We start from the raw sequence: 72,089 nt of genomic DNA on the forward strand, positions 1-72,089 counted from the left end.
GCCCTCGTTGCACAGGGTAACATCCAACTTGGCTAGAGCTTCTAGTAAACTAGTCCCTCTCGCGTTGGTGCATCTGCTTCCCCACTCTACTGCCCAAGCATTGAAATCCCCTCCTATAACGACTGGTTTTCGTTCGGCGAGCTCCTCGGTGAGGACATCTAGCATATAGTGGAACTGGTCCATCGTCCATCTGGGAGGTGCGTAGCAACTGCAGATAAAAATTCCGTTGATCTTTGTAATCACGAAACCCTCGCGAGACCTCGAAACTACCTCCTGAATGGGATATCGGCCCATGACCTGGATGGCGGCCATTCCTACTTTATCCGTCACCCAATTACCGTTACCGGGGGGAACGCGATACGGCTCCGCGATAATTGCGACATCACATTTTGTTTCTGTCGTTGACTGCCACAACAGTTGCTGTGCGATGTCACAATGGTTGAGATTAATTTGGGTTATCTCCATCACTGTTGGCTTGCCCTCGCCTGTTTGTACACAGGGCAATTAAAGCCTCCCCTCATATGGTCATTACTGTCCTCTTTTTCGCAGAGCATACACCTTGGTTTTCCCTTGCAGTCGCTGGCAAAGTGTCCCTCTATTCCGCATTTCCTGCACAGTTTGGATCTATCTGGCCCCAAGCAGCCTTTCGCCAGGTGGCCGAAGTTTAAACACTTGAAACATCGCTCCAGTTGCTTGGGAACAGGCGGAATGATTCTAAAACGACCCACAGCCCAGCAGACGTTTATACTCTCTAACTTCAGTAACTTGTTCGCTGCGTCCGTTGAGAGACGAATCGTTGCGGTCTGCGTCCCGCGATACGCCTTTCGTAGTAGGATTTTCATCGGAACTTTGCCCAGGATGTTTTCCTCCTCCAACTTCTGACGTAGGTCTATCTCGGTGGTGAACAGACTGAGGTTCCTGCATTCTATCGATGCCTCGGAGGATAAGGCCCTTACGTTCGCTCCATCGCCGAGAACCCTTTCTACAAGATCCTTGAATGCTGAGCTCCTGATTTCTGGGTCTCTCTTCAGCTCGAACAGCATTTCGCCGTTCTGGGTGCGCCTGGACTTCACCACGCTCTCCTCCAGTTTCTTGAGGCCAGGGTCCTCTCGCATTTTTTTTAAAGAGATCAGCGTATGATACGTTGCCCTTCGCTTCGACGATGAGTGCATCGCCTTTGTCTCTCGCCCGCCGAGGATTAGGCTTCTTGTCTTTTGGCCCCTGCCACTTTTCATTCTCTTTCTTATTTTTTTCCACTATTTTCACTTTTCTCTCCCTCTCTTTTTCTTCGTTCCTTTGTTTTCTCTTGTTTCTTTTCGTAACCGTGCTCCAGTCGCTTCTCTTGCTATCGGTGCTGATCTGGTCATCGCTGTCACCCAGCTCTTCGCTGTCGCCCTGGGCGGCACTATCGTCTTGATCATCGTTGTCGTGATCGTCCTTGCGTTTTTTGAGCATTTCTTCTTCTGCTGGTGAATCCTTATTTCTTTTTTCCGAACGGTTTCGACGAATCTTTGGCGTCACCTGCAGCTCTTTGCAACGCTTCTGCGAGTGCCTTCGCGGCGGTTTTCGTCCTTTCGACGAGTCCATCGTGCTCCTTCAAAGCTCGTCCCAAGAGAGATCTTATACCCGACATCCTGGTCTTGATTTCCTTATGCACGTTGGGTTTGTCCAGTCAGCCCTCCTTCCTGGGTTAAACTACCGCTGGACTTTGGCAGGAACAGGGGATTGATCCCCCGACTTTGCTGGGTCTCAGGTATTCCTCCATTACTGCCGCTAGGGCTTCCACTTGTTTGAGTATTGGCGATCGCAGAAGCTTTTTACTACGAATGAACGCGTTGGCTTGGTCACCTGTATCCATCATACTCTCTCTTTGTTCTTCGTTGGTTTTGTAGGTTGTCTCCATTTTGGTTGGGTCCCAACTTCGGGCCGCTATCTCCGCTCGTTGTACATAGTCGCCTTTTTGTGATCCCATGGTTATCTATGCAAGCAGTGAGGCCATGCAGGGGTTGACACGGTCCTTCATGGGGACCGTGTTCAGAGCCGGATCAGCGCAAGTCAGGAATGTGACATCTGATGCAAAGTACCTAGTGCCAAGGCCTAGACGAGCATCGAACGTACCCGAAGACTTGCCAAGTTGTTAACGGGACGGGGGCAACCGTACTATTAACCCACACGCCATTTCAGGTAGGTGTCACCCTTCCTTACTCAGGGAGCAGAATAGCACGACTGTCGGCATTTAGCATCGCATGTTATCCGTTTTCGTGTCTTGTCCGTTTTCCATGTCATACCAGTATGTCGTAATCAGGATCTTACTGGCGTCGATCCTGATGTGCTCGGCACTCCTCTCGTTGCTCCTGTACACGGTATTTCCCCCGTGCATTCTCCATAGGCTTTACCGCGCCCTTACTCGCGTTGTCACCCGATTAGTCGCCTTCTACGACAGGGACAGGGACGTAGACCCGAAGTGCTATTCTAGGCCGGCAGCTCCACGGCTCATGTATATGGCCTCCAATTTCATATGCATATGCCAGTTATACACATCATACAAGGAATGTGTCTTGGATGTATGTATATCGCCTCCAATTTTAGATTTTTGACGTAGGACTACGTCTTACATTAAGGGTGCCAAATCAGAAGACAGGTCACGTTTTTATGAAATAAAGTTAACGTTAATAACAATTTTTGCTACGAACAGATTTAAACGATTTGCATACCAATCGAATTGGAAATTTTCTAAGATTTGTTTGACTTTGATTACAATCCCATAGTCTGTATATGGTTTAAATTGATGAAAATTGGAAGCATTCCTATTTTCCCATACATTTGTTCTGTCCATTTGTCTGCTTTCCCGAACAGAGCTGTCGATAACGGGTAACTTATACAGCCGCTAGAATAGAAACAACGAAGGGGGATAGCGAAAAGAGAATATTTGCGAAGTAAACTCCACCCTTGCATAGTAAGTAAGCTGTCGCTAGCGTACAAGTATTGCATCCCCTCTGAAGAAAATTCTCAGAATCTTTCTGTGCCCGAAGCAACAAAGGTCGCTTATTCTGCTCGTTTTGTGTTTTATGTTTCCCCTCGAGCTGTGAACACTAGCGAATATTTCACTTGAAGTGCATCTGGCATTTCACTTAACACAACTATCCGAGTCATGGCAAAGCAGGCGAAAAAAGAGAAGAGTGCAAAAGATTATAGGTCGCTTCTAAACATCAGTGTTTGGTTTTGTGTGTGTTGCTTGTTTTCATTGCTCGAAACTTAGAACTTGTTCATTTCCTGTACATGTGAATTGCACACCTTCGATACTTTTAGTTGTCATTCGTATTTGGTCTCGTGCGCATCGGCTCTGTCCTCCTAGCTTTGTTGACGGTTTTGACCGAGAGTCGAGAAACGATTTTTCATAAACGGTGATTCTCGCGATGTTTCATTTTTAGCACTGCAATTGTGTGCATCTGTTAGACGCGTGTGTGATGCTTGTTGAATGGCGATGCACTTCTTCTTCTTATTCTTCTTTTGAATTATAGAGACTTGAAACTCAGAGAGTTCATTGGTCTTTGATGGCGATGCACGGAAGATGCCTCTCATTGATATTCAGTGCAATGCGTGCATTGATATAAAGAAACAAGTTGCGACATATGACCAATTAGTGCATTGTTCTCGCAAAGGCAAAAAAGGATCGTTGCTTCTCGAAATGATTCTACAAAACTACGCAAGCCATTAAACCTTTTCAGAGTCCCCGGAACTTTTTACTAGAGAGTTATTTATGAAATTTCGACGTAGTCGCAAATAATATTCGAAATGATAAACCATCAAATTTCAAAAGAAAAATGATTGCGTAGTCCTACGTTCTAAGCGGTCGTGTCTTGGATACAACCCCTCGAATTGGCCCGAAGGAAGTTTTAAACTGTTAAAATATGAATGAAATTTCTTACTTCATGTTATTTGATTACTTGAAACATGTAGTACTGAACATTATTTAACCATTTCTATATAAACTTAGCGATATTTCCACTAAAGCAAAATAAATACTGACGCATGACGTATTCGATTGCAACTCTTTCGTATCATATGTAAGAGCTTTAATTACCCTAGAATCATATTTCAGATTGCCGTACGAGATATCTGCGGCTTGATAATACAAACAACCGGAGCTCAATTCCCATCGGAGCAATTTTATAACCGTCGCCACCACTCATATCAAACATTTATATCCCTAAAAGTCAATTGATTAATTCCTATTTGTACAAACATAAATGTTTATAAAGGTTCTATATACATACAAAAATGGTGATTCCCCGGACTGAACATTTTACTTTAATATATTCCGCCATTTTTTATGTCAGTGATGAACCGTATATTCGTATGACAACAGACTTATTATGATATTGGGTATTGCCTAATAACCTTGCATGTACAGTAAGTTACCTCTAATTTGACATTTAGTTAATTGGGATCTAGGTAGTGCGGACCAAGGCGCCTAGAAGTATATCCTAAGGTGGGCCAACTTGCTAAAACGACTCTTCAGCCATCTTGGAAGTCTACTGTGTTTTGTTTGTAAACAATACACAATACGCTAGTGGCGAAGCTCGCTCGTGATCAGTCTGTCTCTTTCACTCTACAAGCAAATAATTCCCCTTCTGCTTTCTTCCGTACTGTTTTCATATACCGCTCCCCTAATCAACTTAGTGACGAAACGGCCTCACCTAGTACCATAGACCCGTCTTGGTGCGGACTGAATCAAAACGGCTGTCAAAAAAGATCCAATTGAAATGTCAAAAGAGATCCAACGATCAGGAGTGTTATTTTTCTTATGATAATCAACACTATAAAAGAGGTATTGTTGTCAAGGGCAAAAATAATTAGAATTATAAAATGAACGAGCTACATTTTTCCGTCAATTGTTTAATTAACCATTGCATCTCTGAAAGAGCATCTCAACCTTTCACTGAGCAACGCATTTTTAATCTCCCCTCCCTTTGACATAACGTTTTTTCCGAACGAAATAAAAACAAACGAAGTCAGAGTCACGTAAATGTTTACTCCTGCGATTTGAAAATATTCGATAAAAAGTGGAAGGAAGAGATGCCAGATGATTTTTGAAAAAAGTCTGTAAAAACATGTGAATGTCTGTTAAAAATGTGGAAAAGTCTGTAAAAGTGTACAGATCTATAGAAATGTTTTTTAACGTTAATTTTCACATATTCATTAATACTTTGTACATCGCGATGCACGTAAGATTGTATTTTGTATATATATACAGCCATTCCATGCCAAACCAATATAGTGATTCTCAGATCTTCGTCAAAAATGGTAATTTTGTTCTTTATCGCAAAACATTAAACTCGTATTTTTTTATTTTTTCATTAGGGTGCCCATTTCCATTTTAGGGTGATCCAAAAAATTATTTTTTTCCACTTTTTCAAAAATGACTTTTTTCAAAAATTTATAACTTTCGAACCACTTAACCGATTTAGATGATCGACATATCAAATTCAAGCCAATGAGCTCTAATTGAGAAATATTGAAATTGCAGGTAATATGGATCCTATTTTCGCAATTATTGATTGTAGTCGTTTTTCAATGTATTCATGGCTTTGGACTAGGGGGCGCTTTTTTTCTATATTTTTAATTGAAAGCTGAGAATTTTTACATAAAATATCTCGATATCAAAGATGCTTTTTTTTCGTTTTTGAAATATGATTTTTCAGAACTAATCGATGGTTCGAAAACAATTTTTCCTCATTTTTCCCACTACAAAAAGTCATAACTTTTGAACTATTGGACCGATTCCTATCATCGACATATCAAATTGAAGCTTACGAGTTATTTTTCTATTGAAAAATTTTACTTTTGCGAAAAAATTGAATTTTTCATTTTTGTAATTATTGATTCAGTTAGTTTTTCATAGTTTCCTCGGTTAAAGATAGGAGCGCTATAATTTTTTATATTTTTCATGGAAAGCTGAGGATTATTTACCTAGCATATCTCGATATCAGAGATGCTATAATTCTCATTTTTAAGTTATAACTTTGTAAATTTAACATGTTTTAAGTCTTCGATCAATATTCCCGCTTCTAGAATCCAAACTTCCCGCAAGTGTGATATTTTTTCAAATTTTGCTTATTGGCTTCCATTTAATATATCGATCATCTAAATCGGTTCAGTAGTTAAAATGTTATGATTTTTTGCAGAATGTTATTTTTGGACAAAGGGGGAAAAATGATTTTTCGAACCACCGGTTAACTTTGAAAAATCATATCTAAAAAACGAAAAAAATAGCATCTCTGATATCGATATATGTTATGTAAAAAATTCTCAGCTTTCAAGAAAAAATATAAAAAAATATGGCGCCCTCTAGTCCAAAGTCATAAAAAAATAAAAATACGATTACAATCAATAATTACTAAAACATAATCATTTTTTTCGCAAGTTAAATATTTTTCACTAAAAGGCTAGGTCATTAGTTCAATTTTATATGTCGATCTTCTAAATCAGTGATTCAAAAGTTATTAATTTTCATTTGTCATTTTTGGGAATAAGTGGAAAAAATTGATTTTTCGGGCCACTTAATAACTTATGTGTTGTAAGTGTGTTTAAATGTTTCAACAATCTACACATACATACATACACATATATACGCGTTGTTAATTTTTATAAAAATCAGTATTTCTTCGTTGATATATTGGACATCCACCAAGGCTTGCGGTCTTGTCGTTGATGAAATTTATAAGAAAATGCAGTGAATATTTTCCATCCGCCATGCAAGGCTATACAAGTTTTAGATCACCACACGGCCATGAACCATGTCTGTGGTAACAATATCGAACAGTAACCCATATTTCGTCATAAGCAGACCCGAAAGCGAATGTAAGTTGTTGAAAATAGAATGAAAATTTTTATTCGATGTTGTTTAAATACTTAGAAGACATAGTCCTGACCCTAACTTAACTATTCTTCAATAAATCTCCTTGCATTTCAGCAAAACAATCTTATCTAGAACAGAAAATAATTATCAGAGACAATTTTCATTCAAGATTTTTCCTTTCCTGCAGAGAATGCAATTTTTCATTAATTGTGAATAACCGTATTCTCTCTTTCGTCTGCAATGATGTCATGGCAAAAGTAAGAGTTTCAAACTTTATACACACCAGATTGGCCAACCAGAAAGACTGCCGGGCCGCAGGTTGAGTATCGCTGGTCTAACGTCATGTGTATTGATATAAACTAAATATAATAACTTTTCTGTATTAAAACTATGGAAAAATGTCATATGGTGAGTCGAATATCTTTGATGTGATGAATAAAGCCTCTTATTTTTCAAAAACCTGTGAAATATTTTTGTATCCAAAAAGTCTACAACAAAAATGAAAAGTGTTTTACAGATGTCTGTAAATTTACAAACATATTTGTAAATCTGGCATCCCTGGTGGTCTGAGAATTTATTGCAAGAAATCGCTTGAAAACATGCATGAATTTGCTTGAAAATGAAGTGGATTGAGTCCGCACCACTTAGATTGGGATACAAATAATTGGACATTTTCATCTCTAATTGAATATTTTTGTAAACATCGAGTTTGGGACCCAAAGTATGGCCCCAGATTGAAAGTCGCCACCAGACGTCGACATTGTACCACTATCATCGTGAATGTCCAATTATAGGCCAATCACGTCTAATGCGACACTGAGTAGTGCCTCGGTATGTCGAGGATTAGAGGTAACTTACTGTATATGCTTTTTGGGCGCATCACATACCACCCAAAATATCAGATATTCGATGCTCTATATACAATAGTTATACGATTTAATGTTTGCTGGGTTGGCATACTTGGCAGCTTGGTTTGTCAAGTTCATACTCTCATGTTTACAGTTTTGAGTTAAGTGCAATTGAATGACGAAGTTGAACTAATTTATTTTTGTCACTATGTATATCAGAACGCAAAAGACCGGCAAACAGATAATCTTTCGTTATTAAATATTAAAAAAAAAAATTGCAACTTTAACTTTCACTTTTCTTGAAACCGGAAATAGTCGGACTTAAAAATATTTTTAACGTAATATTCCAAACATACATGCTTTTACAAAAATCTATAATAATTATTATAATTATCAGGAACGTTTTCCGCTTTTCGTTTTTTTGGTTGTGTGTAGTAAATCGTATATACGCATGATAATAGTCGTACTAGATACATGTATAAGTCGTATATTCATCCATCCAATCATCGTGAATACTGTTGCAAGTGGGAAATAAATGTGTGTTCGTTGCTAATGATGCGAACATAAATAACAATATAATACAGTAATTTAAATTTAATGCGACATGCCGAGGTACCACTCAGTGTCGCTTTGGAAGCGATTTTGGCCTGTAATTGAACATTGGCGATGTGAGTGATACAGTGTGGAAGTCTGGTGGCAACTTTAATGTGGCGCCATAATTTGTGTAAAAGGAGTGTAAAAAAAGTTCACTGTTTACATAAAAGCAATCTCGAATCGGTCCCACTTTTTTGCTTGAAGTTACTATCCCTTGCTTCAAGCAAAAAAGTGGGACCGATTCGAGATTGCTTTTATGTAAACAGTGAACTTTTTTTACACTCTTAAAATTGCACCGACTTGCACTGACAACCTAATGATATTGTCAATTTGTGCGAGATGCCTCAAAATAGCTGGGAATCATCTGGGTAAACATCGAGTTCGGGGCCCAAATTATTGCGCCACATTAAAGTTGCCACCAGACTTCCACACTGTATCACTCACATCGCCAATGTTCAATTACAGGCCAAAATCGCTTCCAAAGCGACACTGAGTGGTACCTCGGCATGTCGCATTAAATTTAAATTACTGTATTATATTGTTATTTTTGTTCGCATCATTAGCAACGAACACACATTTATTTCCCACTTGCAACAGTATTCACGATGATTGGATGGATGAATATACGACTTATACATGTATCTAGTACGACTATTATCATGCGTATATACGATTTACTACACACAACCAAAAAAACGAAAAGCTGAAAACGTTCCTGATAATTATAATAATTATTATAGATTTTTGTAAAAGCATGTATGTTTGGAATATTACGTTAAAAATATTTTTAAGTCCGACTATTTCCGGTTTCAAGAAAAGTGAAAGTTAAAGTTGCAATTTTTTTTTTAATATTTAATAACGAAAGATTATCTGTTTGCCGGTCTTTTGCGTTCTGATATACATAGTGACAAAAATAAATTAGTTCAACTTCGTCATTCAATTGCACTTAACTCAAAACTGTAAACATGAGAGTATGAACTTGACAAACCAAGCTGCCAAGTATGCCAACCCAGCAAACATTAAATCGTATAACTATTGTATATAGAGCATCGAATATCTGATATTTTGGGTGGTATGATATGCGCCCAAAAAGCATATACAGTAAGTTACCTCTAATCCTCGACATACCGAGGCACTACTCAGTGTCGCATTAGACGTGATTGGCCTATAATTGGACATTCACGATGATAGTGGTACAATGTCGACGTCTGGTGGCGACTTTCAATCTGGGGCCATACTTTGGGTCCCAAACTCGATGTTTACAAAAATATTCAATTAGAGATGAAAATGTCCAATTATTTGTATCCCAATTAACTAAATGTCAAATTAGAGGTAACTTACTGTACATGCAAGGTTATTAGGCAATACCCAATAACATAATAAGTCTGTTGTCATACGAATATACGGTTCATCACTGACATAAAAGCTGGCGGAATATATTAAAGTAAAATGTTCAGTCCGGGGAATCACCATTTTTGTATGTATATAGAACCTTTATAAACATTTATGTTTGTACAAATAGGAATTAATCAATTGACTTTTAGGGATATAAATGTTTGATATGAGTGGTGGCGACGGTTATAAAATTGCTCCGATGGGAATTGAGCTCCGGTTGTTTGTATTATCAAGCCGCAGATATCTCGTACGGCTATCTGAAATATGATTCTAGGGTAATTAAAGCTCTTACATATGATACGAAAGAGTTGCAATCGGATACGTCATGCGTCAGTATTTATTGTGCTTTAGTGGAAATATCGCTAAGTTTATATAGAAATGGTTAAATAATGTTCAGTACTACATGTTTCAAGTAATCAAATAACATGAAGTAAGAAATTTCATTCATATTTTAACAGTTTAAAACTTCCTTCGGGCCAATTCGAGGGGTTGTATCCAAGACACGACCGCTTAGAACGTAGGACTACGCAATCATTTTTCTTTTGAAATTTGATGGTTTATCATTTCGAATATTATTTGCGACTACGTCGAAATTTCATAAATAACTCTCTAGTAAAAAGTTCCGGGGACTCTGAAAAGGTTTAATGGCTTGCGTAGTTTTGTAGAATCATTTCGAGAAGCAACGATCCTTTTTTGCCTTTGCGAGAACAATGCACTAATTGGTCATATGTCGCAACTTGTTTCTTTATATCAATGCACGCATTGCACTGAATATCAATGAGAGGCATCTTCCGTGCATCGCCATCAAAGACGAATGAACTCTCTGAGTTTCAAGTCTCTATAATTCAAAAGAAGAATAAGAAGAAGAAGTGCATCGCCATTCAACAAGCATCACACACGCGTCTAACAGATGCACACAATTGCAGTGCTAAAAATGAAACATCGCGAGAATCACCGTTTATGAAAAATCGTTTCTCGACTCTCGGTCAAAACCGTCAACAAAGCTAGGAGGACAGAGCCGATGCGCACGAGACCAAATACGAATGACAACTAAAAGTATCGAAGGTGTGCAATTCACATGTACAGGAAATGAACAAGTTCTAAGTTTCGAGCAATGAAAACAAGCAACACACACAAAACCAAACACTGATGTTTAGAAGCGACCTATAATCTTTTGCACTCTTCTCTTTTTTCGCCTGCTTTGCCATGACTCGGATAGTTGTGTTAAGTGAAATGCCAGATGCACTTCAAGTGAAATATTCGCTAGCGTTCACAGCTCGAGGGGAAACATAAAACACAAAACGAGCAGAATAAGCGACCTTTGTTGCTTCGGGCACAGAAAGATTCTGAGAATTTTCTTCAGAGGGGATGCAATACTTGTACGCTAGCGACAGCTTACTTACTATGCAAGGGTGGAGTTTACTTCGCAAATATTCTCTTTTCGCTATCCCCCTTCGTTGTTTCTATTCTAGCGGCTGTATAAGTTACCCGTTATCGACAGCTCTGTTCGGGAAAGCAGACAAATGGACAGAACAAATGTATGGGAAAATAGGAATGCTTCCAATTTTCATCAATTTAAACCATATACAGACTATGGGATTGTAATCAAAGTCAAACAAATCTTAGAAAATTTCCAATTCGATTGGTATGCAAATCGTTTAAATCTGTTCGTAGCAAAAATTGTTATTAACGTTAACTTTATTTCATAAAAACGTGACCTGTCTTCTGATTTGGCACCCTTAATGTAAGACGTAGTCCTACGTCAAAAATCTAAAATTGGAGGCGATATACATACATCCAAGACACATTCCTTGTATGATATGTATAACTGGCATATGCATATGAAATTGGAGGCCATATATATGTATATGGGGTATATGATGTAATATAAACAATAATTATACGATTTATTTTTTTCTAGGATGTATGTATATCGACTCCACGTTTGCATGCTAGGTGCATCATATACATGCAATTTATATTAATCATACTTGTATGTTTGTGAATATAATCCTCAAAATAAAATTACATTACACTAAACCTTCGTTTCGAACAACTTATACAGTAACCAAATCACGCAATAAACATCAAGAATTGCTGGGAATCTCTTATCAATATTTGTTCAAATTTAAAAATGAGCTTAACTCCACTTTTGTTGACAACTTTTATGCATTAAATTAAATCATACGATAAATCATATATAAACATAAACATTCCCACCTTTCATCCTTCATTAAACACCTCGTAGTAGAAATCTGTCAATATGCATACACTCTCCTACGAAACATAGTGGAAAAAAATATATTCGTCGATGTAAACAAGCGGTGAAAAAGGAGACACTTTTCAACGAGTGATTTGTATGAAGTTCCACTGCCGTGCTACAACGGACGCTTGGGCGATTATATATCTTGGACTCTTTTCTAATGGTTATTTGTTAGATTTCCAATGATTTTCCTGTTTTAACTCGTATTGTGTTGCGTTTGTAGATATGTCCAATTACAGGTCACAATCGCCTCTAATGCAACACTGAGCGGTGCCTCGGTATATCCAGTTAGAGGTACATCATTGTGCTTAAGCGGACCTTACACGGTCAACTTTATTGACAATATGATGACGTTTGAGAGCATAATGACAGCTGAACATGGCCGACGACGCAGAAATCCGGATTTTCTGATTTTCGAGCATCAATATCGTGACATTTCATATAGATGCATGATGTTGACGTTTTACCTCACGGACTTCCAGACTGAGTTGCCAGATATGCAAGCGCACATTTAATTTTTGTTAGTCTTTTTTGCGATTGCAATTAAAATTTATAAACTACTGAAATTGTAGGAATCATAAATGGAAGCTTTTGGTTTGGAAAACCGATACTTTGAATAGCAAAATACGGTACTTTTCACGATACAAATCAAAACTTCAAAGTAAACTGACAATGTGATGGTGAGAGAGTGGATGAAACTTAACAACGTTTTAGGAATTTTTTAACGTTGAACTCGGTCATTCTTTGCGCTAGTGAGCGGGTTGTGTGTTTCTTCACACTCCGCTATAAAATTTGGAGAATGAGAAGATCTGGGAAAATCACAGATGAAAAAACATCATGTGTTAATTCAAGCTACAGTAGAATCCCGATTATCCGCGGAATAGTCGGGCAAACTCACCGCGATTAACGAATATCCCGATGACCCATTAAAGGACAAAAAAATGCAAACACGAAAAGAGATGTTTCAACATAAAAACTATGTTCTATCAATACAAAAATCAATCAACTATCCATCTATAAGGTCGTGTACACCAGTGGCTAAATAATGTAAAAGCCATGACCACAACAAAAGAGCATGGGCACTAACAAATTCCGGAAAGGCCTATTGATTTACTATGGAACTCGCAGTCACGAATAATCCGCAGGGCGGATCACCCGCTCGCGGATAATCGGGGTTCTACTGTCATAGTCTCATTTATGGAATAAAAACATTTGCTTGCAGATAAAATAACTTGCATATATTTTCGCAAACTAAAATAATCTGGCATCTCTGAAACTGAAAGGAACAGTCTGTATTTGTGAAACGAGTATTATGATGTATTTTTGAGAAGAAAAACCGAATTCTAAAGTGTAAATTATGAATGAAAATTAACTTTTACGAATCAAATTAGTATTCTATGTGAATGCAAATCACTTTTTTTCTGCAAGTGGTGAGAAAATCCCATACAAAAATTATGTCTGAAATTGACGTTTTATTATAATAATACATTTTAGGAGGAATATCTGAAAATTCAGAGGAAGTAGGTTAAGTTAAGGTTAGGACTACGCGCTTCAACTAATTAAATAATACCAAGTAGATATTTTCATTCAAATTTTACCAAATGAAAATTGCCTTTTAGCCTTCTAATCTGACAGAGAATAGTTTGGATCCCAAACTCGAATGTCGCCACTAGCCATCGCGGATATTTTCGTTGTCTCGGGTTGAGGGCGATATTGACCGTGTAAGGTGGAAAAATATTGATTGAGGTTAGATCAGATGTTGAAAGCCTAGCTGTCACGATATTGAAGACACTTATTGTCAATCCGGTTGATCGTGTAAGGTGCCCATTAGAATATACAGTAATGTACATTTGATGCGACATTTAACTAATTTGACACACCTGTAATGCGACACCTTTAATTGGACATTTTTGTAAAATTCAGATCAAAGTTCTGTTTGACAATTGTCATAGCATTTATACCATGTCTTTTATAATCCAAATAATCAAAAAAGCAAAAAAGTAAACTTCACGAATTTCTTAGAGTCTAGAAATTTGTGTTCCTTTTCTGAAAATATTTGCTCACAATTTGCAATATGAAATGGGTGCCAGATCGAAAAAACATGCAAAATCTTTATGGAATAGATTGTTTGGATGTTGACAAATGAACGAACAACGATTTGCATGCCAATTGAGTTGGAAATTCTCTAAGATTCCCTAATTCAAAAATGGTTTAAATTTATAAAATTGGAAGCATACCCATTTTTCCACACATTTGTTCTGTAAATTTATGCTGTTAATGCTTCCTATACCGAGTAACGAGTGGAGTCATGAGGGATAATTTTTATATAGCACTGCGAATAAGGCATGTGTAAAACAATTGCTCGAACTGCAAATGCAGCTTTCGTTCCTACGGACACTGTGGAGAGATATTGCAAATTAACCCCGTCCGTTAATAAGTTATTGGCTACAAATGAGTCGTTCGTGATTTTCAATACAAATTATTGCTCCAACCAGCAAGCAGTCAGCAGTTTCTCTGATGTCACACACACCGGTTTTTCCTGATACAAAATTCAAAAGCAAAATCATTTCGGAGGATCGAAAACAATTGGTTAGTGATTACGACAAAAAAGCCTTTTGTCAACATTTTAATATTCGACGCGTTGAATCAGGCCCAGATACTGAATCGGTTCAAAATATGTACACTATAACCTCTGGGGTGTATAAAGATAGTCCATTGGAACCATGGATGCCACATATACAGAATATTCTGCATTTTACAGATTTTTCGCTAAATTTCAGATACAGAATCTGTATATACAGAATTACATCTGTAAAATTCAGCAAAAATACAGAATTTGCAGATATTTTTAAATCCAATTTGGCAGAACGAAAACAGCTTCTTAGGGTGGCAATGGATGTATGGGAAAAAATCATCATCGAATTTCAAAAACCGACCATGTACATTTTGTTCATTGGCCAAAAAGAATGATCTGTGCAAGGTTTCTGCTCAATCGGATACGATTTAGGGGTGTCTCAAAGTGCCCAAAGTTTGGTTTTTTTGATCTTCGTAAATCTTTCAAGGGGGAAGCAAAGGAAATTTGGAAAATCGAAACAAAAACAATTCACGCCGGCGATATTTGTACTTCTCTGCCAAAATTTTATTTTTCCAGATGACACCAGAAATTACAGGTCAAAATCGCCTCCAGTGCGACACTGAGTGGTGCCTCGACATGTCGCATAAAATGTAAATTACTGTAGTAGAGCGCATGAGAAACACTGACTCTGCTACTATAGAAGATGAATCTACCGATCTAAGGGTGCTCATACACTGTTTGACCGAAGCCAGATAATGAAGAAGAGTCATTTGACAGATAAAATTTGGTCAACGTGTACTGATCAAATATATTCTACACAAAACACGACAAGCAAATATTCAATTATTGGATGCCTAAAATATTTTTTCAGTCTGTTCTTCGAACCTGTCGGTACATGGTTAGGTTACCTTGGATATTTCAGTTGATTTTTTTCCATGTTCGGTGTTTGATATTGTTTACTACTGTTTAAAATTGAAGAGTGGCAAACAAAATAGTGTTTGTACAAATATCAAATCAAACCTTATCTGTCAAAAAATATCAAATATTTGACCTCCGGGCAAACAGTGTACGGCCACCTTAAGTAGCCATAAAACCTGGCCCTAGTGCTCAGAATAATGGATAAGGAAGCTTTAGCTGCAAAAGATGTTTTTTATACTGCTACTAGCTGACCCGGCAAATTTCATCCCGTCCAAAATTTGTTTTTTGTTATCAATACCTTCAAACATTCACGTTTTCATACTATGAGCAAGTTCATGGTCCAATCGCAGAACTGTTCATTGGTTGATCTTCTATTGGAACCCCGTTGAACTATGCTATAACTATAAAATTCCTAGTATTTCAAACAAAACTCATCATTTTAATGTCAGATTATTTTCAGACACAATTCTCATTCAAAATTTTTCAACCACTTGCAAATAACATGTTTCTCCGTTACATGGAATAAATGTTTTATACAGAAAATATGATAGAATAAAAAGACGGGTGGGTAATGTCGGGGACATAACCGGAGTGACGTAGGACTATACAAAGGGGACAGCTTTTGTTAAATATATATTTTAAATATATTGTTTTATTTTCTTCTCCTACGTGAATACCTACCTATCTACCTGAAAAATGGATTAGTTTACTGTTTACTCTTTATGAATATGTTGATGGTTCTGAAAAGAACCTTTGGTGTTGTGTTTTTGTTATCACTCGATATTCCCATCTTGTTCGGTTAAACCTTCCTGTTTAGCTATTGTGTTTGCCACTCGCCACAGCTCTCACAGTTGGAAAATTTCTTCCTATCCAGCTTGTGACATGTTGTTCAGTAAATTACATTTAATGCGACGTGCCGGAGAAACACTTTGCCACTCACTGAAACTAATTATTGCCTTGATGAGCGCCGAACCGAAGCTGCTCTGTTCTTGATGCGGGTTTTCTGATTGTCGTGAGCTGCTTTGCAAGCCAACTCGAGCACTCCAACGGCCAAAAATCTATAATCGCTGTTAGGTATACTGGTGCTCCGGCACCAATCCGTTCGGCCTAGTTACCCTTGCGGAGCAATCAGTGAATGCGACCAACAGGGAACTGGAGACCTGCACGGTTCGAGTGAGACTTTGCCTTTCCCTTAACTTGTCCTCCTTTGTTACGTCAACGATGCCGATGCCGTACAACCACACGGGTTTACGGTTTGAAAGAAAATAAGATATTTTTTTGGGGTCCGCGTGTTTTATACTCTAGCGGTACACACTCACAGGATATAGACAAATCGGCAGACTCAGCCAGAGGGGCGAGTCCAACGAGACGAACGAATGAGCGTTAAAAAGGAGCGATGGCAAAAAATACATTCATTACGATTTGTTCGCTCGTTGGATTCACATGCAGGCTAAAAGGGGTCCTTTTCAGGATCACAAAATTATCTTCAATTTAAAGAGTTTATTGTTTTGTTATCACTCGATATCCCCATCTTGTTCGGCTAAACCTTTCTGTTTAGCGATTGCATTTGCCACTCGCCACAGCTTTCACAGTTGGAAAATTTCTTCCCATCCAGCTTGTGACATATTTTACAGTAAATTACATTCAATGGCACGTCGCATTACCACCACTCAGTATCGGATTGGAGGTAATTTTAACCTGTAATTGAACATTTGCGATGACAGTGGTACAGTGTCAACTTTCAATGTGGGGTCATAATTTGGACCCCGAATTCTATGTTTACAAAAATGTCCAACTAAATATGTCGCATTACAGGTCCGTCCAATTAGCTAAACGTCGAGATAAGTGTAAATACTGTACTTTCAATCTAGATGCAATTTAAGAATTGGTGAAAATCAATAAGCTCAGAACAACTGCCAAATTCACATACTCATCATATCCTGGCAAACAAATTATGAAAAAATCAATTTGTGTTTTATTATTATTTTGGATATTGTTTTAGAACGCATTGAACTGGATTTCCTAAACTCTTTTTTGGAAGGTTTAATGAGAATGATCGTTACGGAAGGAAGGAAGGAAGGTCTTGTATTATAGAGACTTTAAACTTTTGCAGTTCATTCGTCTCTAGCCTTGAGAAAGGCCCTTTGAAAACTCTACTCTATTTACTCCAGCGCTACCACCTCCACCCTCTTGCCTTGAGAAAGGCACTCGATCCCTCACCGTCCAGCTCGTCCAGCAACGATGTTGTCCAGTCGGTGTCCACACAAAGAATGATCGTTACGGCAGCGGAGCGGGGACTTTTAAGCTGACTGGCTGGCTCGAGAATTACGCATGTGTGAGACTGCGACCAATGTTTCGTTCATTTTTTTCTTTTTCCTTTCCAATCGTGCTTCATTCTTTTTCGCTGCTGCTCTGGTTGCCCGTTTTGGTCGGTACGATTTGAGGAGCACAAAATGGACCAATCAAAAATGGGCACATAGTGCATAGTGCATATTTCACAATTATTCAATTATTTATCTCGAGAAAAATGAAATGTTATTCGTTATGATAGATGCGTAGATATATTTCCTATCAATTGATGCAAAAACCTTTGCGATCTATTGAGAAATGCTTGAGTTATAACGTTCCAAATCTTGCATTTTATCCTACTTGTTCAGTGCCTAGATTTCCATTTCACCCCCTATATCTTCCGGTTAGACGTAGTCCTACGTCAAAACAGCTTCAAATCGGACAATTCCTTCCTCGAGTTCTGCTCTTATCAACGCATCCGGCAAATCATTTTTTTGATATAGATAGAAGAAGATATAGCAGTGCGTTTCATGACATTTAAATCCATTTCCAGTTTCGAACAAACATCAATTTTGCTAGCGCAAACATCAAATGGAGTAACAGCACTTGTCACTGTGTGATTGTAGAACATATGGGAATTTGATTTTCCGAATTTTCCCTTTTTCCTTCAGAGTTTTCCGAACATTTTCAATTGTCATGTTTGGTTGGAATATTTTTGGTTGAAATATGTGTAATATTTTTATGGGACCCCCTCTCCATTCCAGAGGTGGGAGGGGTGTCATACCATTATAGAAACACTTCTCATACCCAAAAACCCTCACATCTCAAATTGTGCTTGATTAGCTTTCGAGTTATGCAGAAGTTTGTGTTTCATTTGTATGGTAGACAAATCCCCCCCCCCTCCCTTAGAGAAGGGGGGGTGGAGAGTCTAACCATACAGCAGAAATAGGAATGGCCCTAGATGGCTGCCTTGAATCCATCTCGCCAGATGTCACGGGGAAGGAAGGAGCAACATAGTCCGCAATTTTGACAGACATGCTTCGACCAGTCAAATAAGAAGAAAGCCAAGCAAGCAGGTCGTTCTGAACACCTAACCTGTCATACTTAGCCAAAGCAATGTCGTGATTCATTTTATCGAATGTTGCAGAGAGGTCTGTATATATAGTATCTACTTGATGGCCTTGGTCAATTTCACGGATGATGTAGGAAGTGAACTGTACTAAATTGGTAGTCGTTGAGCGCTTGGACATGAAACCATGCTGGTCCATCGAAATGCATTATTGAGCCAAACTTGTCATTTTTGTCAAAGATAAAATCGATTACACGAAACGACTAACGGGATTTGGCTCTGATGGGGCGTAACAACTCAGTAATGCGATTGTTCCAGAAGGAGGGTTCTGATATGATCGCTATTAAATGTACACGTCTTTCTTCGTGCGCTAGCTATGCGTGAAAAAAAAAACATTACATTGCGAGATCTATAGCTATAGATGGATTTATTCACGTGAAAATAGGTGTAAACGGATGAGAATAAATATGATACACTTATTCGAGGTATATATAACTTGAATAAATTCAGCATATGTAAACGCTTGTGAATTTCTCACTGGTGAAAAATCACTAAAGTTGGATGCAGTTCTACTTCAGGTGAATACATTCACCGAAAATATGAATATATTCATTATAGAAATTCACGCTAGTGTAAACGGTTGATGCGATTTCTATAAATCTCATCATATTTCTTCACATGAATATATCACTAGTATAAACCCACCCTTAGATTGAATCCCGCAAGGTAGCGCTCTAACAATCGATAAGTTTCTTTCAAATCCGTTTCCCTGATTCCAGCTATCGACGATGAGATGCACATTTTGACTGATGATCCCAATCAGCCCCAATCCCCCCAATCAGTCTTAGAACGTGAATGATATTCGGGTCGGGCTAGTGCAGGAACCGATTTTCAGATGGAGTACTATACATACATAAATAAAACATTGACCAACCAAAGGCCTAGATCAATGTTGTTGTTTAAGAATTGTTTTAGTTTTATTGTGGTATTCAGAATGGTACTCTCATTTCATTTAAACTTTGCGCCACTATTACTTTGAAATTGTTTTATAGGTGATAGTGCTCGATTTACTTCTTCTTCCACGAACGTTCCAGTTGCTCGGAAATCGCTTCCAGGAAGTCTTGAGTGTTTAAATACATGCCTTCTTTAGTATTTTTAGCACCATGAATACAAATTGCCAGATCCTTGGTCATTTTTCCAGATTCCACACATTCAATGCAAGCTCTTTCCAGAGCATTGGAGAAACGTCCCAGGTCAGGGGTATTATCTAGTTTAGCTCGATGTTCTAGACCACGCGTCCACGCGAAGATGGATGCGATCGGATTGGTTGATGTAGGTCGCCCTTTTTGATGTTCTCTAAAAAAATGATAAACCAAAGAATGTAAGATAATTTTATCTGTAAACAATAAATTCTACCTGTAATGGCGAGTAACGGTACCGTGCGCTGCTTCAGATTCAATGGTTTTTCCATCAGGGCACATCAGAACGGAAGTCATTAGACCAAGCGATCCATAGCCTTGGGCAACAATATCTGACTGAACGTCGCCATCGTAGTTTTTGCAGGACCATACAAATTCTCCGTCAGACTTAAGCGCCTGTGCTACCATGTCGTCAATGAGACGATGTTCGTACCAAATGTTAGCTTCGTCGAATTGTTTTTTATAATCTCTGGAATAAATTAAACACAAGAGATGTGTAAAATGCAATACATATGTGGGAGAGAGAAGCAATACTTTTCATAAATTTCCTGGAAGATATCCTTGAAACGACCGTCGTAACGCTTCAAAATAGTATTTTTTGTAGAAAGATACAAAGGCCACTTTTTGCTCAACGCAACTTGGAAAGATGAATGAGCGAACGCCGTAATTGACTCGTCGGTATTGTACATACCCATGGCTACACCGCCAGCTTTATACTTGTAAAGATCATACTCTTGAACAGTACCATCATCAGCAGTGTAAACAAGCTTAACAGTTCCCGGTTTAGACACTACAAAATCCAGCGCTTTGTACTGATCACCATGAGCGTGACGACCAATAATAATTGGTTTGGTCCAACCGGGCACCAAGCGTGGAATATTACTACACAATATCGGTTCGCGGAATACAGTTCCACCCAGGATGTTACGAATTGTCCCATTGGGGCTGAGCCACATCTTCTTGAGCTTGAATTCCTCCACGCGTTGTTCGTCCGGAGTAATGGTAGCACATTTTATGCCAACGTTGTGCTTCGCCACAGCATGGGCGGCATCGATTGTAACCTGATCGTTAGTTTGATCCCTGTAGGGCAATCCCAGGTCATAATACAGACACTCGACCTTTGGATGGTGTTATTTTGTGAAAAGTATAACAGTATAGTATTCATGTACGACAATACCTTAACGTAGGGAAAAATAAGCTTTTCCTTGATAAACTGCCAGATAATTCTGGTCATTTCATCACCGTCCATTTCAACGACCGGTTTGACAGCTTGAATTCGTGCATCGGAGCCTGGGCAATAAAAAGATGATGTTATTATTCACATACTTATTCCAGCGTTAAATTGTTTTTTCAGGATTCGATCGTGAGATGGGTGGTATATAAAACAAATACACGAGGCTTTTTGATGAACGCCCTTTTACGTTTGGTATGACGCCTAGGACAACCAAAATATGTGAACGGAAAAATTGTAAAACGATCATTGTATTTTACATTTCCCTCTGAAATTATTGCACATCTCATGTTAACGTAGTTCTCGAACCGCGAAAGTTCATTCACCTCTAGTATCTGAAATGACGATTTTCCCAGGCTTCTCGGTATAAAAGTACGTTTTATGGAAACATATTCCGGTCTGCACAACGATAAGCGAGTACAAAAGTACTTAACACCAAAAAATACTCCCTTACCTGTATTTGCAAAGTGGATTCCCCAGACCCATTAATTTTGAAGTTCGTGTTAGGGAAACACAGCTCAGTGGGGAAAAATACCCCCGACTTGCATGTATATTTGCAAAGCGGGTTCCCTCAGACACAATGATTCCGAAGTCCGTGTTAGGAAAACACAGCTCGGCGGGAACATAAATACCCCCGACTTGCATGTTTATTTGCAAAGCGGATTTCCACAGGTACATCGATTTTGAATTCTGTGTTGAGGAAACCGTAAATAGGGCCAATTAAAACATGGCAGTTAGGGTGTTTAGATAATGCTGGACATTTTACAGTTACTCAATTGTTCATCTCTATGAAAAATAACTTTTTATTAATCGTGATAGACGCGGAGAAACATTTCTTGTCAATTGATGCAAACATCTTTTCGATCTATTAAGCAATGTTTGAGTTATGAGCATTCGAAATACGAGTAGGGTTAGCACACAAATCGGCAGAATAAATATATGAGAAAAAGGAAATTCTTCCAGTTTTCATGAATTTAAACCGTTTAAAGATTACCGAATTGTAATGTATAGCATATCAAACAAATCTTATAGAATGTTCGATTCGATTGGTATGCAAATCATGAGAATTCGTTCACAGTGAAAATAGTTATTAACGTTAACTTTATTTCATAAAAACTTTACCTGTTTTCTGATTTGGCACCCTTCCTGAAAGATGTAGTTCTACGTCAAAAACATGACCAATTCTGATGAACGAACCTCACTACGTTTCCTCGGTTACCCCTGGGTGGCAAGGTCGCCAAACCTGTTAACGCCGGTGGGGCTGCACCGGGAATCGTCGCAGCCAGTGTTGCCACATTTAAATCTGTTCCAGAGGGGTTGAAAATCTTTCTCATCTGTACTTTTTCTTCCAAAAATCTGTACCATCGAAAATATTCGCTGACGACAAATTTTTTTTAGCATAAAAAATACTCATTACTACATTTACTTTTGCAAGTAATTCTTGTGTTTGATGATGATCATACATCGTTTTTCCGTATCTAGACTGCATACTATCATTTATAAAAATTTTCGAGCTGCCGCCACGATGTTTAATCAAATCTTTTGACCTCAAAATAGCTTCATCGTATTACTGCTGAGCGGAATTCGAAGCTTATTTTTGTTCTGATTATATTCAGAAAAAAATATAGGGGGTTGTGTCCAAGATACAACCGCATTGTTGACGTAGAACTACGCTGTTGTTTTATATAAGTCGCTTGTTTATAACTTCGGACATTATGCTGTGAAATTTTAGAAATAACTGTTTAGTAGAATGGTTTGATCGTCCTGATTGATGATTAATTCTTGCCCTCGCAGAACAATTCACTAGCTGATCGTATGTCACAATTTGTTTCATGTCAATGCATTGAAAATTTACCTCGAACGCTATTCCGGTGGCCTTTTTCGCAATTGACATATACTCGGCTACAAGCGATTATATACTTGTTGCATCAGGACCATTATTCCACATCTCATAACTACGTCAATATATCTTTGACACCGCTTGGAAACAACAACAATGACAATACTTGCAAGTATCAAATACCATGCTACATTTTATTTTGTAATTTCTCAGTGGAATCGCACCTTTAGGCACCGTTTGTACAACGTAAACCAATCGTTCGCCATAGCATGCATACAAAGCCATACATTGGTGGCTTGAAGCTACTAGAAATATAAACACTTCTCATCATTTTGCGCTATTCTCAAAAGAAACGCTTCTGTTGATATTACTGGCCTCGAAAAAATTGCACTACTTTCTCATGCTCGAGATAAGCGCAACTGTTATCCTTAGTGGAAAAAGTTTTTCTACTGGCAAACGAAACCAAATCACATACAAAATTCCAGAACGACATTTACTTTCTTGTTGACTAAATAAACGAAATAAACTATTTCTCTTAATCTCAACAACCAGTAATCTCTGTTTCAGCGTAGCGAAGAGTCACTATTTTTACGTACCGGTTATGAAGCACACACATACTCATACAAATATCCGTATATCGATGGAAGAACAAGCGATGTTCATTGATTCGTATCGAGAACGATACTGAAAGCTTGCCCTAGCGAGATCCACATACTCTAAGAAAATATTCCCCTTCGTTCTTCTTCTTTCCTTTGTTCAAGGAGACTTTATATCTTGCGATTTCCCCTTCGTTGCTTATCGATAAGTTGCCCGTTATTGACAGCTCTGTTCGGGGAGGCACACAAATGGACAGAACAAGTTTATGAGAAAATGGAAACGCTTATACTTTTCATGAATTTTAACCATTTACACGTCAGGGGATTGTAATGTATAGCATATCAAACAAATCTTAGGGAATTTCCGATTCATTTGGTATGTAAATCGTCGCGGCAAAAATAATTATCAACGTTAACTTTATTTCATAAAAACGTGACCTGTTTTCTGATTTGGCACCCTTAATGAAAAACGTAGTTCTACGTCAAAAAATCGCTCGACAGTTGCTGAAGAATGAGGCATAGTGAGAACGCTACAAACAATACATCGAAGCGCCGAAGAGGCGAACAAACCGTCAATTCTTTTTAGCCATCCAATTTTTGTCCACCAACCCTGCACATGATCGTTTTTTAAAATTGTGATTTCCTTACAAAGTAATTTTATCTTTAGGCTACAGAATTTATTCTCCACATCTTGTACATTACCTTTGCCTGGAAACGCTTTTAAACAACGTTCTTTATCTCATCTGTTTATTAGGTTCATTTAGCAATTCAGCTATAGCAGAGCCGAATTTATTCGTGTACATTTTCATCTTATGTTGTATATTACAAGAAGCCATTTAGGCGTAAGGGTATTCCTATCTTATTAACACTTTGGCGTCCGGGGACACCACAGTGGTTAGGCACGAAAACTAGCGGCTGACTGCCGGCGACACCACTGTGGTTACGTGTGCATAGTATCTCTGTGGCCGGCGATAGCACTTTAGTATCGTTTACATTCTGTTGGGGTTTTGTTTAGGTAACAATAACTTAAACACGCCAACATGTTTTTTGTTTTTATAAGTAGGGAAGGTGGGGAAATACGGACATATTAAGAAGAACTTTAATCATATCTTTCGAAACTCACGTTTCTCCAAACTTAAATGCAGTTTCTTGCATTTCAATATATTGTTTTTCGAATTAATCGGCCGAATGTTTTTCAATGTTTTTACTAAAATTAAAACAGACCGAAAAGCAGAACATTTTTTCGATGATTACCCGCATGGACATATAGTGGGGCGAATATGGACAGGATTGTAATATTTACATATGTATATCTTCTAAATTTAATGAAAGTAGGGGAACAGGGTTGAGAACTTATGAAAACTAACGATGAGATTGATAAAACTTAACAATTTATAATTTCCTGATAATGTCAGGAACGGGCGGCGACAAGCCAAGTAATCCGAAATAGCGCTGCCGGCGCCAAGTGAATATTGTTGTACGAAACGTGCGGACGTCAAAGTGTTAATACACATTTTTTATCAATCACACAGTAGCCATTCAGGCGTAAGAGTATTCCTATTCTATCGATACACAGCACATGTCACCTTTTTTTCGCCGTAAGAATATTTCTATTGTTCGAATGTTCACAGTTGGACTGTTGATATGACGTTTCCATTGTTGTGTTAGTTATAAATAGTTAATCTATTTCTCATTTGTTTGATCAGCTCCACAAAAAAACTGCGACAAACATCCTTCGAAATGATCTGCCTTTCGCTGTCCAATGTTCTGATAATTTTTTCTGCTGCTATTCCAACCTAAAATTTTTGTCGGTTTTCAAATGATCTTCATATTTAATTGCATTGGTCGGTGTTAAGTCAGAGCGAACCAAGTCGCAAAACTAAAAATTTCGAGTTATTGATTGCATTATGCTAAACATTTTGTGAGCTACATTCTACATTTATCAGATTTGGAAAATCACGCGTACAGCAAGAATAACTTATCGATATTGTTTTGAACGCTCAATAGAAACCCTTGCACCAAACTTCAAACTTTTTTTTTCGAAATCATAAAAATGTCACTTGGTCCGGTCTGACTTAACACCGACCATATCTAAATCATGTAATTAATGCATTTCGATGACCTCAATTCTGATCATGGTTTGTCCGATTCACTGACGTTGGTTTGTTCGCATGTTTACTATAGCAACCGCTTGGCGCGTTGAAACAACAAAAATAATATGTCGGTATTGTCGTTTTCATAAAAAAACGACATTTCAGGATACGACGGTTTTAAATTGGATTGTTTGTTTATTTATCAAATAAAATTTTAATTTCATATTTTGGAGTTCAGGGTAAATATTTCAATAAGTTGATATGCCTCACTTGGAAAAAAACAGTTGAGGGCGAAAAGATTTACACAGTCTTGTTAAACAGTAAAATTCACGTTGCTGATATGAAATATGTTTTATATTATATCATATTGTGCTCGATAGTTTTGAGATGGACGTACGCGGTTTGGGTACATAGTTGCTATAGCAGTTATTGCAATACATCGTAAGGAAAGCAGCACAAAGCTAGTTTGTGCTGAAAAAAATGGGTGGTTTATATCTATGATATAACCGCAAGGTTGACGTGGGACTACCGTTGGCTTAGTAATCATTTGTTTGTATTGATTAAGTTATTGATTGAGTGAAACAATTTCCGAATTCAATTGAATTCAACCTATTTGCTGTGTAAGTAAAGAATTTGAACAAACGCCATGTAATGTAAGTCACCTTGGTTTAGATGGCTGTGTTATGAAATACACTTCAGTGGGAACAAAAACTACCTCAACTTCCATGTATTTGCCATTTTCCCCAGGCACCTAGGTTTTGATGGCTGTGTTAGGGAACATACTTCGCTGGGAACAACAATCACCCTTCCCATCCCTCCCTTATGTATCTGCAAAGCGGATTCTCCAAGGCACATCGATTTTGATGCCTGTGTTAGGGAACATACATCGATGGGAACAAAAAATCTCCCCCACTTGCTTTTAGTTGCAATGGCAATTTACTCAGGCAGCTTTGTTTAGATGAATAACGACTCAAACAACTCAAAGTTATTTCTAACAAATCGAATAATTATTAAAACGGCATTTTATGATTGAACAGCCCTTCATAATATCCCACACTTTTTATATTTATATTTTATATTCAGCAATGGTGAGTGCAAGCTTGGAATTCACCCAGGACCCCGAGGTAGTCAAACTGGTCTCCAAAGGTGTAGACATCAGCAACATAACCTTCATCTCATTCAAAGTCGGGCTTGATCCTGCTCTGAAATCCAAAGCATTGGACCCTCCGTCTTGGCCAGAGGGCATCATGTTCCGGGAGTTCGAGGAGATTTGTGTCCAAAAATTTCAGAAACCTCCCGCTGTCAACCTGACGCCAACATCCATTACACCACTGGTAGATGCAATACAGATATGATTGATGTTCCAATGCGTTATGACGAGGACGGTGGGAACCCACGGGTTTCCATAACAGGCGAGTATACTCATTCTGTTAAGGATTGCGAACGATAGGCCCTTTGAATCGGGTCCACATCAAGTCGGCGCCGAAAATAATCGACGCGCTGTGTTGATTGTCAACGATAACTGACATGTGACATATACCTAAATGAGATAATCCGAAGAAAAGAAACGATGTGCTAACGCTGAATAGCTAATGAAAAGCTCCATTGTTCTTTGAATTATAAAAAGTGAATTTAACATTAAATATTAGGTTCTTAGAGTTTATATTTCATTATATATATATATTGATTTGTAAGTACAGCTATTCAATCAATCAATATTCATGAATTCAATATTAATTATTTGGTAACTTTGTTCACAGCTATTTAACCTAATAACTGCAATATTTCTGAAAAGCTAATTGGATCAAATAGTAAAGAAACTAATTTGTAAGTGCTCCAAAATTGTGTATTTGATAAACGCTAAATAAATACTACTTTCCAGTCGAGTTCACGGAAAACCCGAACTACGAAACAGTTTTTTTAACATTCTCGAAAATTACGGCATTCAATAAGATTCCAGCCAGTCATGAGCAGTTCAGAGATGCAGTCTCCCAGTAACTGCAAGTCCTGCAATCGGCCGGACCATGCCGAGGACATGGTTGCATGTGATATGTGTGGAACCTGGTTTCACTACACCTGTGCAGGGGTGCAAGCCTCTATTTGCGACAAACCATGGTATTGCGGCCATTGTTCTTGCCGATGCGAAGGCACTAGTAGTTCAGCGATATCTGTGCACTGCACTCTGGAAGCTCTAGTGCTCGTTTGCGACTGAAACATCTCGAAGAAACGAAGGCGCTCGACGATCGTCTTCTTCTACAACAAGCAGATCGAGAACGAGATTTTTTAGCCGATAAGCATCAGTTGGAAGCTGAAATTCAGACAGAAAGGCAACTCAGAGGAAGTACATCGAGTTTTAGAAGCCGAAACAGTGCCAGAAGTCGACGTAGCTACAGGAACGAACTACGAACCGTAGTCAACCAATCTCTAGATACACCAGTGAAAGCTGTGGATCCACAACCTGGCGCGTCAACATCCATTCCTGTTGAATCAATCGGGAACGTGGTGCTAGCGGTTCCAGATAAGCGTGATCTTCCACCCGTTCAGCAGTTACCTCCTCGCGACCATCCAGCGGTAGTCCAGGAAGTTGCCGTTCAGCCTGTATTTACCCAATCCAGCGTCGATCAAGCCACAGCGATGCATCCACCGAGAAGTCATTTGCAAACCATCGTTGCGCCTTTCGTATCGATAGCAACAACCGTTCTGCCGTAAACGGCGACAAGTACTGATGTAATCCATCCGTCTGTGCAACCATTTTCAGTACCACTTCACAACGCCTTACAACAAGGTCGACAGAAACAACATCCACCTCGTCAGACAAAAGGACAATTTCCACCGACAACACAGTCAGGTTCGAAGGAGTCCGCGATACTAGGTACGAATCCAGTGGAAAGTCACGTTTCTATGCAAGTCCATAATGAAGGCAAGTTCCAAGTGGAAGAAATCGATACGCAGCAAACAAGGAGACAGCAACAGTTTTATAAGCCAACACTCAACCAAAATGTTTCATCACAACCAGCTTCATCCTTTTTTACCCAGTGGCCGCAGAACGCAAATGTGAGTTTCATGCAGCAATTCCCAATGGCCAACCAAATTCCAGTTGTACAACCGAATAACTCTTCTTATCCGATGAGTTTCTACCAACCGTCGTATTATCCTATGCCACAGAGTATGCCAACGCAGCAATCGAGTACGGGTGCAGGAGCTGCACCAGCAACCTACGCATCGCACATCCAGCATAATTTAGGGCATGCCACTCAGCATCCACTGCCGGAACGAGGTTCGAGTTTCTACCATACACACGTCGGTGAAGGAATATTAACGGCACAACAATTGGCTGCACGTCAAGTGGTATCACGTGAGCTGCCCAAATTCTCAGGCGATCCTCTTGAGTGGCCAATGTTCATTAACGCATTTGAGTCCACTACGACTATGTGTGGGATTCAACCAGACGAAAATCTGGCTAGGCTGCAAAAGAGCCTGGTAGGTAATGCCAGGGAGAAGGTTCAGAGCATACTAACGCTGCCAGCGGCAATTCCCGAGATCATTGCAACACTACGCGACGAATGCGGTCGACCAGAACAATTAGTTCATTGTTTACTTGTGAAAATTCGACATGCGCCTCCACCCAACGTTAACAAGCTCGATACGCTTATAAACTTTGGCAGAGAAGTCAGACATTTGGTGACCTTTGTCGAAGGTGCCAATTTGCGTGAGCATCTTGCAAATCCAATGTTGCTGTCCGAACTGGTAGGGAAGCTACCCCCAAGTATTCGACTGGATTGGGGACTTCACCAGCAGAAAGAAGGCCAAGTTACGCTAAAAGCATTTAATGATTACATAACCTCTATCAAAAGTGCTGCATGCAAAGTTTCAATGCCGACTGAATACCATCAGGACGATAATCGGCGAGGCAAGAAGGAGAAAGGTGGCTTTGTTAATGCACACTCCATTGAGGAAAAGAATGGAATCCCGCCATCAAGTTTGAAGAAGGAATATCAAGTAAAATCCAAAACATACTTGACTAAGTCATGTCCTGCGTGCAATAGAAGCGACCACAAACTTCGAACTTGCGATAAATTTATTGGCTTCAATATGGATAAAAAAGACGTTTGGTTGATCAGTTCAAACTATGCCAACGTTGCCTGGGAAGCCACGGAAAGTGGCCATGCAGATCGAAGCAATCATGCGAAATAGATGGTTGTAAAGAATCCCATCATCGATTGCTTCACCCAGTAAACGCCAAACCGATTACCACTGTACCAAAAGCTGGTTCATCCGGAATTATTTCGGTTCACTGTTCTCGCCAAGATGGCATGCTGTTCAAGGTGATTCCTGTCGTTCTGTCCAGCAATGGGAAATCAGTCTCAACCTTTGCATTCCTGGACGACGGATCGAATGTCACGCTGATGGAAGAGAAAATTGCTGATGAGCTTGGTTTATTCGGAAATATCAGTTCGCTGTGTATTCAGTGGACAGGAAGCGTAACCAGAAAAGAGCCAAAATCCAAGCAAGTGGAGCTACGCATCTCTGGCGTCAAATGTAAAACAGATTATGCCATCTCAGGCGTTCAAACGATACCTCGTCTTGACCTACCGAAACAAAGTCTCGATTACGGAGAACTATCCAAGCAGTTTCCACACCTAAAAGGTCTTCCTATTCAAAACTTTTCTAATGCAGTGCCACGGATTCTGATAGGCTTAGATAATGCAACGCTGAAATTAACTCTAGACAAACGAGAGAGACACAGCGGAGAACCAATAGCAGCCAAAACGCGGCTAGGGTGGACCATATTTGGAGGTGGCCAACGGGGCACGAAGAGCATCGATCACGCAATGTTTCATATTTGTAAATGTGATGCGGATGAAGCGCTTCACGATCTCGTCAACAGCTACTTTGCCGTAGAAACTATGGGGGTAAATTCTTTGCCACTTTTAGAGTCATCCGAAGACCAACGAGGTAGGCAGATCTTAGCGGAGAATACCAGGCGGACTGAATCCGGAAGATTTGAATGTGGTCTTCTGTGGAAGAGTGACAACTTTGAGTTCCCCTGCAGCTACAGAATGGCTGAAAGGCGCTTAGTTTGCTTGGAGAAAAAATTTGCCAAGAATCCAGTGCTGAAATCGAAAGTGATAGACCAAATTGAGGGATATCTGGAGCACGGATATGCACACATAGCTACCGAAGACGAGCTTCAAAATTCAGATCCACGCCGCGTCTGGTATCTTCCCTTGGGAATTATACAGAATCATCGTAAACCCGAGAAATTTCGTATTGTATGGGACGCAGCGGCACGTGTAGGAGACATATCGCTCAATTCGATGTTATTCGTGGGTCCAGATCTCTTGACTCCACTGCTGAAGGTAATCTGCGGATTTCGGCAACGACAATTTGATCGACAAGCCCAAAGATTCCTGTTTCGATCCGATCCTGAACAACCGCCTACAGTTTACGTCATGGACGTTGTCATCTTCGGGGCGTCATGTTCCCCATGTTTGGCGCAGCATATTAAAAACACTAATGCCAAGGAATATGAGAGAACATACCAGGAAGCGGCATCAGCGATTATCAACAATACTTACGTCGATGATTTCTTGATTAGTAGACCGTAGATGAAACTGTACAGATAGTAGAGGAGGTACGATTTATTTTCGATAAGGCCGGCTTCGAGATTAGGAACTGGCAGTCAAATTCCGAGGAGATTCTTCGACGGGTCGGGGTCACGATCGATGAAACAGCGAAATGTTTTTCAGTGGAGAAATCTACAATAGCCGAACGAGTGCTGGGGATGACATGGCATCCTAAAGACGACTTGTTCGTATTTGAAACACAGTTCCGGGAAGACCTTCTTCCGCTCCTATCGGGAAACATCGTTCCCACCAAAAGACAAGTGCTTCGGGTGGTAATGAGCCATTTCGACCCACTAGGCATCGTAGCCACCTATACCGTGCACGGGAAAATTCTAATTCAGAACGTGTGGCGGTCCGGCGTAAAATGGGATGACCCTATAACAGTGGAAGATTTTAAGGAATGGCAGCGTTGGGTGAGACTAGTTCCAAATCTGACGCAGGTTCGAATCCCGAGATGCTATTTTCCGCACTATATTCAGGGCAGTTACGACTCACTCGAACTCCATGTTTTTGTCGATGCCAGCTTAATGGCCTACTGTGCTGCAGCTTACTTCAGGATAATCGAAAATGGCTCCCCTCGTTGCGCTCTAGTAGCGGCAAAGACGAAGGTTACTCCTTTGAAACCTCAATCTGTCCCACGCAACGAATTAAGTGCTGGAGTGATTGGAGTGAGACTCCTTAGAAGCATTCAGGAGAATCACTCAATACCAGTCCAGAAACGCTACATATGGACTGACTCAACGACCGTACTTGAGAGCAGATCCTCGTAAGTACCGGCAATTTGTAGCCTTTCGGGTCGCGGAAATTCAGTCGGAAACAAGCGTTGATGAGTGACACTACGTTCCAACGAACCTTAACGTCGCCAACAAGGGTACCAAGTGGGGACCTGGCCCTTGTTTCAGCCCTGAAAGCTCGTGGTTTACGGGGCCAGCATTTTTACATCGACAGGACAATGATTGGCCACGTCAACCGATTAAATTTTCGGAACCACAACATGAAATCAAAGCTGTTCAACATCATGCGGTGGTTTGGGATTCGACTATCGACTTTACAAAGTTTTCTCGCTGGGAGGTTCTAGTAAAAAATCTAAGCTACTTGCATCACTTTGTCCATCGTTGTCGAACCAAAAATCGGGTAGCGACTGGAAACCGGATTGCAGTATTGCAACAGAGCGATTATGCAGCGGCAGAAACAAGCGTTTGGCGGGTAATTCAGAATGCGGAATATTCTACCGAAATCTCCATTCTGCGCAAAAATTCTGATCTTCCTGATTACGAACGTAGGTTGTTGAAAAAAAGTAGTCAAATCGGAAAGTTGTCACCATATTTAGACGACAAAGGCGTGCTGCGTATGCGTAGTCGAATCAATGGGACTTCTATTCATTTTTCTTTCGAATTTCAAAATCCGGTGATACTCCCTAGAAAGAACCACGCCATTAATCTACTAGTTCTCAAATACCATCAACGTTATGGTCACGCTAATATTGATACTGTCGTCAACGAGTTGCGCCAAAGGTTTTACATACCCAAAATTCGTTCTGTAGCAAAGGAGGTTGTGAAACAATGTATGTGGTGTAAAATTTATCGAGCAAAACCAACCGAGCCGAAGATGGCTATTCTACCACAGCCTAGAGTGACACCTTATGTTCGCCCGTTTACCTTCACTGGTCTAGATTATTTTGGGCCATTGATCGTGAAGCGTCGTCGCAGTAATGAGAAACGATGGGTGGCACTTTTCACGTGCTTGACCATACGAGCTGTACACGTTGAAGTAGTGCACATGTTATCTGCTGAATCCTGTAGACTGGCGATTCGCCGTTTCATATCCCGGAGAGGTGCACCGCAACAAATATTCAGCGATAACGGTACCAATTTCAGGGGAGCTGCTCGCGAGATTTCCGATGAGATAAAAGTTCTTAATAAGAAATTAGCCACCACATTCACCAATGCAGAAATTGAGTGGATTTTCAATCCACCTTCCGCTCCCCATATGGGTGGTGTGTGGGAGCGGAAAGTACGCTCAAAAAAAGACGCGCTCAAATCTTTGCACCATAAGCAAAAATTAAACGATGAGGAGTTAATGACACTTTTATCAGAAGCTGAAATGATAGTCAACTCCCATCCTCTGGCCTTTGTACCGCTGGAAGATCCAACCCAAGAAGCTATTACCCCGAACAACTTCCTACTAGCGAGCTCGAGTAGTACCAACACTTCATCAAGGATACCTGTAAATGAGGAAATCTCCCTGAGAGTAAATTGGAAGATGATGCAACAACTTCTGAATCAGTTCTGGAAGCGATGGATTCAAGGCTACCTGCCAACCATAGCTCGTCGCACCAAGTGGTTCAACGATGTTCGTCCGCTTCAAATTGACGATCAGGTGGTCATCGTAGACGAAACGGTTCGTAACGGATGGTTACGGGGCCGTATTGTGAAAGTTTATACGGCGTTATGGGCAAGTAAGGAAGGTCGATATTCAAACTTCCTCTGGAGTGTTCCAGAGACCAGCAATCAAAGTAGCCTTGTTAGACATCCTGCAGAGTAGTAAGACCGTTTCAAAATCAGGCATTACGGGTCGGGGTGTTAAGGATTGCGAACGATAGGCCCTTTGAATCGGGTCCACATCAAGTCAGCGCCGAAAATAATCGACGCGCTGTGTTGATTGTCAACGATAACTGACATGTGACATATACCTAAATGAGATAATCCGAAGAAAAGAAACGATGTGCTAACGCTGAATCAATAGCTAATGAAAAGCTCCATTGTTCTTTGAATTCTAAAAAGTGAATTTAACATTAAATATTAGGTTCTTAGAGTTTATATTTCATTATATATATTGATTTGTAAGTACAGCTATTCAATCAATCAATATTCATGAATTCAATATTAATTATTTGGTAACTTTGTTCACAGCTATTTAACCTGATAACTGCAATATTTCTGAAAAGCTAATTGGATCAAATAGTAAAGAAACTAATTTGTAAGTGCTCCAAAATTGTGTATTTGATAAACGCTAAATAAATACTACTTTCCAGTCGAGTTCACGGAAAACCCGAACTACGAAACAGTTTTTTTAACACATTCCATTCTCTTGACCCCAGCACTCAATCAGTCTGTGTTGCAGCATACTTTTACTTCTGACGATGATGCCGTCTGGATTTACTACCAGAATGTTGGAGGATTGAGGACCAAGCTGGACAATATATTCCTTACTTCTCTCGACTGCGACTACGATGTGATATTGCTGACAGAGACTAGACAAAACGATAGCATGGACTCACTGCAAAATTTTGGATCATCGTACAACGCTTTTCGATGTGACCGGTGTCCTCTGAATAGCGACAAGCGTAGCTTTGGTGGTGTATTGATAGCTGTCGCTAATCGAAACGTGAGCTCACACGTCTACACGTATAACGGAATCCGGCTGGAGCAAGTGTGTGTTTCCGCGAATATTCGAGGCCATCGTTTCCTGATGTGTAACATTTACATTCCGCCCGTGATGTTCTGATGGAAGATCATATCGCCACCGTCCGTGAACTTAGTGCGGCCGTCAACTCCGATGCCATTATTCTCGCCAGGGTTACCATATCTACAGAATAATCTGTATTTACACAGATTTTTCAGACTTTTTGAAGCCAATAATCTGTAGATGCAGATTACAGATTTTTTTGGTTTGCATACAGATTTACAGATTTTTCAAAATAACGATCCAATATGACCAACTCATCAATTTCATTCATATAGCATCCGAGTCAATCTGAATGAGAGTCATGTTGGCATTCATATGTAGCGTGTAGTACTGCTTTCTCATGTTCAATCTAAGGCGAAAAGATGCAAAATTCTGCCTCATCGGTTAGCTTTACAATAGATAAACAACACTACTAAAGCGCAGTGAATGAGAATTGGTATGGTATCACAAAAATAATAAGTTTGGTGTTTTTCGCCTTTTATCTTTCTTTTTGAACATACAGAACAATGCTCTTTACATCTACACAGTGCCGCAATACATGGAGTTTTCTATTAACCCTTTTCGTTGCACCATCACCCAGATATGGGTGACACTTTCGTCGTTCAAATTGAATAGGATTTTATAGGATTTTTAAACGGAATTGGATAGAATAGGCACCTAAATGTAACTATAAGATATGTAGAAAAATAATAAAATCATAACAATATTATTATAATGTTTATACTATACTTTTTATTAATTTCTAGTATGGATGGTTTGTACTGAAGTTTTTCGAGCAAACCATATAATATGAATTTGGCATGTGTTATTGTTGTTAATTTGTTAATGTTAATATTGTTTTTTTTATCCCTTTTGTTTATTTTAGGCTCATTAGCATTTTAGCTGTGACAGAGCCGAATTTTAATCGTGTACATGTCACATGTTTGTCATATCTATAATTAGCACATTACAAAGTTAGAGTATCCCCTTCTATACCATTGCATATCGTACACATTTACACGGTAGCCATTTGGGCGTAAGAGTTTTCCTTCTGTTCTTCCATTATCCAGTTAGATCGGACAGCGGAGACAGTTGATTGATCATTGTTTAGTTATTTATAGAACAGCAGCCCGATATGTCTTGCAGAGCAGAGCAGTTGTATGGATGAATCGATCTTATTTGGACCGTGGATCGATCTCCATCGCTGATAATTGTTGCGTGGATGTAGTTATTCTGTAATAACACAAATATAGTCAATGAGGGCCCTGAGTTTTGAACTCACGATCGATCGCCTACTAAGCGAACGCGCAAACAATGAGGCTACGAAGACCCCCAAAAAATATTGTTAGATCATGTAAAAGTTGTCTACAAACTATGTTTGAGCTTCATTTAATCATTGATCCGCAAATTGGGCCCAGCAAGAAACTCAAAAACGTCGTTTTGGGCTACGTGTTAATCCTTTCCTCAAGCATGGATGAAAACTTTTATCGTTATCTATTATTCATAGTAGCACCGTCTTGGGTCGTGAATAGGCTCAAAAGACATAAATATTCGTTTAGAAAAACTGTGATATCATAAATTGTAATATCAGTATATTCTTTGCTGTGGTGGCTGAGACCAGACCAACGTCCGCAAAGGCTTCATACAGATTTCGATACAGATTTTTTGAGAAAAAACACAGATAAAAAGATTTGTTGAAAGCAAAAACACAGATTTTGTTATGGTAACCCTGATGCTCGCTTGTGGCGACTATAACCAGCCGCGTTTAGTCTGGTCTAACGACGACAACAGCTTTCGTCCCAACAACACTATACTTTTGACTCCGGCGACAACAGCGCTGATTGTCGGAATGGATTTTTTGAACCTGAATCAAGTTAATGCACTGCTAAATTACCTGCGCCGTACTCTAGATTTGGTGTTTGTATCCGAAGGAAGCCATGCTGAGATAACGACCGCCGATGATTCACTAGTGCCCGTGGATCCACATCACCCACCTTTCTCAAGGTAATGAGGGTGGAGTTGTAGTGCAGGAGTAAAGTTTTTCAAGGGTCTTTCTAAAGGCTAGAGATGAATGAACTGAAATAGTTTGAAGTCTCTATAATACAAAACCGGACCTGACTCCGGCAAACTTTCAGTCTCGTCCTGTTTTCAAAGCAATGAACATCGCTTGTTCTTCCTTGTTTTGCGTCATCACATGCCTTCGTTTCGGGTTGAGCTGTGGGCGCGACCAAGTTATTCATTCGCTGATGTCTCTGGCATTGTAATCATTGCATCAAACTGACGCCATTTCATTAGGGTTTTGAGCTACACAATTGTGTGGGGAATCATGAAGCTAGGCTATCGGCGGCTCACCAAGAGAATAAATGTTCTGGAACTTGGTCTGTGAATTGGTTTCGTATGGCGGTAGCAAAACTCTCTCCACCAATGATGGCAGTTAAGCTAAGCTAAGCTAGACCGGCAATAACGGATGTTAAATAAAAAATGAGAATTTTTCAATACCTTTCAGTAACTCAAATAAAGAGCTTAAAATTTTCTTTCTCCAAGAAAATTGCTCTTTGGGCTCCCTAGAAACAGTAGGCGTGTTTGGTTTTGCTAGTTTGAATTTAGTCAAAGCAAAGATGGCGTCGAAACAGCACGTGCTCCGCGAACGCATTGTACGGTTCTACGAAACGTAAAAAAGTTCACGGTGGCACATTTTAAGGAAGAAAATGTACCTGTCAGTACGGTATATCGTATCCTGGGTTCCCTGAACGTAGAGCGGAAGGTCGGAAGTGGTCGTCCGGTGACGATAATGACGAAGCAGAGGAAGACATCGTTAAAGAAGCTGTTTGACAACAAGGACGCAACCAGTCTGCGTGACGCCGGTCGGAAATATGGCTGCTCCCACGTATTGATCCATCGGACCCTCAAGATGGAAGGAATCGTCTGCAGGAAGAAGACGAGGTCGCCGGAGTACACGGAGGAGCAGATTGAGACGGGTCAATCACAGTGTCGGTGGATGACCAAAAAATACCGCGGGACGTCTTTCGTTCTGGACGACGAAAGCTATTTTCCGCTGTCCAAAACGCATATTCCAGGAAATGATAATTACTACTCCAGCGACAAGTCATCCACACCGCCTGGAGTGAAATACAAGTTCAAGCACAAGTTCGAAAAAAAAGTTTATGTTGCACATCGCCATTTCCGACCGGGCATTTCAAAGCCTTGGTTTTAGCCGAGCGGTCTGGCAATCAACCAACAAATCTATCGAGAAGAGTGCCTCGATAAAATCCTGCTGCCGTTCCTGAACGAGCATCACGCGGATGGGAAGTACGTCTTCTGGCCGGACAAGGCGTCTTCCCATTACGCCAAGAAGACGCTGGCGTATCTTGAGGAGAAAAAGATACCGTTCGTGCCGAATGATCGTAACCCAACAAACTTGCCCCAGTGCCGCCCAATAGTGGATTTTTTTGGCTCACTCAGTGCCCTAGTGTATAAAAACAATTGGAGGGCCAAGGACACGAAGCAACTGACTACAAGAATCCGGAATTGTATCCGGAAAATGGACGTAAATGCCGTACAACGTTCTTGTGAGATCATCGCGACAAAGTTGCGTCGAACAGCAGACCACGGCCCTCACTCAAACATTCAATGACATTTTTTTGAAGAAAATACATTATGTTATTAATAAAAAAAACTGAAATCGATAAAAAAATATTTTTTTTATATGTGATTGAAAAAAAATCTCATTTTTTATTTGACACCCGTTATTAACAGAAAGGGCTTCTGTTGAAAAGAGTGCAAAACGGTGTGTGTTCCGTTGCTTCAAGCCATCGAAATATGAATATTTATGTGTGTTTGTACATGTTTCATAACCCGTGCGGGAGGGAAATATTTGCGTTAGGGTATTAGTAATGAATCTCTGCTGAGGCGAATATTCAGTCTTTTTTTAAGCAGTTAACATTGTTTGTTTTCCGTCATCATAAAGGCTTCGTTGGTGCCTTCGACATTGCATTCAATGAATTGAACTGACGGTATGGCGAAGCAGGCGTTAAGGTTGTGCGCCAAAAAATATTTGGGGATACCAAGCATCTTGAATGTCGTGCTGGAATGTTATAAGTTATTTTGGTTCGCTAGCCAGTCGCAAAACTACTATGATTGCATTTCGCTAATCTTGATCATAATGAAGCAACGCTACTATTTTCGAGGTTGTTAAGAAAAAGTTTCTTTTATTTATTAAGTCACCAAGAAAGTAAATGTCGTTCTGGAAATTTGTATGTGATTTGGTTTCGCTTGCCAGTAGCAAAACTTTCTCCACTAAGGATGACAGATGCGCTTATCTCGAGCATGGAAAAGTAATGCAATTTTTTTCGAGGCCAGTAACATTAACAGAAGCGTTTCTATTGAGAATAGCGCAAAATGATGAGTAGTGTTTATATTCCTAGTAGTTTCAAGCAACCGATGTACGACTCTGTATGCCATAGTTATATTGGTGTAGTTATGAGATGTGGAATGGTGCTGGTACAACAAGTATATAATCGACTGTAGCTAAGTCTATGTCAATTGCGAAAAAGGCCACCGGAATAGCATTCGAGGTAAATCTTCAGTGCATTTACATTAAACAAATTGCGATATACCATCAGCTAGTTTATTGTTCTGCGAGGGCTAGAATGAATCATCAATCAATTGTCGTCAACTGATTCTACTATAAAAAAAACATTTCAGGGCGATCAAACCATTCTACTAAACAGTTGTTTCTAAAATTTCATAGCATTATAAAATAACATCCGAAATTATTAACAAGCGACTTATATAAAATAACAACGTAGTTCTACGTTAACAACTTGGACACAACCTGCTATAATTTTCTTCAAAAAATCTATACCAACAATCTGTACCATTGGAATTATTCATTATAGAGAAAAATCATGAAATATGAGAAAATACTCATTTGTTTACTAGAAAATACTATATTTACTTGCTTACTTTATATCTAGATTTACTTACTACAATGTACATTAACATTTTCTTAGCCTCGAATCACTCATGTGTTTGATGATGCTTATACATAGTCTTTCTAAATTTAGATTGCGTATTATCTTTCAATAAAATTTTGCGAGAGAAAGTTCACACGCGGAGAAAATCTGTACTAATCTGTACTTTTTGACGAAAATCTGTACCAAAAATAACGAAAAAATCTGTACCTTTCCAGATAAATCTGTACGTGTGCAACACTGTATGCTATCTGTGCACAAAAGTGGAGATCGACGTGATGTGAAGAACCATCGTGGAATAACTAGTCTTCCTGCAGCATCGACATTTTTTGAGATTATCGTCAACGACCAAATTCTACATGCTACAAAGTCCCATATTTCGTCCGATCAGCACGGTTTCATTCCCGGTAGATCCGTCACTACCGTCGTCTGTTGGATTTCACCAGCACCTGTTTCGAAGCTATTGAGCAAAAGGCACAGGTAGATGTGATCTACGCAGACCTAAGAGCGGCTTTTGATGAAATCGATCATGCTACTGTGTGAACTTTCACAGATGGGAGATTGGTGTCGTGGTTGCCTTCGTACCTAACTAATAGGAAACTTAGTATCAAGCATGGTTCTAGCATATCATCTTCGTTTGTTAGCGTATCAGGCGTCCCGGAAGCAATTTGGGACCATTATTGTTCGTGCTATACTCCAATGACGTTGCATCTTCGTTAGGCTTTAAGAGGAAGCTTATATACGCTGATGATTTGAAGATCTATGTCGTGGTACGCTGCATCGGGGATTGCCTACACCATCAAAGGCTACTTGATGAATTTGTTCACTGGTGTCGCAAGAACAAACTTGTTATTAGTGTCGCTAAATGCCATGATCTTTCATCGATCCAAGGATTCGATCATTTTTGATTACCACATTGTTGAGAATGTTCTTGAGAGTATATCAAGTGATAGATCTTGGCGTAGTGCTGGATCCTAAACTTTCCTTCCATTCACATTATACTTCGATCATCTCTAGGGCAAACCGACAACTTGGCTTCCTCTTCAAGATTGCCAAAAATTTCAAGGACCCGCATTGCCTAAAAGCATTGTATTGCTCACTCGTTCGCCCGATGGAATGCATCTGCTGTTTGTGCTTCTAATGATGTTATATGGAATCTTAGAATTGAACGTGTGCAAAAGAGGTTCGCACGGCTTGCGCTCAGGAATCTACCGTGGCGTGATCCACAGAACCTACCGGCTTATCCTAACAGATGTTGCTTGCTTGAACTCGAAACACTTGATCGGAGACTAATAGGTAATAGTATAAGGAGAATGAATGTGTTTTAAATTGTGATACATTATTCATTAAGACTATTTTTGCCAGTTGAATTAAATAATAATAAAGAATAAAGAAAATTTGCTCAGTCATTTCTTGATGGATTTACGAGATTTTTTTGCAACAATCGATTTGGAAACACCCTTCCCACATCATTTCGCGGATATTCGGGGCTCTACTGTATGTTAAAATAGTGTGAAAATGAGAGCTAAATTTTTACATTTAAAATATATTCAAGATGTTTTATGTGATATCGGGATTTCAACCAACCGTCAATTAAAATTACGTGATTCGGTAAAGAATTGCGTTTTTCTTCGTGTTAGTTCAGGAAAAGTGAACTTGATCCGAAGTCATTTGAACGAACTGATACTTTGAATTAACACATTCTAATACGGACAAATAATTCTTATCAGTTTCAACTTATGTATAGACAGCTGTCTGAACGGTTAAAGAAATAAGATGTTATGGCAGAAACTGGTAAAAAGAACGTGGTAAACTCGTGATACATGTATTGTATCACGTGTTAAACATTTACATATTAGCAATATCGGAAAATTCCCGAGGGTTGTCTATTGTTTCTCATGAAACACTATGTATTAGGTTCCCGCGATTACATTGTCTCATATATCACAAGTGAAAGTATTACAGTTTTATAATTGATTTACTGAAAAATACGTAATAGATGAATACTTTCTTAATCACTTCACTTCATTTCTTCGCTTTTAAGAGGCTTTAAACTTTGCAGTTCATTCTTCTCTAATACACTCTTCATCAAAAGAGTCTAGAATCTCTAAGCTGCAGTAAAATCCTCCTTATCTTGCAAATATGAATCGATTGTACGATTGATAAGATGATTTTTCAAAGTCCGTTTTTCAAGAAACGAAGACGCTGAATCTTTTAATGCTTGTATAGAATGGAACGAGTGCATTTTCGTGTTGCTAATGTGTGCCAGTTAAAACAATGAATATAATGAGGGAGATTAAAATCATGTTCATGTGAAAGTTACGTTATGATTTATAGATGAATACGTTAAATACGGGTCTTAGAGATGAAACACCGTCATGATCAAATACTTACTTTTTTGCCTAATCGCTGTAACCGAAAGTGTCTGCACTGCGGTTGCATTGTAGTTCGACCCAACGAGTTTGGCGAATTTTACAAGCGAGCGAACCATTTCAAAGAAGCAGTAACTTACTGTAGGTGGTTCACCGGCACGGTAAAAAGGTAGTGAATTTCGGTAAACGACACGTAAAAATTCTTGAAACAACAACTGATAACGGGATATACGCGACCGAACAAAAAACGCGTGAATCAAAACACACCGGTGGACGCAGACTGAACTTGTAACCACTGTGACAGTTCAGTGAATGCTGAGATGAAGCGGCCGCCGCTTCGCCTGTAATGTGTTGGTGATGTATTAAGTTTACATACATAACCATTGATACGTCGTTTGAACTCTCACGGAAAAGGGAGTAAACAAGAGAACAATTTCCACAGAGAATTTTAAAACATTTGTGGGATCGGATGTGTGTATTGCAATTTTTTACATTTTATAAAAAAGCTGCAAACTGGGTTGGGAGCGATCAAGTGCAATAAAAGTTGTGTGTAACAATTTATAAATACTACTATGAACAATACTTCCTAATTGTTTCGTATATTAAGCATTGAAGTAGCATGGCCTTGAGTCCATTGCGTTTCTAGGGTAAACGTGCGCATTGTAAAACAACGAATTGCTACATATAAAAATGCGTACATCGCGATAAGATTTGTAATCATTTTCAATTCTCAACTCTCACACGCTATGAATAAAACGTTATTTGTGTTCGTTGTTATTTGTATAGGGAAGAAATTTCGTTTCACGAGTCAAAACTCAGAAGGCAGATAATGCCGCTGTCTAAACTACATCAATATCTCTCTTTGTATCTATACGTACTTCGAGAATGTAATCTGGGCGGTAATTTTTAAATCTATTTTGAATTATTTATGTGAACTCAATCACAATATATTCAACAAACGCTTGTTGTATGAACCGGTACCAAGATAGAAATTTTAAATACCATGAATTTTCTGTTCTCCGCGACTCAGTTCATCAAAAACATGGCGCCTGCGGCACTGAATGTAACTACAGCAGCCTCTGCCTTTTATGATATGTGTAGTATACTAGACTCTATTCAATCACAATTAACAATACAAATATGTCCCACCTTCTTTATTGACAAACCTTTGAACCTTTGTACGACCCTGGACAGAACGGATGACATTAGGATGTCAAGAAGAGAAGACGGTTTAGAGAAGACACGATTCAGGACGGACGCATTACCACAATCTGGCGACGAGGATATAGAAGTTCAAAAAGAAAAGGGTAACTATGAATTGAAAAATGGCGACTGAGAGTCGGTTATATTGTTAGTTTAAATATTCTTGTGTAGTGATGAACATTATAACGAGAATTGCAGAGAATTCTCTAGTGTTACAGAAAATGTTCTGGATTTGGGATGCAGAAATCGTATGGATTTCTCCAGATAATATGCGAGTACTGCTGAGAGTGCTCCTGAATAATGAAATCGTGGTAATCGCCATTTTGAATCGTTTATTCTCGATGGCGATGGCGATGTTATGGTTGAGAGAATTCTTCGGTGGAAGAAAGATAATATGCGAGGACTGCTGAGAGTCTTCCTGGTGATCTAAATGACAAATTGAATCGTTTGTTCTCGTTGACGATGACGGTGTGATGATTCGCAGGAATTATGCAGAATTCTTCAATGGTAAAATAAAATTAGTTTCGTTTATAATAGAAGGCAGAAATCATCAAGGATTTCTCCTGATCACATGCGAGAATTGCCGAGAATTCTCCCGATGTTTGAAAAGGCTCTAGTGAGGTGAGAAATTTTCAAAACGGTGCTTCTCTGTTGATATGATTATATAAGCGGAAATTACTAAGAGTTTTTCCCTGTTGCATAATGGAAACTGTTGTGTTTTCCAGAACCGGAATGTTTTGTGGAACGATGTTTAAAATAAAAAAAAATTGGAAAAAGTGTGAATATGTGGGTCGTGAATCTGTAACGGGAAATAACAAGAGGTTATTTTTGTTTAATTACAGATGCAGGATTCACGACCAATTCCACCATTCCGATGTGACCAAATAGAAACGGCTAAACTTGCGAGAGAATGGACAACCTGGAAAGAGGCACTTGAGTGTTATTTTGCAGCATATGATATAACTGACCAATACGCTATGCGTGCGAAGCTGTTGCATCTTGGCGGTCCAGCATTGCAAAGAGTATTTAAAAATTTGAAAAATACTGACCATGTTCCACTGGTTGCTATAAAACCAGCTTGGTATGACTCAGCTGTCGAGAAGCTGGACGAGTTCTTTGAGCCACGACATCAGAGTACTTCGGAACGCCGTAAATTACGTTTGATGAAGCAAATGCCGAAGGAACGGTTCGCCGATTTTATTATTCGGTTGAAACAACAAGTATCACAGTGTGGTTTCGACAAGTATGGCACTGAAGTGAGTGAAATTTTAGGCAACATCTATCTTACTGACGTCGTCGTTGAAGGATGTATATCCAACGAGGTACGTAAAAAGATTCTGCTGAAGGATTTGTCGTTCGCTGAAATAGAAGCTATCGGTATTGCACAGGAAGGTGTAGACCAGCAGATAGAGGAGATGAGTACACCTCAACTACAAGAGAAGATATTTCAAATTGATCATAATAGAGGAACAAGAGGAAAATCACTCCGAGGAGTCAAAGGGAGAATTGTTAGATCTTGCTACAACTGTGGCCGTTCGGGGCACATTGCGGTTTCAGCTACATGTCCGGCACGTGGTAAGCAGTGTCGGAACTGTAAATGTTATGGACATTTCGAAAAACTTTGTCGGAAAACAAAAAGTCCAATGGAAAGAAACAACGAGAAACAAATCCGGGCTGTTGATGAATTTCCCCGAGTAGAGCACGAGTTAACACCGAAAGTACCGGAAGAGGAAAAGGGAATAAACGACGAGACGAAAATATACTATGCGTTCTACTCGGGAAACGAATCAAATATTATCACGTGCGTAATTGGCGGAATTAACGTAGAAATGCTCATTGACTCAGGAGCTGATGGAAACCTTATAACAGGTGAAATGTGGTCAAAGTTGAAGAATGACAAGGTGAACGTGATCTCTTGTACAAAAGGTAGTTCTCGAATCCTACGAGCCTATGGTAGCCAGAATCCTTTGGTCATAATTGGATCATTCGTGGCAGATATTTCAGTCGGAGAACTAACTGTGAGGGCAGATTTCTATGTTGTTGAGGGAGGACAGCGCTGTCTGTTGGGCGATAAAACGGCAAAACAGCTAGGTGTACTGAAGGTCGGTTTGAATATAAATACGGTGGAACTTTGCCCGTTCACTATTATTAAGGGCATAAAAGCGAGAATTCGTATCGATCCTCGAGCAGTTCCGATATTTCAACCGATGCGCCGGATTCCGATTCCACTAGAAGAGGCAGTAAGAAGAAAACTAAATGAAATGCTGAAACGAGACATCATCGAGGTAAAAACAGGACCAACTACTTGGGTATCGCCATTAGTGGTAGTAGGAAAAGCGAATGGAGAACCCCGTTTATGTTTGGATTTGCGTAGAGTGAATGAGGCGGTCTTGAGGGAGCACCATCCGATGCCAGTTGTGGATGATTATCTCGCAAGATTAGGCAGAGGATGTTTGTGGAGCAAACTCGATATAAAAGAGGCATTTCTACAAATAGAACTTGATGAAGCATCTCGGGACGCTACGACATTTATTACTAGCCGTGGGTTGTATCGTTTCAAACGATTACCATTTGGTCTAGTGACGGCCCCCGAGTTGTTCCAGAAGGCAATGGATGAGATTCTTTGCGGTTGTGAGGGAACATTTTGGTACCTCGATGATGTGATTGTTGAAGGAACAACTTTGCAAGAGCACGACAATCGCCTTGAGAAGGTAATATTTGTATGAAACTGAAATAAAGGAATAAAAAAAAAAAAAAAAAAAAAAAAAAAAAAAAAAAAAAAGGTTGTCCATTGGTTCTCAAATGGGGATCAACACTAGGGTAGGAGCCTGCCCGTTGGTCTCAAATGTTCCTATCTCACGCCTCCACGAAGATCATATGACGACATTTTTAGATCGGGCGTGAACTGGAAACACACACCTGGTCTTGGCTCCGAGAACGGGTGTCGAAAGTGGCTAAGTGAGGGGGTGCGAGCGAGTCAGAGCGCTATATCTCTCCCGGGGAAGGCCTCCCGGGTCATGGAGGCCTTGCATACCCGCTGTCTCCCGGGCAAAGGAGATACACCCAGAAAATGGAGCTACGTTCACGAAGAATACTTAGAATGCGATCGCCCGAGGAGGGTCCCCGAACTGGAGCTGGTCCTGGAACGGGCGTAAGAGCGAGCGGCCAGCGGCTGGAGGGCGATGTGCAAGAGCGGGCCACCAGCCGGGTTCAACCCGAAGAGCTACCGCCACACGGAAACAGCAGCCATCGACATCACCCAAGAAACGCTGCGCCTACGAGACGTGTTGCGACTGCCAGACGACAGTCGTCCACACTTGTGGGTACAACTAGGCGCCGGATCATGTGGACACACGAAATGAACGAATTCGTGATCCGCGCCTATTACATCTGCACTGCTTTGGAGACGGACATGAGCGGTCGCCCTCGAATACTAACAATGTTCGAGGAAGCGTATCCAGAGTTCGTCGGGAGGCTTGATCAGAACGCGATGAACGCGAGGCGTAGAGCGATAGTACGCAACAACATGCTCTCCCAAACGCAAATCGACGAGATCAAGCAGCAGGTGCAGAGAGAAATAAGCTCCAGGAACAACAGAGCAAGCGATGTGTCGAGACGAAGTTCAGTACGGCTGAGCAATTCATTCGCGAGTGGGGCACGCGAATCAGCACCAGTGGAGGCCACAGTACTACAACCCCCTGAGCCGGAAGACCCACAGCCAGATCAACAACTACTACGCGATCTGGTCTTCCACTACGACGAGGCGATCTCACAGTTCCGCGACACAGACCCATTGTCGCGCCCCAGGATCCCGAAGTTGCAGCATTCCCGCAGGCTGACAAGTGCAGTAAAGCTCATGAACGAGCACGTTCTTCCGCTGCACTTGGTTGATGCTGAGAACATGGAGGAGCTGCAACTGAAAGTTTACTGTGCTGCTGTGGCGACCGCCAAAAGTTTAGGATACCGTATTAGGCCAAGAGGCGGACTGCTCCAACATCTCCGTGAAAGGCGTGAGCCTCCATGGCGAAGGAGATTGGAGCAACGGATCCTAAACAAGCGCGCCGCAATTGGAAGACTGATGGCGTACAAAAGAGGCAGCAGATCGGCGAAATTATGTCGCCAAGTTGCTGTGATCGTGCGGCCTACTGAACTTCGCCAGCTGGGAGCTCACCAGCTGACGGAAAAACTCGACACACTGGTACAGCAATTGAGCGTCCTAACTAAACGGCTGAAACGTTACTCTGACTCTGCAAAGCGCCAGGAACAAAATCGGATGTTCAGAGATAACGAAAAAGCGTTCTACGACCACATTAGCGACGAGAAGCCCGACTACCGCGAAGGTTTGCCAGATATTAGCGATGTGACGAACTTCTGGGCTGGTATTTGGGAGACCCCAGTACAACATCGCGACGGGCAAATGTGGTTAAGACGGGAGGAGGAGAGTTGTGGTGAAATTGGAGAGATGCCAGCTATCATCGTCGAAGAGAACGATGTCCGCGAAGCCTCGCGGTACCTGAGGAACTGGGCAGCACCGGGCCCCGATGGTGTCCAGAACTTTTGGCACAAGAAGCTGACCGTCGCACATCCAAAGATAGCTGAGTGCTTCAACAAGGTGCTACGTGACCCACACAACCTTCCTGAATTCGCCACCCGTGGCGTCACCTTCCTCCTCCCGAAAGACAGCAACACATTGAACCCATCAAAGTACAGACCGATAACGTGCCTATCGAGTCTGTACAAAATACTGAGCAGCATAATTACCGCCAAAGTTTCTGCTCACTGCGAACAGCATCACATCATCGCAGAAGAGCAGAAAGGATGCAGGAAAAATACGCATGGCTGCAAAGACCAGGCCATCATCGACGCAGCCATAGTCGGCCAGGCGGTATATAACCAGCGGAACCTAAGTATGGCCTACATCGATTACAGGAAGGCTTATGACTCCATACCTCACTCGTTTCTCGTCCGGGTATTGGAGCTCTACAAAATTGATCCCGTCGTCGTTAGGTTCCTGCAGCATGCGATGAGGCAGTGGAGCACGTCTCTGCACCTTAGTGATGGGGAAAATGTGTTGCAGTCTAGAACGCTGCAGATAAAGAGGGGGATATTCCAAGGCGACTCTTTCAGCCCGCTTTGGTTTTGTCTGGCACTGAACCCCCTCAGTAGGACGCTCAATAGAAACGGTCATGGCTATAAAATAAGGTATGGCGACGGCGCCCACGAAGAAGTGACCCATACCTTTTACATGGACGATCTCAAGGTCTACGCTGATTCACGTCAGCGTCTAGGTGTAGCTATCCGGGTTGTCGAAGACATAAGCAGGGACATCTGTATGGAGTTCGGCCTCGACAAGTGTCGCTGTGTCCACCTGCTGAAAGGACAACTTACCGAATCCGGAGGCTACGAGGTCTATGACGGCGAGTTTATAAGAGACATGGTTCGTGGCGAATCCTATAAATATCTTGGATTCCGACAGCTCACCGGGATTCGCCACTCCGACATCAAGACGGAGCTGCGAGACAAGTTCTTGAGTCGAGTGAACTGTGTCCTGAGGACTTTCCTCAACGCGGGGAACAAGGTACGCGCGATCAACACATTCGCGGTTCCCCTGCTGACCTTCAGTTTTGGTGTAGTCAAATGGAGCAAAACTGACCTAGAGGACCTTGAGAGGAGGATGAGGAAAGCATTCAAAGAGGCCGGAATGCACCATCCTCAATCGGCACTGGAGAGAGTTTCACTACCACGCAAAGAAGGGGGACTTGGAATCGTCGATATTTCTGCACTGTGTGTTGCCCAGGTACGACAACTGCGCGAATACTTCGCAGAACGCGCCAACCAAAACGCGCTATACCGGGCTGTCTGCATCGCTGACAGAGGATACAGCGCTCTGCACTTGGCGCAAGCGGAGTACCAACTAAATTGCAATCTGCAGACAGTGGAGGAGAAGATTGCAGCTTGGAAGCAGAAGGCAGTGCATGGTGCCCACCCCCATCAACTGGACCGGCCACACGTCGACAAGGCCGCATCTAATCTGTGGCTAACGCGTGGTGAACTCTCTTCAGTAGTAGAAGCCGACATGATAGCCATCCAGGACAGGATAATGCCGACGAGAAACTGCAGGCGGTACGTCTGGCATCAAGACGTTGATGACATTTGCCGGATGTGCCATCAACCAGGTGAAAACATAGAACACATTATGGGAGGCTGTCCCGTTTTGGCCAACGCAGCCTACACCGAGCGCCACAACAACGTGGCCCGTATTGTTCATCGACAACTGGCGCTCCAATGTGCTCTACTGGAAGACAACGTACCAAACTACCGGTACCTGCCTGCACCTGTCCTGGAAAATGACCGTTTCAAGCTGTACTGGGATCGCACTGTTCTGACCGACCTCTCGATCCACCACAACCGCCCAGATATAATGGTTTACGACAAGAGCGACCGCAAAGTCACCATCATCGATGTCGCTATTCCACTGAACCAGAATCTGGAGGAGACCCACGGTCGCAAAATCTGCAAGTACCGACCATTGGCCGTGGAGCTCAAGGAACTGTGGGGGCTAAGGGAGGTCCCAAGAATTGTTCCAGTCGTTCTCTCTGGAACTGGAATTATCCCGAAGACACTTCTGGAAGCGCTAAAGGTGTTGAACATCGAGAAGGAATTGGCCGGCATCCAAAAGTCGGTCATCCTTAGCACCTGCGCGATTGTCCGACAATTCCTCGGTCAGGACTAAAACAGCACGAGCATGCAGATACGTGCATTCCGCAGAGCCTAGTCCCCCTTTGGCATTCAGAAGCCCGGGGGCAGGTGAAAATTCTGGCTAGGTTCGCCTAGTTAAGAAGTGAGATAAGTCTGCCAAAAAAACGCTGCAGATAAAGAGGGGGATATTCCAAGGCGACTCTTTCAGCCCGCTTTGGTTTTGTCTGGCACTGAACCCCCTCAGTAGGACGCTCAATAGAAACGGTCATGGCTATAAAATAAGGTATGGCGACGGCGCCCACGAAGAAGTGACCCATACCTTCTACATGGATGATCTCAAGGTCTACGCTGATTCACGTCAGCGTCTAGGTGTAGCTATCCGGGTTGTCGAAGACATAAGCAGGGACATCTGCATGGAGTTCGGCCTCGACAAGTGCCGCTGTGTCCATCTGCTGAAAGGGCAGCTTACCGAATCCGGAGGTTACGAGGTCTATGACGGCGAGTTTATAAGAGACATGGTTCGTGGCGAATCCTATAAATATCTTGGATTCCGACAGCTCACCGGGATTCGCCACTCCGACATCAAGACGGAGCTGCGAGACAAGTTCTTGAGTCGAGTGAACTGTGTCCTGAGGACTTTCCTCAACGCGGGAAACAAGGTACGCGCGATCAACACATTCGCGGTTCCCCTGCTGACCTTCAGTTTTGGTGTAGTCAAATGGAGCAAAACTGACCTAGAGGACCTTGAGAGGAGGATGAGGAAAGCATTCAAAGAGGCCGGAATGCACCATCCTCAATCGGCACTGGAGAGAGTTTCACTGCCACGCAAAGAAGGGGGACTTGGAATAGTCGACATATCTGCACTGTGTGTTGCCCAGGTACGACAACTGCGCGAGTACTTCGCAGAACGCGCCAACCAAAACGCGCTATACCGGGCTGTCTGCGCCGCCGACAGAGGATACAGCGCTCTGCACTTGGCGCAAGCGGAGTACCAACTCAACTGCAATCTGCAGACAGTGGAGGAGAAGATTGCAGCTTGGAAGCAGAAGGCAGTGCATGGTGCCCACCCCCATCAACTGGACCGGCCACACGTCGACAAGGCCGCATCTAATCTGTGGCTAACGCGTGGTGAACTCTCTTCAGTAGTAGAAGCCGACATGATAGCCATCCAGGACAGGATAATGCCGACGAGAAACTGCAGGCGGTACGTCTGGCATCAAGACGTTGATGACATTTGCCGGATGTGCCATCAACCAGGTGAAAACATAGAGCACATTATGGGAGGCTGTCCCGTTTTGGCCAACGCAGCCTACACCGAGCGCCACAACAACGTGGCCCGTATTGTTCATCGACAACTGGCGCTCCAATGTGCTCTACTGGAAGACAACGTACCAAACTACCGGTACCTGCCTGCACTTGTCCTGGAAAATGACCGTTTCAAGCTGTACTGGGATCGCACTGTTCTGACCGACCTCTCGATCCACCACAACCGGCCAGATATAATGGTTTACGACAAGAGCGACCGCAAAGTCACCATCATCGATGTCGCTATTCCACTGAACCAGAATCTGGAGGAGACCCACGGTCGCAAAATCTGCAAGTACCGACCATTGGCCGTGGAGCTCAAGGAACTGTGGGGGCTAAGGGAGGTCCCAAGAATTGTTCCAGTCGTTCTCTCTGGAACTGGAATTGTCCCGAAGACACTTCTGGAAGCGCTAAAGGTGTTGAACATGGAGAAGGAATTGGCCGGCATCCAAAAGTCGGTCATCCTTAGCACCTGCGCGATTGTCCGACAATTTCTCGGTCAGGACTGAAACAGCACGAGCATGCAGATACGTGCATTCCGCAGAGCCTAGTCCCCCTTTGGCATTCAGAAGCCCGGGGGCAGGTGAAAATTCTGGCTAGGTTCGCCTAGTTAAGAAGTGAGATAAGTCTGCCAAAAAAAAAAAGGTTCTCAAATGGGGATCAACACTAGGGTAGGAGCCTACCTGTTGGTCTCAAATGTTCCTATCTCACGCCTCCACGAAGATCATATGACGACATTTTTAGATCGGGCGTGAACTGGAAACACACACCTGGTCTTGGCTCCGAGAACGGGTGTCGAAAGTGGCTAAGTGAGGGGGTGCGAGCGAGTCAGAGCGCTATATCTCTCCCGGGGAAGGCCTCCCGGGTCATGGAGGCCTTGCCAACCCGCTGTCTCCCGGGCAAAGGAGATACACCCAGACAATGGAGCTAAGGTCAAGACGAATACTACGAATGCGATCACCCGAGGAGGGTCCCCGAACTGGAGCTGGTCCTGGAACGGGCGTAAGAGCGAGCGGCCAGCGGCTGGAGGGCGATGTGCAAGAGCGGGCCACCAGCCGGGTTCAACCCGAAGAGCTACCGCCACACGGAAACAGCAGCCATCGACATCACCAACGAAACGCTGCGCCTACGAGGCGTGTTGCGACTGTCAGACGACAGTCGTCCACACTTGTGGGTACTACTAGGCGACGGATCATGTGGACACACGAAATGAATGAATTCGTGATCCGCGCCTATTACATCTGCACTGCTTTGGAGACGGACATGAGCGGTCGCCCTCGAATACTCGCAATGTTCGAGGAAGCGTATCCAGAGTTCGTCGGGAGGCTTGACCAAAACGCGATGAACGCGAGGCGTAGAGCGATTGTACGCAACAATATGCTCTCCCAAACGCAAGTCGACGAGATCAAGCAGCAGGTGCAGAGAGAACTAAGCTCCAGAACAAGCAGAGCAAGCGATGTGTCGAGACGAAGTTCAGTACGGCTGAGCAATTCATTCGCGAGTGGGGCACGCGAATCAGCACCAGTGGAGGCCACAGTACAACAACCCTCTGAGCCGGAAGATCCACAGCCAGATCAACAACTACTACGCGATCTGGTCTTCCATTACGACGAGGCGATCTCACAGTTCCGCGACACGGACCCTTTGTCGCGCTCCAGGATCCCGAAGTTGCAGCATTCCCGCAGGCTGACAAGTGCAGTAAAGCTCATGAACGAGCACGTTCTTCCGCTGCACTTGGTTGATGCTGAGAACATGGAGGAGCTGCAACTGAAAGTTTACTGTGCTGCTGTGGCGACCGCCAAAAGTTTAGGATACCGTATTAGGCCAAGAGGCGGACTGCTCCAACATCTCCGTGAAAGGCGTGAGCCTCCATGGCGAAGGAGATTGGAGCAACGGATCCTAAACAAGCGCGCCGCAATTGGAAGACTGATGGCGTACAAAAGAGGCAGCAGATCGGTGAAATTATGTCGCCAAGTTGCTGTGATCGTGCGGCCTACTGAACTTCGCCAGCTGGGAGCTCACCAGCTGACGGAAAAACTCGACACACTGGTACAGCAATTGAGCGTCCTAACTAAACGGCTGAAACGTTACTCTGACTCTGCAAAGCGCCAGGAACAAAATCGGATGTTCAGAGATAACGAGAAAGCGTTCTACGACCACATTAGCGACGAGAAGCCCGACTACCGCGAAGGTTTGCCAGATATTAGCGATGTGACGAACTTCTGGGCTGGTATTTGGGAGACCCCAGTAGAACATCGCGACGGGCAAATGTGGTTAAGACGGGAGGAGGAGAGTTGTGGTGAAATTGGAGAGATGCCAGCTATCATCGTCGGAGAGAACGATGTCCGCGAAGCCTCGCGGTACCTGAGGAACTGGGCAGCACCGGGCCCCGATGGTGTCCAGAACTTTTGGCACAAGAAGCTGACCGTCGCACATCCAAAGATAGCTGAGTGCTTCAACAAGGTGCTACGTGACCCACACAACCTTCCTGAATTCGCCACCCGTGGCGTCACCTTCCTCCTCCCGAAAGACAGCAACACATTGAACCCATCAAAGTACAGACCGATAACGTGCCTATCGAGTCTGTACAAAATACTGAGCAGCATAATTACCGCCAAAGTTTCTGCTCACTGCGAACAGCATCACATCATCGCAGAAGAGCAGAAAGGATGCAGGAAAAATACGCATGGCTGCAAAGACCAGGCCATCATCGACGCAGCCATAGTCGGCCAGGCGGTATATAACCAGCGGAACCTAAGTATGGCCTACATCGATTACAGGAAGGCTTATGACTCCATACCTCACTCGTTTCTCGTCCGGGTATTGGAGCTCTACAAAATTGATCCCGTCGTCGTTAGGTTCCTGCAGCATGCGATGAGGCAGTGGAGTACGTCTCTGTACCTCAGTGATGGGGAAAATGTGTTGCAGTCTAGAACGCTGCAGATAAAGAGGGGGATATTCCAAGGCGACTCTTTCAGCCCGCTTTGGTTTTGTCTGGCACTGAACCCCCTCAGTAGGACGCTCAATAGAAACGGTCATGGCTATAAAATAAGGTATGGCGACGGCGCCCACGAAGAAGTGACCCATACCTTCTACATGGATGATCTCAAGGTTTACGCTGATTCACGTCAGCGTCTAGGTGTAGCTATCCGGGTTGTCGAAGACATAAGCAGGGACATCTGCATGGAGTTCGGCCTTGACAAGTGCCGCTGTGTCCATATGCTGAAAGGGCAGCTTACCGAATCCGGAGGTTACGAGGTCTATGACGGCGAGTTCATAAGAGACATGGTTCGTGGCGAATCCTATAAATATCTTGGATTCCGACAGCTCACCGGGATTCGCCACTCCGACATCAAGACGGAGCTGCGAGACAAGTTCTTGAGTCGAGTGAACTGTGTCCTGAGGACTTTCCTCAACGCGGGGAACAAGGTACGCGCGATCAACACATTCGCGGTTCCCCTGCTGACCTTCAGTTTTGGTGTAGTCAAATGGAGCAAAACTGACCTAGAGGACCTTGAGAGGAGGATGAGGAAAGCATTTAAAGAGGCCGGAATGCACCATCCTCAATCGGCACTGGAGAGAGTTTCACTGCCACGCAAAGAAGGGGGACTTGGAATAGTCGACATATCTGCACTGTGTGTTGCCCAGGTACGACAACTGCGCGAGTACTTCGCAGAACGCGCCAACCAAAACGCGCTATACCGGGCTGTCTGCGCCGCCGACAGAGGATACAGCGCTCTGCACTTGGCGCAAGCGGAGTACCAACTCAACTGCAATCTGCAGACAGTGGAGGAGAAGATTGCAGCTTGGAAGCAGAAGGCAGTGCATGGTGCCCACCCCCATCAACTGGACCGGCCACACGTCGACAAGGCCGCATCTAATCTGTGGTTAACGCGTGGTGAACTCTCTTCAGTAGTAGAAGCCGACATGATAGCCATCCAGGACAGGATAATGCCGACGAGAAACTGCAGGCGGTACGTCTGGCATCAAGACGTTGATGACATTTGCCGGATGTGCCATCAACCAGGTGAAAACATAGAGCACATTATGGGAGGCTGTCCCGTTTTGGCCAACGCAGCCTACACCGAGCGCCACAACAACGTGGCCCGTATTGTTCATCGACAACTGGCGCTCCAATGTGCTCTACTGGAAGACAACGTACCAAACTACCGGTACCTGCCTGCACCTGTCCTGGAAAATGACCGTTTCAAGCTGTACTGGGATCGCACTGTTCTGACCGACCTCTCGATCCACCACAACCGGCCAGATATAATGGTTTACGACAAGAGCGACCGCAAAGTCACCATCATCGATGTCGCTATTCCACTGAACCAGAATCTGGAGGAGACCCATGGTCGCAAAATCTGCAAGTACCGACCATTGGCCGTGGAGCTCAAGGAACTGTGGGGGCTAAGGGAGGTCCCAAGAATTGTTCCAGTCGTTCTCTCTGGAACTGGAATTGTCCCGAAGACACTTCTGGAAGCGCTAAAGGTGTTGAATATGGAGAAGGAATTGGCCGGCATCCAAAAGTCGGTCATCCTTAGCACCTGCGCGATTGTCCGACATTTTCTCGGTCAGGACTGAAACAGCACGAGCATGCAGATACGTGCATTCCGCAGAGCCTAGTCCCCCTTTGGCATTCAGAAGCCCGGGGGCAGGTGAAAATTCTGGCTAGGTTCGCCTAGTTAAGAAGTGAGATAAGTCTGCCCAAAAAAAAAAAAAAAAAATGCTATATCTCTCCCGGGGAAGGCCTCCCGGGTCATGGAGGCCTTGCCAACCCGCTGTCTCCCGGGCAAAGGAGATACACCCAATAAAATGGAGCTACGATCACGAAGAATAATTAGAATGCGATCACCCGAGGAGGGTCCCCGAACTGGAGCTGGTCCTGGAACGGGCGTAAGAGCGAGCGGCCAGCGGCTGGAGGGCGATGTGCAAGAGCGGGCCACCAGCCGGGTTCAACCCGAAGAGCTACCGCCACACGGAAACAGCAGCCATCGACATCACCCAAGAAACGCTGCGCCTACGAGGCGTGTTGTGACTGCCAGACGGCAGTCGTCCACACTCGTGGGTACCACTAGGCGCCGGATCATGTGGACACACGAAATGAATGAATTCGTGATCCGCGCCTATTACATCTGCACTGCTTTGGAGACGGACATGAGTGGTCGCCCTCGAATACTAACAATGTTCGAGGAAGCGTATCCAGAGTTCGTTGGGAGGCTTGATCAGAACGCGATGAACGCGAGGCGTAGAGCGATAGTACGCAACAACATGCTCTCCCAAACGCAAATCGACGAGATCAAGCAGCAGGTGCAGAGAGAAATAAGCTCCAGGAACAACAGAGCAAGCGATGTGTCGAGACGAAGTTCAGTACGGCTGAGCAATTCATTCGCGAGTGGGGCACGCGAATCAGCACCAGTGGAGGCCACAGTACAACAACCCCCTGAGCCGGAAGACCCACAGCCAGATCAACAACTACTACGCGATCTGGTCTTCCACTACGACGAGGCGATCTCACAGTTCCGCGACACAGACCCATTGTCGCGCCCCAGGATCCCGAAGTTGCAGCATTCCCGCAGGCTGACAAGTGCAGTAAAGCTCATGAACGAGCACGTTCTTCCGCTGCACTTGGTTGATGCTGAGAACATGGAGGAGCTGCAACTGAAAGTTTACTGCGCTGCTGTGGCGACCGCCAAAAGTTTAGGATACCGTATTAGGCCAAGAGGCGGACTGCTCCAACATCTCCGTGAAAGGCGTGAGCCTCCATGGCGAAGGAGATTGGAGCAACGGATCCTAAACAAGCGCGCCGCAATTGGAAGACTGATGGCGTACAAAAGAGGCAGCAGATCGGTGAAATTATGTCGCCAAGTTGCTGTGATCGTGCGGCCTACTGAACTTCGCCAGCTGGGAGCTCACCAGCTGACGGAAAAACTCGACACACTGGTACAGCAATTGAGCGTCCTTACAAAACGGCTGAAACGTTACTCTGACTCTGCAAAGCGCCAGGAACAAAATCGGATGTTCAGAGATAACGAGAAAGCGTTCTACGACCACATTAGCGACGAGAAGCCCGACTACCGCGAAGGTTTGCCAGATATTAGCGATGTGACGAACTTCTGGGCTGGTATTTGGGAGACCCCAGTAGAACATCGCGACGGGCAAATGTGGTTAAGACGGGAGGAGGAGAGTTGTGGTGAAATTGGAGAGATGCCAGCTATCATCGTCGGAGAGAACGATGTCCGCGAAGCCTCGCGGTACCTGAGGAACTGGGCAGCACCGGGCCCCGATGGTGTTCAGAACTTCTGGCACAAGAAGCTGACCGTCGCACATCCAAAGATAGCTGAGTGCTTCAACAAGGTGCTACGTGACCCACACAACCTTCCTGAATTCGCCACCCGTGGCGTCACCTTCCTCCTCCCGAAAGACAGCAACACATTGAACCCATCAAAGTACATACCGATAACGTGCCTATCGAGTCTGTACAAAATACTGAGCAGCATAATTACCGCCAAAGTTTCTGCTCACTGCGAACAGCATCACATCATCGCAGAAGAGCAGAAAGGATGCAGGAAAAATACGCATGGCTGCAAAGACCAGGCCATCATCGACGCAGCCATAGTCGGCCAGGCGGTTTATAACCAGCGGAACCTAAGCATGGCCTATATCGATTACAGGAAGGCTTATGACTCCATACCTCACTCGTTTCTCGTCCGGGTATTGGAGCTCTACAAAATTGATCCCTTCGTCGTTAGGTTCCTGCAGCATGCGATGAGGCAGTGGAGTACGTCTCTGCACCTCAGTGATGGGGAAAATGTGTTGCAGTCTAGAACGCTGCAGATAAAGAGGGGGATATTCCAAGGCGACTCTTTCAGCCCGCTTTGGTTTTGTCTGGCATTGAACCCCCTCAGTAGGACGCTCAATAGAAACGGTCATGGCTATAAAATAAGGTATGGCGACGGCGCCCACGAAGAAGTGACCCATACCTTCTACATGGATGATCTCAAGGTCTACGCTGATTCACGTCAGCGTCTAGGTGTAGCTATCCGGGTTGTCGAAGACATAAGCAGGGACATTTGCATGGAGTTCGGCCTCGACAAGTGCCGCTGTGTCTATCTGCTGAAAGGGCAGCTTACCGAATTCGGAGGTTACGAGGTCTATGACGGCGAGTTCATAAGAGACATGGTTCGTGGCGAATCCTATAAATATCTTGGATTCCGACAGCTCACCGGGATTCGCCACTCCGACATCAAGACGGAGCTGCGAGACAAGTTCTTGAGTCGAGTGAACTGTGTCCTGAGGACTTTCCTCAACGCGGGGAACAAGGTACGCGCGATCAACACATTCGCGGTTCCCCTGCTGACCTTCAGTTTTGGTGTAGTCAAATGGAGCAAAACTGACCTAGAGGACCTTGAGAGGAGGATGAGGAAAGCATTTAAAGAGGCCGGAATGCACCATCCTCAATCGGCACTGGAGAGAGTTTCACTGCCACGCAAAGAAGGGGGACTTGGAATAGTCGACATATCTGCACTGTGTGTTGCCCAGGTACGACAACTGCGCGAGTACTTCGCAGAACGCGCCAACCAAAACGCGCTATACCGGGCTGTCTGCGCCGCCGACAGAGGATACAGCGCTCTGCACTTGGCGCAAGCGGAGTACCAACTCAACTGCAATCTGCAGACAGTGGAGGAGAAGATTGCAGCTTGGAAGCAGAAGGCAGTGCATGGTGCCCACCCCCATCAACTGGACCGGCCACACGTCGACAAGGCCGCATCTAATCTGTGGCTAACGCGTGGTGAACTCTCTTCAGTAGTAGAAGCCGACATGATAGCCATCCAGGACAGGATAATGCCGACGAGAAACTGCAGGCGGTACGTCTGGCATCAAGACGTTGATGACATTTGCCGGATGTGCCATCAACCAGGTGAAAACATAGAGCACATTATGGGAGGCTGTCCCGTTTTGGCCAACGCAGCCTACACCGAGCGCCACAACAACGTGGCCCGTATTGTTCATCGACAACTGGCGCTCCAATGTGCTCTACTGGAAGACAACGTACCAAACTACCGGTACCTGCCTGCACCTGTCCTGGAAAATGACCGTTTCAAGCTGTACTGGGATCGCACTGTTCTGACCGACCTCTCGATCCACCACAACCGCCCAGATATAATGGTTTACGACAAGAGCGACCGCAAAGTCACCATCATCGATGTCGCTATTCCACTGAACCAGAATCTGGAGGAGACCCACGGTCGCAAAATCTGCAAGTACCGACCATTGGCCGTGGAGCTCAAGGAACTGTGGGGGCTAAGGGAGGTCCCAAGAATTGTTCCAGTCGTTCTCTCTGGAACTGGAATTGTCCCGAAGACACTTCTGGAAGCGCTAAAGGTGTTGAATATGGAGAAGGAATTGGCCGGCATCCAAAAGTCGGTCATCCTTAGCACCTGCGCGATTGTCCGACAATTTCTCGGTCAGGACTGAAACAGCACGAGCATGCAGATACGTGCATTCCGCAGAGCCTAGTCCCCCTTTGGCATTCAGAAGCCCGGGGGCAGGTGAAAATTCTGGCTAGGTTCGCCTAGTTAAGAAGTGAGATAAGTCTGCCAAAAAAAAAAAAAAAAAGTTGTGATAACAGTAATATATTTTGTTTTCATTATAAAATAAAATACAAGTATTACATGTTTTTTTTTGTGTTTTTCCAGGTTCTATCTCGATTCAAGAATCGAGGTGTAGAACTGAACTGGGAGAAATGTCAATTACGAGTCACTGAGCTGAATTTCTTAGGGCATTGCATATCACAAACGGGAATAATGCCTTCAAGAACGAAAATGCAAGCTCTCTTATCATTCAGAAGACCTGAAAATGTTGCTGAAGTCCGCAGCTTCCTCGGCCTCGCGAATTACATGAACAAGTTCATTCCTATGTTGTCTACCATGGATGAACCATTACGTAGATTATTAAATAAGGATGTGAAATTCACATGGACTCCAGAGCTGTCGAAGGCATATAGTGCAATCAAGAAGGCTATGAGTGATGTTACCTGTCTGGGTTTTTATAAAGTCGAAGACCGAACCGCCGTTATAGCAGATGCAAGTCCATCGGGATTAGGAGCTATTTTGATCCAATTTGATCAATCGAACTGTCACCGTATTATTTGTTTCGCATCAAAATCTCTGACAAGCACTGAACGCCGTTATTGTCAGACAGAAAAGGAAGCGTTAGCATTGGTATGGAGCATTGAACGATTTCGTTTCTATCTGCTTGGGAAGTCGTTCGATATTTTCACCGATTGCAAAGCACTCAGTTTTCTATTTTCTACAAGGTCAAAGCCTTGCGCACGAATCGAAAGATGGGTATTGCGCCTGCAGGCCTTCGACTACAGAGTTGTTTTCATATCGGGAAAGGAGAATGTTGCTGACAGTCTTTCGCGTTTATCATTAATAGAACCGACACCCTTTGATCCGACGGAGGAGATTTTTGTCCGGGAAGTAGCTATGCTGGCTGTTAATGCAGTTTCTGTGTCATGGAAAGATATAATAGAAGCGACAGATAATGATCCAGAAATGCAAGAAATTTTGAATACATTGCAGAATGGAAATGTACAGAATTTACCTATAGAGTATCGCGTTATTGCTACTGAGTTATGCGAACTTCAAGGCGTACTGCTCCGTGGAGATAGAATTATCGTTCCAAATTCTCTTAGAAGTAAAGTTCTACAGATTGCTCATGAAGGGCATCCAGGAATCACAATGATGAAAAATCACTTGAGGTCGAATGTGTGGTGGCCTAAGATGGACGCACAGGTGGAGAAATTGGTAAGGAATTGTCGAGGATGTACTCTAGTTTCTGCGCCCGAGCACCCTGAACCGATGCAACGTTGTCAGCTTCCTCTTGCTCCATGGCATATGCTGGCATTAGATTTTCTGGGGCCTCTGCCAGAAGGACAGCATCTCTTGGTAGTTATAGATTGCTACAGTCGTTTCATGGAGGTGTGCGAAATGCAGGCGATAACAGCTACAGATGTAATACGAGAGCTTTCAGTCATATTTAGCCGCTATGGAATACCGTCAACATTGAAGGCCGATAATGCACCGCAACTGAGTTCAGAATGTAATGAATTTCGTGAGTTCTGTAAGGAAAATGGAATCAGACTTTCAAACACAATTCCGTATTGGCCACAGTCAAACGGAGAAGTTGAGCGACAGAATCGTTCCATCCTCAAACGGCTACGCATTGCTCAAGAGTTGGGACTTGACTGGAGGAATGAGTTACGGCAATACCTTTTGACCTACCATTCAACAAAGCACTCAACGACTGGAAAATCTCCAGCGGAGATCATGTTCGGTCGTCGTATAAGAAGCAAATTGCCGACTATTTCAACTTTTCAAGAAGATGCGAGCGTTAGAGAGCGAGACACTCTCATGAAACAGAAGGGCAAAGAGTATGGAGACAAAAAGCGTGGTGCACGAGAGAGCGATATTCAAGAAGGTGACAAAGTACTCGCAAAACGCATTCGGAAATCGAACAAACTGGATACGGATTTCGCTAACGAAGAGTTTATTGTTTGTCGCAGACAAGGTACCGATGCAACTATCAGATCTACAGATACAGGAAAGCAATACAGGCGCAGTACAGCCCACCTTAAGAAAATTGGTGATCAACAAGAAGCTCCACTGGAAGTTGTAAGGAGTGACGATAGAGATTTCCCGGTGAACTCTGCCAATCCTCTTGGAATACGTAAAACAATAGCAGACCGTCTGTCTGAACCATCAATTCAATCAGATTCAACTTGTACTAAACGAATAAGACAACCGCCTGCTAGATATCAAAATTATTTACCGTATTAAAATAAATTTGAGCTTTCGATTATTGAATAAATATAAGCTTATATAACTGTTCTACAAATATTCATTTATTTATCTTAAAGGGGGGTTGTAGTATACTAGACTCTATTCAATCACAATTAACAATACAAATATGTCCCACCTTCTTTATTGACAAACCTTTGAACCTTTGTACGACCCTGGACAGAACGGATGACATTAGGATGTCAAGAAGAGAAGACGGTTTAGAGAAGACACGATTCAGGACGGACGCATTACCACAATATGTTTCACGGAAAGTGAAAGGTCTTTGAAAAACCATCGGAGAGACCTTGACAATAGCGCAATTGCGCACCCAGAACGGTGAAATGCTTTTCGAATTAGGAAGTGACTCGACAGTTCAACGCTCGCACCATAAAGAGTTGGTGGAGAATTTGTTAGGAGAAAGGCGAAAATGAGGACTCTACCGCTCTAAGAGTGTTTGAATGTAGGAATCTGGATGAAATTACGCCAGAAAGCCGAAAGCTTTGTGGAAACTCTTCAACAATGAAGAAACCATTCGGAGACAAGCAAACAGCAGGCATAAAACTGCCAGAAAACCCAGGAACTAAACTGCTAAAGAATGACAGTATACCTTCTTAGAATAAACCAAGAAATCCTTTGAATGCATGAACTTTTGTCATCAAGTAAAAAACTGCAAGGATCTCCCTATTGCATGAACCAATTAAAAAATCTGTTTTCAATTTTACTATTTAAAAAAAAAATTGTCAAACGTACGAAGAAGCAATTTTAACTATTCTAATTAAGAATATTTTTCCGTTCCTTGCTCAAAGAATACTAAACATTTGATAAAATAATGGATGATTACATGAATCCGTCTGAATGAAAGTTTACTTTACCAATTTTATTTTAACGCATGTTCGAATTCGAAAATAGTTTTCACTTTGTCAAACATCTGTCAACTGATTGGTTTGGTTTCAAGGCGTTTTTTTGGACAAAGCGTGTATTCTCGATGACAAAGGAATAGTGTCGACATCTGGTGGCGACTTTCAATTAGGGACCATAGTTTGAGTCCTAATCTTGTTAGTGTAATACCTATCAGATTAGAAGACACGAAGCCAGTTTTCAAATGTTAAAATTTGAATGAAAATTTTTACATCATGTTATTTAATAACTTAAAAAAACTTATTTCCGACTTTTATTTAACCCTTTGTCTATACATTTCCAACATTGTTACTGAAACTTTTCATTATAATATAAAGTTGCCTTCAAAAACAATCTTCGTAAAAGATTTTTTCACCACCAAAAAAGTGTTTTTCATTTAAACAGATAGCAGGCATCAATTAAAATCTGATATGGCATCGAAACAAATGACGGTGTTTTCAGATCCAAAGTATGCTCATGAGCGCACTTGATAATTACGAAGTAAATACTTGATAAATGTTATTTTATTCATACAAAATCAGCTGAACATCCATTTTCGAAAAGTTACTTAGTTGTTACTTTTATTCATGCCAAACGTAGTGACGTTATCCGAGTCGACCGCCGACCCGCCGTCGGAAGCGGCTCGATGAGCAAGGGCCGCTCACGAGTTTTCTCGTGTTTCGCGTTCCGTCTGTTACGGATGGATAATGAAATAACCCGTGTTTTCTACACTTGATGGTCAAATCATTGGTCTGCCAAGAATCTAACAAGGCCTACCGATGGCTCGCCTCCGTCTCATCCATACCGAAGGAAACGATATCATTCGTGGAATCCGAACAAATGAAGCGCACAAGTTTGCCCCAAAACGTGCGATTCCAGGCGTTTGTATTACAGATTTCTTTCCGGTCCTTAATATGTTAATACGGGCTCGTTTCGAAACCTAATAAAAAAAAGTCACAGGAGGGTTGTGTCCGAGACACGATCGCATAATTGACGTAGGATTCCGTTAGTCTATCTGTTGACTTTTGATATGCTGGAAAATTACCATCGGCAAACTCTTTGATAACGATTTGGTGGCCCTGAAAAGAGCCGTTTTGTTTGGTTGTTCGGTATTGTTTGTTCACTCCACCAGTGTTTACCAAGTGATGATGACAGAAGGATGGCAAACAGTCGTTGGATAGTACGTATCACATAAAAGATGCTGAAGTGGAACGAGATATGATGAAAACCGCCCTCTGTGATCCTAGATTAGATGCCGCCTGTGTTATGTATGGATGAAAAAAAAGACTCACTAATTTATAATAATTAATTACCAATACCGAACACAATTATCAATTTTTCACATCAGTAAAAACATGTTACTTTATTGTAGAGAAAAATATTTGAAATGGAAAAGGCAATTTTCTTTTATAATTTTTAGTTTCTGAATGTTTATTCAACCCAATGCGAATTTTAATTGGACTAACAACACCAACACCTATACTATATATAGAGCATGTGGGAAATCATTTTTTCTAATATTTCTTCACTTTTCCAATTTTTCTCGCCGTATAAACTTTTCTTGAGTGAAAATGAACATAACAAAACAGACAGCTTAAACCGAACGACCCGTTCTCGAGCGGGAACACACCTTGGTTTTTATTCATGAAAATTGAAATAAATCGTTTCATATATCAAGCGATTTTTAACACAACAATTTTACACTTACACTTGTGCTAAATTTTTCACAATACACGATCGGTCATTGATATGAAATTTCACAAAGCAACCAACACTAAAGTTCCAGATTTAAATTTTATTTGCTAGAATTAATCGTATCCCTCACCCAACTTGGAATATAAAAATGCCCCCGACTTGCATATATTGGCAATGCCGAGTTCACCCAGGCACCTTGGTTTTGATGTCTCTGTTAGGCAACACTTCACGGTGGGAATAAAAGTTCCCCCTACTTTCATGTATTTGCAATGTCGTTTACCTCAAGGCAGCTTGGTTTTGATGTCTCTGTTAGGGAACACATTTCGGTGGGAGCAAAAGCTCCCCCTTCTTTCATATATTTGCAATGCCGATTACCCCATGGTTGCTTGGTTTTGATATCTATGTTAGGGAACCGCCACATGTATCGTCAATTTCAACCAACCAAAAGAGAGTATTTCCGTTAGGATAGGGGTTGAGATTTTTCAATAGTTCGATAGTTAGTTTCATGACATATATTATTTTCTTCAATATGAAAAATTGTTATGGAGTGCCAGAATCGATTGAAGCAAAAAATTGATCAATCCATCATGAATTGACTGAGCAGTAAGCGTTTGAAATGGACAATTTTCACGATGTGCTCGATTTTCGATTTTCAATTTGTACCCCAATATGTTCCCGAAAGACGTAATCCTACGTCAAAAAACTGATAAAAGAAGATCAGAGCAGTCAGTGTTCGAGCTGAGCCCTTCCAAATTCTCTCCAGTGATCACTTTTCAAACTATCGTCTTGCTGTTTGATATCCTGCTCCAATGCCATGTTAGCAAATTAATTATTGACAATTTTTTAATTTTTTATATTGCAATCAGAGTTTTTGATTTGAGTTCTCGCTCAAGATAAGTCTGACTGAATGTCAATCAATCTAGTTTTCGATGAGTTGTGCGTTCGTCTCTCCCATTTCACCGGAAATTTTTTTTTCAGAGAGGAAGAGATGTCGAAATGTCTCTCTCTGAAGTACAACGATAAAGTTTTGTTATCGCGTGTTTTCATGCAATGTTTTCAGCTGTACTGAAGATGTCAAAAACCATTATCGGCATCAAGAAGTCACTGAAAACGGAACCATTTTACGACCAATCATAACACGCTGAAAACAAAAATCGGCATTGCATTTCTCACGAGAATCGAAGTGAGCGTATAACATTCTCTCGCCTCCCGTATTCTCAACCAAGGAAAGTGAAGTGGAAGGTAAAACGTAATGCCAGAATTGCCGTTCGGACGTATCCCGTAAGTTTGAACTTATTTACATGAATGGTATCCAAACAACACTAAACATTGACTACAGTTTCGCCGGCACGGTTGATTGCCGTTATGAACCAGCATAAAAAACAAAGCTGCAAATTATGCGCTAGTGGCGGTACCACGATCAAAGCAATCCCTGAATCACATTAGCCGAGCCAGCTGGCGGAAGCATATGCATAAAGGTTACTAGGTTACTATTTTCAACGACAACTGTTTATTTATTATACTGCTTCAAATACTTTCGACGAAATCAAATGTAACCATACCAACGTAAGTAATAACATAAACAAATCCAAACTTTTCGTCTTGCCGTTCCTCATCCGTCTTTTCTAAATAGTGTAAATTACGAGCCACCTGTTAACTCCACCATCTTGTTCTCAACTATTTTTTCCTGTGGGTCAAAACGGATGTTTTTTTCTCTCAGATCGGCGAACATTTCGATCTCTGATTGCAATCGATTGTTGAGAAGTGTCAAAATCAGTTGGGGTGAGATACCTCGTAAATCCAGCAACCTGCAATTTTTCGTGACCCTACCGATTTTTAGTTTTCCAATTTGTACCCGGAATATCTCTCCAAAAGGAGTAATCATACGACAAAAACGAGCACTTGTTTTCCTCTCATACCAGGTAAATCGAAGTCGTCAAGTAGTTAGATATCAATAAGAAAGGAGCGAAAAAAACACAAATAACCTGTTCAATATTTACTGTTCCAAATGTTAGCAGCACTTCAAGACTTATGCGATATTGAAGATTGTACTCGAAAAAAATGCAACACTTTTTATTGTATGGGTAAAAATTGATGAAATTTTGGGTAAAACTAGTTTAGAGTATAATGTTTACATGTTTACTGTGCTTCGACAAAAATTATGGGCGCGGTCGTGAAAGTCCAGGCCAGTCCCACAGGTGGATCGCGAAACTGGTGGGAAACGACCATTCGAACATGTCCAGTGTGGAAACCCAGACGACACATCGGCAAGTTGGCAGCGGAAGAAAAGCGAAGACGAACGAGCCTCCGAAGGCAAGGAAGGTGTGGCATTACTTCAAGCGCAGTCCAAACCTTTCGATTCGGGAAGTGGCAAAAAGATCAAATCTTCCGTCTGGTTCGACCAGCAGACAATTAAGCGGGCCGGACTTCATGTCTTCAAGGTAAGTAAGGCGCCTAACCGAACCGATAAATAGAATATAGTAGCCAACTCCGGCGCCAGAAAGCTGTACCGTGAGTGGTTGGTGCAGCTGTAATGGACGACGAGACGTATATTAATCCTTCTTTGCATATTGGTGGAAATTTCCATCATAACAATGAATGCTCAAATATTATATAAAAGAACAAGTCCGCTTTAAGCTGATCGTGTCTGGACCTTTAGTTTTTCACCAATGTAGAAAAAAATTATGCAAAGAAGAGCCAAAGCAGACGCCAAGCAGATCTCCGGTCTAGAGTTTTTCGTCGGCAAGTCCCCCTGGATGTTCCGGAGAAGTTCCGAAAGAAGGAGGTCCACAGTGAGGCCGACTTGGTGTGGTAGGCAATCTGGGGTGTGGAGAATTTAGCAAGCTTTACATAACGACCGGTACCATATACGGCCAAATATACAGTATTGGACATAAAAAATGCACCAAGGTAGTGTATTAATTTTTATTTCTTGATCGGTTCAAGTTCATAACTACCTGCGATGAAGAAATCATTAAGCATCGATACTCGCAATATCGTCGTCAGGGCAAAACGTTCTGGAAAAACGAAGGTTGTTGAACAGTTTGGTATTAGTCACACGACAGTAGGAAGTTTTTGGACTCCAACTCGGAAGAGAGGAAACCGGGGAGCGAACGTTCGTGAAAATCGACGGAAAGAGAGGACAGATCAATGATTCGAGTCATCAAAAATGACTCACGGAAAACTGCAACAGACGTTATTCGATATGCTGCAGATCATGTGGAGCTCAACCTAAGTTCCCGGACTGTTCGACGCCGTCTCTGTGAGGTGAATCTTTTTGCTGATCGACTCGCAAAGAAGCCACTGATATCCATCAAAAACCGGAAAGCTCGAATGAGTTTTACCGGACGATTTCATCATTGTTCAAAGCCCTATTGGGAGAAAGTAAAGTGATCTGGCGAAAGTAAATTAAATTTATTCTCATCAGACGATGTCAGATACGTTCGGAGACCACATATACAACGATATAATCCAAGATACCAGGTGTAACGGTTGAACATGGCGGTGGTAGTGTCATGATCTGATATAAAAATATGCACGAGTTTCAAAATTGAAAAAAAAATTACAATTTATTTAAGTTGTTTGAGTCGAAACGGTGTCGTCCAATACGTCGAATTCAAGGCATCATGACTACTCTTGTGTACAAGAAATTGTTAGGGACCATAATGTTTCCATATGTCAATGAACACATTTTTCGAAGAAGAATACAATGGAGGAGCAAAAATAGTGGAATTTATTGTGAGTAGGCCTCTGAGTCGACTTGTCGTAGAAACGACGATATGATCTGTTGAGTTGAGTTTTGAAGTAATCAGCTATTAGTTTTTGTGGTTGTAACATGTAGTACAAACCGTCCGTAACGTAAATTAATTAAAAGTATATTTTGACTTGTGATCAACGGACCGGGAAGGGCTAATTTCACAATTATAATGCTCCGGGAATAAAACACGAATACTTGGTGTAATTAAATGGAGATTATAATTTACCTGTTTTGCGTATTGTACATAGTTAGTTCAAAGTCTTTTCATTTCAATTTTATGTGAACTTACGTTTAGTCCCTTTCGTCTACTTTCTAATTCCTCATTGTTGTATGTGTTACCAAAGCTAATAAGATCTTATGTTGAGTGTTAACTTGAAATCCCTTTTCTCAACTGCTCTGTCTAGTATTCAGCATAAAAATGGGTTTCAAATCTATGTATTTTCCAGTTGTTTGTATGTTGGCATCTTTGAGTGACGGTGCGACGAACGTGTTAAAAAGGAAGAACGCATAGCAGAGGTCAGCATTCCATGTGCCTTTCCGGGGGCTCGTAGGGCGTCTGGCCGACCCCAGCCATCCAGCCGTTATCAGATTCGCCACTCTATTGCTACCAAGGAATAACCAGCCAAAATCAACATGAAATAAAACAGAAAGTATCATAATAGGAGTATGAGTATTCTCTCAATTTTAAACATGAAGCCCCTCTAATTACCCAGCTTACTACGATCCTGACATACAGTATGAGGGGTTGCTATTGAGATTTTTCCGGAAACAGACAGTATAGAGTGACAATATAGATTAAATAATATATAATAAAAGGAAAATAGAAAAGGATGAATGATGTACCCTAATCATGTAATGCCTTGTAAGAGTTAATTAGCATCGAGATCACTTGGGTTTCAATAAAAAGTTTGTAGACATATAAGGAATATCATTTTCATTACTTCTGTCTAGAATTTTTTCTCATATATGAACTCTGTCTCGTACATACATCGGGACTTCCTCTGGTGTTGTGATGCGCATAATTAATTGCTTTTGTCTCATGCTCAATGCCAACGAAAAACGCACTGAGTAAGCTTACGATGTCCATGAAGTTAGGTGCTGTTTCTTCAAGAGATGAGTGGTACTCTTGTTTTACGCTTATTACATTTTTCTGCGTCGTGACGATCAACACTGTGGTAGTGGATGACGCTAACGGAATGGGAAAGAATGATGCTAAATAATCGTGCCAATCACTTGTTAACAGTGCAATGAACTTTCACTCTCCCGCAGTGGCAAAACCAAAAAACCAGTTCACCACGTAAAATTTTGCGAAATGTGTGCCTTGCATATGCGATATATTTTTAAACTTGCGTAGTCTGGCGAGGAAGAGAGAAGGAGAATCGGAACAGTTAAGAAGAGTGCTTATTTTTCATTCTTCATCACATAGTAAATTCATGTCAATTCAATATTAACAGTGAATTAGGTTTGAAGTTGAGATAATTGACCGCAAATGTGTCTGTGTCATTGTGTTATCCTTTTCCCTTGCGATATTTTCGTTATCATTATTGCCCCGTAGAGAAAATAACACGAAACCAATGTTTAATTAACTCTGCTAGGATTCCTAGCGGGCAGTAGAGAGGCCGAGGAAGCCATATTTATACAATTGAATTAGTCTTCCTGTCATTAAGGAAATGCAGCAAGACTATCTTCCCTGGGCCTATTATGGCTTGAATCCACGAGTGATATATTTCATCTCAAAGCATGAAAAATGTGCATTTTAGTTTTTTTCAAGGATACTAATACCAAACAATATTATTTTTTATCCCATTTGTATAAAATATATATTAAACAGTAGCCATTCTTAGGCATACGAGTATATGATACATTACACAGTAGCCATTTAGGCGTTCTGTTCTGTTGTTGCATTGTTCAGTTAGACCACCGGGCAGCGGAGACAGTTGATGTGATCATTGTTGTGTTATTAATAGAGCAGTTGTATGGATGAATAGATCTTCATTCGACCGTGGGTCGATCTCCATCGCTGATGATTTTTGCGTGGACGCAGTTATTCTACAACAACACAAAGATGGTCAATTGAGGGCCCTGAGATCGATCGCTTGGTAAGCAAACGCATAACCAATGTGGCTACGAAGACCCCCAACAGTTACTATTATTGTATTGTGTTATTCATACGTTTTCGATTCTTCCAATAGGTTATATCTGTACTCGAAAGTTTTTTTGTGTTACCTAACGAAAGCATTGTTTAACCCTTTATAAGGCCGTGGAAACTAGGCAACGAATCGACTCCAACTTCAGAGAAAATAATCCTTACATGAGGAATAACACATATTTACCATTGATAAAAAATTAACTATTGAAAAAATTAAAAAAAAAGGTGCAATATAGTTGTTACTGCCCGCCAACCGTAAGAACATGATTTGCCGCTTCCTTGTAAATCCACTTTATTGCGCCTTTGGTTATGCAAAAATTAAAACAATATTTATTGTGCAGTGTAAGTAAAAGTTTTGACGTAGGATTACGTCTTTCGGGAGCATATTGGGGTACAAATTGAAAATCGAAAATCGAGCATATCGTGAAAATTGTCCAATTTCAAACGCTTATTGCTCAGTCCTTTCATGATGGATTGATGAAATTTTTGTGTCAATCGATTTCGGCACTCCATAACAATTTTTTATATTGAAGAAAATAATATATGTCATCAAACTAACTATTGAACAATTGAACAATCTTAACCCCTATCCTAACGGAAATACCAACTTCTGATTGGTCGAAATTGACGACACATGCGGGTCCCTAACAGAGGCATCAAAACCAAGCAACCAGGAAAAATCGGCATTGCACATACATAAAAGTAAGGGGAGCGAAATGTATTCCCTAACAGAGACATCAAAACCAAGGTGCCTGAGGGAAATCGGCATTGCAAATATATGCAAGTCGGGGGCATTTTTATATTGCAAGTAAGGTGAGTGGTACGATTAATTCTAGCAAATAAAATTTAAATTTGTAACTGGTTGCTTCGTGAAATTTTTATATAATTTTATATATTTCATGTATTTCATCATAAGTGTAAAATCGTATATGGTAGCAGTTGTGTTAAAAATTACTTCATATATGAAACGATTCATTTCAATTTTCATAAATAAAAACCAAGATGTGTTCCCGCTCGAGAACGGGTCATTTGGTTTAAGCTGTCTGTTTTGTTGAAATATTAGAAAAAGTGATTTCCCATATATATATCCCATTGAATTTTCATTTGTTCATAAAATTAGTTACAATCATCTGTTTTAAGTCAAATATGCGCCGTTTTGTTCGATAACTTGTTCCCAACGAGATGCCAACTTCATAATACCCCTGTTATAGAAGCTCGCTTCCTTATTGGCAAAAAACTCGGATAGCCAATTTTCACAGGCCTCTTTTGTGGCTAACTTCTGACTACCTAGCTCGTTCGCCATGGACAAAAACAGGTGGTAGTCACTTGATGCAAGGTCCGGACTA

At 41.9% G+C, this 72,089-nt stretch overlaps 3 protein-coding genes and 1 long non-coding RNA gene across 8 annotated transcripts; 3 read left to right on the forward strand and 1 right to left on the reverse strand.

Moving 5' to 3' along the window:
• Positions 1 to 9,693: 9,693 nt before the first annotated feature.
• On the forward strand, positions 9,694 to 35,628 carry LOC129768750 (uncharacterized). Of its 5 annotated transcripts, XM_055770620.1 has the most exons (3): positions 12,027 to 12,125; positions 12,186 to 12,256; positions 26,856 to 35,628. In XM_055770620.1, exon 3 carries the CDS (start codon positions 30,086 to 30,088, stop codon positions 31,379 to 31,381), a length of 1,296 nt encoding a protein of 431 aa, XP_055626595.1. In that variant the 5' UTR covers positions 12,027 to 12,125; positions 12,186 to 12,256; positions 26,856 to 30,085; the 3' UTR covers positions 31,382 to 35,628. The 5 variants fall into 4 exon arrangements, 4 of the variants coding, with proteins under 4 accessions (XP_055626587.1, XP_055626607.1, XP_055626595.1 ...); XM_055770612.1 differs by lacking the exons at positions 12,027 to 12,125; positions 12,186 to 12,256 and adding an exon at positions 9,728 to 9,781; XR_008741733.1 differs by lacking the exons at positions 12,027 to 12,125; positions 12,186 to 12,256; positions 26,856 to 35,628 and adding exons at positions 9,694 to 9,781; positions 9,849 to 11,496.
• On the reverse strand, positions 19,766 to 42,511 carry LOC129768744 (isocitrate dehydrogenase [NADP], mitochondrial-like). Its single transcript, XM_055770599.1, has 5 exons — positions 42,214 to 42,511; positions 21,190 to 21,302; positions 20,547 to 21,130; positions 20,230 to 20,481; positions 19,766 to 20,169 (listed from the first exon to the last, which is right to left on the reverse strand). Exons 1-5 carry the CDS (start codon positions 42,308 to 42,310, stop codon positions 19,881 to 19,883), a joined length of 1,335 nt encoding a protein of 444 aa, XP_055626574.1. The 5' UTR covers positions 42,311 to 42,511; the 3' UTR covers positions 19,766 to 19,880.
• Positions 42,512 to 44,371: 1,860 nt separating this feature from the next.
• Positions 44,372 to 46,120, forward strand: LOC129761161 (uncharacterized protein K02A2.6-like). Its single transcript, XM_055758872.1, has one exon. The coding sequence runs from the start codon at positions 44,372 to 44,374 to the stop codon at positions 46,118 to 46,120; it is 1,749 nt and encodes a 582-aa protein (XP_055614847.1).
• A 20,426-nt stretch (positions 46,121 to 66,546) lies between these two features.
• Positions 66,547 to 69,449, forward strand: LOC129762040 (uncharacterized). Its single transcript, XR_008740524.1, has 3 exons — positions 66,547 to 66,759; positions 66,853 to 67,278; positions 69,041 to 69,449. It is a non-coding gene; the product is annotated as an uncharacterized LOC129762040 (long non-coding RNA).
• Positions 69,450 to 72,089: the final 2,640 nt, after the last annotated feature.

Source organism: Toxorhynchites rutilus, chromosome 1 (assembly GCF_029784135.1).
Source record: "Toxorhynchites rutilus septentrionalis strain SRP chromosome 1, ASM2978413v1, whole genome shotgun sequence".
Taxonomy (NCBI): domain Eukaryota; kingdom Metazoa; phylum Arthropoda; class Insecta; order Diptera; family Culicidae; genus Toxorhynchites; species Toxorhynchites rutilus.

Excerpts from the sequence above, each read along its gene's own strand:
- LOC129761161 (XM_055758872.1), top strand. The coding sequence starts at position 44,372 with ATGCGTGCGAAGCTGTTGCATCTTGGCGGTCCAGCATTGCAAAGAGTA.
- LOC129768744 (XM_055770599.1), bottom strand. The coding sequence starts at position 42,310 with ATGGTTCGCTCGCTTGTAAAATTCGCCAAACTCGTTGGGTCGAACTAC. Across the intron at positions 21,303-42,213 it reads TACAGCGATTAGGCAAAAAA|GCTCCGATGCACGAATTCAA; the intron begins GTAAGTATTTGA and ends TTTATTGCCCAG. Across the intron at positions 20,482-20,546 it reads TTCCAGGAAATTTATGAAAA|AGATTATAAAAAACAATTCG; the intron begins GTATTGCTTCTC and ends AATTTATTCCAG.
- LOC129768750 (XM_055770612.1), top strand. The coding sequence starts at position 30,086 with ATGCTGTTCAAGGTGATTCCTGTCGTTCTGTCCAGCAATGGGAAATCA.